Source organism: Numida meleagris, chromosome 3 (genome assembly GCF_002078875.1).
Source record: "Numida meleagris isolate 19003 breed g44 Domestic line chromosome 3, NumMel1.0, whole genome shotgun sequence".
NCBI classification, from domain to species: Eukaryota; Metazoa; Chordata; class Aves; order Galliformes; family Numididae; genus Numida; species Numida meleagris.
The window spans coordinates 68,557,984-68,630,072 of record NC_034411.1 but is presented as its reverse complement, the minus strand read 5'-3'; the positions used below and the strand labels follow the sequence as shown (position 1 = coordinate 68,630,072).

The following is a 72,089-nucleotide window of genomic DNA, read 5'->3' as shown; positions in this document are numbered from 1 at the left end:
TTTGGCATGTTTGGGTTTTTTTATAACTTATCAGGGAGTCCTCCAGAGTCTCCAAAGTTAGGTACTTATCCACCAGATTGTGGTGTGGTCCTGCCACTTATAATTCAGTACTTCTGGAAATGCATCCTAACATTATTATCTCAATAATTCATCTACGGCTCTATGGCATTTTGCTCTCCTTCTGAAAAAATGCATTTGCAGGTAAGTTAGAAGGGTTTGAACTTTTGTTGGTATACAGAGTTTAACAGGTGAGAAAGTCCAACACTGTCAATAGGAGGCTTTCTACCTACCTTTTTTCATCCCATTTTAATTCACCTATTTTAATTCCCACTAAGCATCATTCTGTAAAAACAACTCTACAAGCAGTTCCTATTTGATGAAATTCATCTTTTTTTTTTTTTTTTTTTTTTTGTGGAAAGATAGCTAATCCACATTAATAAAATGGAAAGGGAAGTGCTTATTTTGATGTGGTATGGTTGTTGTTGTTTTGGGTTTTTTGGTCTTTCTAAACTCCTCTTTTTGGCTGTTGTGTGATGCAAAAATGTTTTATAAGCCAATTATTGTCTTCAGGACTTAAAACCAACTCAAGTAACTTCTATATTAAAAATTCTTACATGGTAGTATCTGAAAAAAGAGATAAGTATGAATTTAAAGGAAGCTTTTTGTTCCTTTCATTTCAGAAAATATAGGATAATTATTTTCTTGTTCTGAATGAAATCTCCCCATTGAAGTCAAGGGAAGCTTTGTCATGGATTTCAAGGGGGTAGGAATGTCACCCCTAATCTTGGCAGCAAGCAAAACAGAAGGCAGCCTCCTGGTAACAGCTTATGACTTGTTGACAGAGTTTGAAATACATTAAGCATTGGGAAACTGATATGTTTTTCTTGGAAAGGAGAACAGTTTTAGCTCCTTTTAAAAGACATCATATCTAGAAATATCTTCTTCTGAAGATATCATCTATCCATTTTTAACACATTTCAAATACACGTGTTCAAATAGCTTAGAGAAAGACTTTTCCATTGTGCCTCAGAAGGCATCTGGTTTGGGTTATAATGCTATAGAAACTATAGATCCCTGAAGAAAAAAATAAAATTCAGACCACCAGAAAGGCAATTCTGAACAAGACTTTAACATGTCTTTCAGAAGAACTTCTCATTACATGGGAAAAAGAAGGAAGTAAAACTATGCAAATTTGTGACCTTTGAATTGGAAATGTAAACTATTTATGACAATGTACTTGGTTATCACAGCGCTCTGGCCATCCTCTGTAATTATTCATTTAAAATGAATTATATCACTACAATTCCACAACGGAGACAAAAGTAAGAAGAAAGCAATAGTTTTAGTTCCAGAATTATCTTTTAAGAAAGCTATAAATTTTGAGAGGCACTAAGTAATTATATTTGTAAATATTACAATTGTGTTATTTTTAACATTTAGGGGTGACTTTAGCATCTCGTGTAGGGAGAATGAATTAAACCTCATTCTGTAACTGAGGAACACATTCCTAACATTTGCAGAGCTGAGTGTGAAATCTCTGTATTTCTGTTATTGCATTGTCTATGCAATTCAGACGCAAATCATGTGCACTGTGTATTTTTTACAGAGAGCTCTTCCCAGGCTGGAAAGGCAGTGTAGGAAAAGTAGTGGCGTGAAATATGTGATGATTTCTGGCACATCTCTGGGTTATCAGAGATGACAGTGAGGCTGGAATCTGCAGAGAGGAAAATTATGCTGTGCTTGGTGATGGAGGAGCTGGTGTGATGAAACGAGAGGAGAAGAAACTTATTTTCAATTGTGGATAAAGGAGTGAGAAAACACTCTGCCAAAACTAGAGAGGGCCATCTTGTGGAGATAGACATGCAGGAGAATGAAACCCAGCCTGATAATTTTATCTATATGGAAGTATGACGGAGGTCATAGCTTTGAAGTTTTATGTACCGTGATTCACACAGAACCTTGATATGAGAAGCTGAGGCAAAGAAAGATCTGGTCTGAGAGTGCTGACAAATTCAAGGACTAAACAGATGACAGGACAGTCATGTTAGCCATGGTGACTACAAAAAGAAGCAGCAAAAAAAGCTTAAAAGAAAGATTAAGAGCTCTGGTGAGCTGTACTAAGCTTGAGCCGATGGCTAGACATTCAGAGAGAAGCAGGCTGAGATCTGGGCTTGGACAGAAGGGAGCGTAAGAGTGGATTTGAGTCACCAGCATGAGCAGTTGGGCTTGTATTTACAGATGAGCTTACCCGGAGAGGAGGAGCCCTCAACAGAGGGAAGACGCATTATTCACCTATTTTTGCATGAGATTTATTGATAATAAAATCTTTTAATACCTATGTGATTTTAAATCCTGCCACCAAAACTTTTTAATACACAGATTTTAATCTAGTGCAAAGCTGGTAGAAAAACTGTGTGTGGTTTACTGAGTAAACAGTCAATTTAGAAGATGAATTTTCTCGGATTGCAACAATAATGCTGAAAACAAATGCCTTGCATGTATTTTGTTATTTCCTACTCATGGTAGAGTGTGCAGGAATTTCAGAGAAACAGGAATTTCAAAGACCAATTGATATTCAAACAAGTATAACATTTTTTTTTCGCTTTGACTTGTTCATGATTTTGCAAGCCTTTATATCTTCTTTTATTTTTCTATTTATAAGACCTGGAATTCTGACAGAAGTGAGAGGAAAGACAAATTGAGGCAAAATCTGTGAAAATAAATTCCTCTTCTGACCATTGTTATTAGATACAATTCCTTTGCCTTCACTCTGGGAGGAAGAGACATCTTCTTCACTGACTGGAACAGGTTCCTAAGTACAGTCAGGAAACATGGAGCAAATCAAGGAAATTGCAGAAATATGCATGGTACATTTTGGTGGAAGAAAGTTGCACAAAAAATCCTCATGAACTTTCATCTAATTCATTTAATTGAATTCATCATCTTTTGGCAGGAGTCCTATTCTAAATCCTGTTTAAGAGTCATCAAAAGGCACAGGACAAGGTGAATGTATAACCTTTGGTTATAGGACAGACTTACTATACCAAAGCTCTGCTGAAATTACCCAGAAGGGCCTTTTATGCATCTTGAGAAACATTTTAAAATTAGCATGTGTGCTAAGTATCAGTGCTATGTCCTCCTTCCCATTGCCTCGTCCCTCTCACAGGTAGTGATTTTGTGAAGTTAATGTTCAGCAGCCATCACAGAACTAACAATCTACTGCTGCAGTTCATTTGCTTCTTACAAAACTTATTTAATTATCAATGGTTTAGTGTTCTAGATGAAATGAAAGTACTTGAGAAAGAAACTTTAAGAGAGAAATGCAAGAAATTAATACTGGGAGACTGCATCTTCTATAAGCAGGGTCTTGCTTGCCTAGTAAACTTTGATCTCTAATTATGTTAGATGTCAGTGTTGTAGTAGGCTCTTTTGATCACTAATAACGTTAGATGTAAGTTGTTGATATTAGTGCTGCAAATAACCCTGCTCTGAATTCACTAATTAAATATTTTAATATTATTCATTTACTCCTAACAAAACTTACATTGGTAATCAGAAAATACGATAGTAATTTATTCTGGACTTGTGACTACTTTGTTTAGATAATTATTTATACAATTTTATTTTATTACAACCTGAAAAAAATTCATCCTCATCATTTAATTAGGCGTGTATGTGAAAAGCCAGGAGGTATTTGAAGTTAGGCTGTGCTTGTTAGCTTTATTTATGCCTGTAGTCTTGCAAATTTCAGAGTATTTACAGAGGTATAAAGGGTAATAGTTGTTACCACACCAAGTAAAACTTGCAAAATATCTCCACTTGCTTCATGATAAGCGCGTTATCTAAATCTTGTAAGCACTAAAGGGATAGGAGAAAGAAATGTACCTTTCTCTTGTGTAATGCTACCTGGATTTTCTTTTTGTCTTGCAGGAGACTGGCATATTGCTGCAAGCCTTAGTCACTTGTGCCCTCACTGCCCTAAGCTGATACTACCGCTGTGCTTGCTATCATACAGACACAGCTGCAGGCATGCGGCAATGGAGATATTCCTACGCAGCTCATAGGATTTTTCTTTTACCAGAATTGCCCATTCAAGGTCTTTGCTTCGGCTGGCAGGTCATGATTCAAACATTTGGCATGTTCAGCCAAAGACACAGGGGGGCATCACGTAATTAGTGGGAATAACAGACTTGCTCCAAGGCTCAGCCCTTTGGAAAACGCACAATAAATTTAACAACCGTGCCCCTACACCTACTAAAGAAACTGAACTGGCCTTCCAGCTTCAGGATAATAAATGTAACAGACTCATTTCCTGGAGAGTGCTGAAAATAAATGAAGCCAGTCCCTTCATTCCAAGAAATGGAAAAAGTTGGCAATCAGTCTTCTCCAAGGGAAAACAAACTGAACTAGCCCTCAGCCCCAAACACTGGAGAGCCCCTCCTTCTCCTAATCAGAACTGCAAAGAGCTGAAAACCTTCTTGGCTGAGTTGAAATAACCCTTTTCTCTTCCCTGGAGTCTGTCTGGTACTCAAGCAAGATGCACGGGCAGCCACCAAGCTGCAACAGGTCTCTTCACTGCTGAGCCACCCACTTTCTCCAGCCCATGGCTATGGGGCAAGGCTGAGCCCCCCTCTTATTTAGTTCTGCCAGCTTCTACCTTTTAGGAGCATTTGCTTGCGTGCTGGGAGAGGGAGTCAGAGATTGGTGTGATACGCTTGTCTGATACTTCCTAGGTTATGTAAAAAGAGAATACTCCATTTCTTCCCTGTTGCTATCTGACCCTGCCAGGCCCTCTCATAACCCATTCATGAAAAGGCAGAATCAGGTCTAAGAGGGTAGTGATGAAGCTATGAGGATTGTCTTCATCCCCTTGTTTTCTAAGACTCTACATTAGAAAACACTTAGCCAGATCATGACCCAGCTAGTGGGCTCACACTTGCAATTAGCTCTTCTGCTCTGCCTTGTGATTCTGTCATCCACCAGGCCCTCACCTTTCCTCGTGAACATCTGAAGGACATCTCACCACACTTCAGCAGAAATAAGTGACTGTAGGTGCCTACACGTGGGTCAAATGTACTTCGAGTATAAACAGCCATTCTGCAATACCTATACAAGTTCTTGAGTTTTTGCAAATCTCATGATTATTCCTAGTGACTCAGAAAGGAGTCCACCCATTCTGGAAAACCAATTCTGGAATGGCACTGCTGGAGGACTATTACCAGGTTTGTGCTCCAGTCAGCGGCTTCACTACAAAGCAAGTGATGAGCTACTAGGAGGAAACACAAAACCACTTTTCCAGCTCATATACCTAAACCCTTCTGCCAAGACTCAAGTCAACTCTCCAGCAGAGATATCTTGCATTACTTTGCTGCTAATCTTGCAGAATCCCATACTTGCTGAAGTGAATGCACCAAAAGCCCAGTTACCAGTACATACCGTGCTGCCCAATATGGTGAAAAATGCCCAGTCAAAAGGATTCAGGTCTCTTCCTCCCTCTTCCCTGCCCTTGCATACCTGCACACTCAGCGTTTCCCTCATACAAAGCATGAAGATCCTCCTCTGGGTTTGCTTTGCTTACTTATCATCATCTCAAGAGTTAGTACTATGCAAAGCTAAAATCTGTTGAGTACAGGGGCATTTGACCCTGACCACAACCTGCTGTTCCTTTAACAAACAATTAAGACATTCCATTTATGACTGAATTTGAAAGCAAACCTAAGAATTAATCTGCTTGTTTTAAATAGAGATATAAATAAGAACCAACCCAGCCGTTGCCCAAGAGATAAGCCAAAACTTTGAGGTTCAAAACAAGTTCAGTAACTTCCGTAGTTTCTTAGGCAGGTTCGTCAGGTCTTTATTTAGGGAATAGGGTTTTTATTTAGGGTCCATTAGGGAACATAGTGTCTCTCGGAAACTTGAAGTATGTGCTCCCATTTCTATTTGGGTAACAGTTTCCTCTGGGTATCATACGAAAGGAAAACAGTATAGCCAAATCCACTCTTACCTATCACAAATTACATGTCTGCGAGATTTCTACTTTTAAGGTGCAGTAGTAGCAACAACATAGTTCTAGAGGCATGCATAATTCTGCATTAGATGTATCTATATCCTGTGGTTTGTGAAGAGAATGCAGTACAACAATCTCTGCATTTAAATCAGGCTTGAGATAGAGGCTAGGCTGGCAAAATACAGCACAGCTTTTGAAAAAGTTATTGACAAAAGACACTAAAAGCCACTTCAAACCAGTGGCACCTTGTCTGATCAATTTTGTTGATATCATAAGGATCTTATCTAAGATGGTATATTAGATCCTTGAGTGACCTAAGAAAATACATCTTCTATATACTTACATGTTACATGTCACAGTTTGGGATCATATAGTATATGAAAAAATAAAATAGTTTCAATGTTTTAGGTAGGTAAAAATTTAACAATAAAAAGCTGAATGCAGCAGGAGAACAGGAGAACTACTAAAGTAGCTTTTTAGCATGAAAAGATGCTGTGTGGCAAAAAAAAAAAAAAAAAAAAAGGAAGGAGATTTTTGATTAGTTTAATTCTCTGAAGTTAGCAATATCAGTGATAAAGTTATGAAATCATGGAAAGTGACTATACCCACACATTTTTTTAGGTGATATGGAGTGCAGAGAGTTCATTTTTCAGGGTTTGTAGATTGAAGATTATATATTAACCACTAACCTAACTGATAACTCCATGGACAGAGTCCACTTTTCTGTGTAATATGGCCTCACTTGTCCCAAGCATAATGTTTTATGAGCACTTTAAAATTTATACTCACAGTGGTTTCTCACAAATTATTTTGCATGTAGATTACAGTAAATAATAGGGCTTTTCCTAAAGAATTCTGCAGAATATCTCAGAGTTTTCATGCAGATAAAATGAACTGTTTCACAAAAACTCTTTTTAATAAGAGTTTTTTACTTCAGAGTGACAAAGGGAGCAATATTTCTGTTAGTAGTGAAAAACTGCAGTATAATGCTTAAATACTACATGCTATTTAAGTGTCTTACAAGTATCATGTTTTTGGAGGGTCTAGGTCATGACTGTCTTTGAAATTTTATTGTCCTCTACGTAATACCAATAACAGGAGCAAGGCTAAGGGTATCTCTCGACGTTTTGGGCACTTGTTTTTGATGAATATTTTCTCAGGGTCATGGGGAAAGTGCTAATTTAACAGAAGTTGCTAATTTAATACCCTATTTTATGAGTAGATGTAATAAAGCATGTTGTTTGACCAATTCTTACAATGGTAAGATTTATTTTGAAAAGAAGGAAGCTCTCATGTAATGTTTTGAAGAGAAGTTTCAAGAGAAGAGTAGATGTGGCACTGAGAGGTGTGGTTAGTGGGCACAGTGGGGATAGGTTGGTGGTTGGATTAGATGATCTTAGTGGTCTTTTCCAACCTTAATGATTCTGTGATTCAATGATTTATGGTAGTACCAGGTATGTCCAATGAGAGTCAGAAGAACCATTTGTTCTGCAAAACACACAGAAAATATAAGCATATAATGGTATTTTTTTTATTTTCTTTCAAGTTGAAAGATCTCTAACATCTTTTTTATTTTTTTCTGAAGTCTTACTCTGGATAAGAGCTTAACTCATGCAGCCATTATAGCTGTTGCTCAAAGTCAGCACTGCAACTCTGCAGACTTGGTATTGAATTCTATCGCTCTAAAAATTCTTCTGGGTATATATATTTTTTGCAACCTTCTGTAAATCATCTTCACACATTACATTTATTAATAAGTGATTAACTTTATTTCTGCATTTGTAACATTATTGAAACTTGTTTCCAATTTAATCATTTTAATTTTACTTTTGAGTAGCAATAAAATGCATTGCTTCCTTTTAAGATATAAAAGATGTTACCTTTTCACTCAGCAGAGGCAAAAGCTGCCTCTTTGAAAGGCTTCAAAAGAGAAACTATTTTGAACGTTTTAAAGAATTACAGAGCAATCACATACTTTTATTTTCATGTGAAAAGACAGAGTGAGCCTTCTTGTTTGATTTTTGCTTCTTTGGGGAGGTTTTTAGAGGTCGAAGAGGTGATCTGACCCTTAGCAAGTGAACCCCTAATTACTCCAAAGTACCACAGCACCAGGGGCCTGGGATCTTTGTCCTCCTCTGAAGCACCATGGTTCCACTGAGCTCTGTTGAGAGATCCCTCTCCTCAATCAGCTCCTTGCCTGCCTGGCAATTCTATGCATCCTTTCTCTGCAAATAGCACAGAATCTGTCAAATGAAATCGAAACTTGATATTTGTTATCATGTTACTTGCTACTATGATGCGGTGTACATCATATGATTTTAAAATAGCACTGTTATACTGTTATACTCCACTTCTGACAAGGGGAGTGTCTCAAGCCCTCAGGCACGTAATGCTTGATGCAAAGCCAGTTAAAGCTAATAAGACATTTTCCACTGACTTAAAATATAGGACTCCTCAGAGTGTGATAGATGTTGTGTGCTACTAAAAAAAGATGTAATGACTAATAGTAGAATAGTCTAAAGGCTTCCCTCTCAACACTCTCTTTTCTTGGAAAAAAATATTTCTGGCTCACATTCTGAGATATGCCAATTTTAAGAGGTTTTGCTGCAAGTGAACCAAGTAAGAATGAGTAAGAATTTAGGATTTTGTTCAGTTAAAATAGCGACTGACCAAGAGGGAACTTTGAGCAGGAGCTCTGCCTGAGTTGAATATATTATTCCACTTCCACATTGCTGTATCTCTCAGGGAAATAGATTAACCCTCCTGTAAAGAAACAGCCAGGTTTCTGTGTTTTGCCTATTTTTACTGCAGGTTCCTGTCTTCTGATTTCAGTGTGTATGGCCGCACTGTCTGCTGTGTGCTGGTATCCCCACAGAAACCTTTGTCTCCTACCTTTGAAAACTTTCAAAACAAACAAGTCCCTTTCTCTTCCCATAGACAAGACACATAATATTAATGGTTATCTACCTGTGATAAGCAAAGCAGTATCATTTTTCATGACCTGAAAGGGCCATCCATATCATCAGGCACAATTAGCTTGTTGTACTCTCACAGAACAGAGTGGGGGAGGTAACTGAGAGACCATGCTTCTGCACATACCTTAGAAAACTTTTCTGGGACGAGAGGATGGCCAAAAGGTAAAGAAAACTTGCAAACAACAAATTCAGTGTACTTTTTGGTTGGAATGCAAGAGGTTGCACAGCACAACTCGATGTGATATCTTCTACCATGCAAGTTTGGATGCTGCCTCCTGCAAGACTTACCTTGCTATCTATCCCGCTTTTAAGGAAAGGAAACTGCAGAAAATTTCTGGAAAACAGAATGGATTTCAGTGAGAATTTCTTTGAGGATTTATCCACATTACAGTAAAGTCTATGCTGAAATCTGGCAGAATTTGTACTGTTTTTCTATGGTTTTTTTTGCAAGCATACATAGAATAGAATATCAAATGTAGAGGGGCAACTCTGATTCTCTACAGGATGCTTCAACACCCTATGTACTAGCTCTTCTTCAACTCTCAAAACTAGAAAGTTTAACAAAGATCCTGCTTTGAGCAGAAAATATCTGGGAAATGAATTGTGTAGAGAACAGTGTCGGCAGTTTAGCAGATGAGCACAGCCCTTCTGAGCTGGTGCTGTGTCCCAGCTGCTGCTGCAGGCAGTGCTCAACTATTGAGGGCACTTCATTTGGATGAAAAGATGCTGACCTCTCAGGTGGCAGAGAATTGCATAGCATTTGTCACAATAACACTGCTATTAAATGTGTGACGTGACCAAATACCAAGTCTAAGTATTACTCTAGCCACATGCATTATTCCTGCAATTAAGTGAAACATATTTCACTTCCTGTCTTAAATAACTGGGTAGTGCTGCTGCTGACAAGGTACTGAGTTTCAGGAGAATGACTGAATGTCAGTAATTCATCATGGTACCCTTCGGAGGTTTTCTCCTGAAAAGGTTTAGGGTCCTTTGGAAGGAAGCATCCTGACTAATGTAAATTTTCTACTATTAATAGCATGGCAAGTTTGAACATGCCATTTTCCTTTTATGACTGATCTAAAAGTCTTTACAATGCCAATCATTTTTTTTTTGTCTTTTTCCCAGTTTAATATGCATATGAAGGGAGAGATGGCCAGAGGAAAGTTATACTTTTTTTCACTGTGTAAAATTTTAACACAGAGATAACAGAGAAGTATCTTTTTTTTCCAATTCTTGCAAAGAGAATAGCAAATCTGTAGACTTATTTTCTTCAGAATAAATAAATGTTTTGAAAAGGAAGAGAAAATCCTCCTATATAATTCCTGTCAATTCTAAAATTATTTCTAAATGAGGGAATCCATCCTATTTGTGTTTTCCTCTCAAAAAGAAAAGGAAATCTGGAAGCATTTCAGAATCCCTCTTGGATTTTCTTCACAGAGATTGGCGATAAGCTGTCATGTTTTGGTCAAGAAATCAAAATCTCCTTTTCTCTCAGAATTCTGAAATGTCCAATTTTTACCAGCTGTATGCTGAATGATGGCAGCTTGCTTGAATAATGGCGATGTTCACAGGGAGAAACTGGGGAGTGCGTGCTGCTTATGATGGATGGAAGGACAGCATCCCACTGGGGACAGAGCAGGCTGTTGGTTATGCTGCTTCATGTAACATGAAGCTTGCCAAAGGTCAGCAGCTGCACTCTGCAGCCTGCTCTCTGCCTATCTGTGCCATCTCTTAAAATAACAGTGGCTTCCAGGGCTCCTTTACCTTCTTCCCTGCCTGGCCCCTGCCTCGCCCCCTCCCTGGTTCCCTGGACCCGCTCTGGCACACATCCTTCAGCGCCACTCTCTTTTTGTTCTTGGGTTTTCCTGTTGTCATCACAAAGACCTCTGTGTCCTTTATTGTGCCGTGTCCTCTCCTCGCCTGTCTCAAAGGCTATCTCTGCCTTAAAGAAGAAATCTTCTTTTAAGAAAGGATGGACATTTAATTTAGAATGAAGAGTTAAGGAAAAGAAACACACTGGTGTCCCATCTGGGAGGCAAGTAACTCATTCCGACAGGCAAACTCAAACTTTAATCAACTTCTCTCTCACTATCATACCCAAACTTTACGAATTTCCTGAATAATCTATTTATGACTTGTTCCCTTGAAACTTGGAAGCAATTCTTTTAAGAGAAGCTTCCATTCTACTCTGCCAAGAGAATTACCAAAATAGACCTGCAGCATTGTTATTTTTGAGGATTCGTGACCCTTCAATCATTTGTTTGTTTTATAGGGATTTTTTGTTTGAAGCCATTTTGTCTTGGTGACAAAGAAAGTTGAAAGGGATGTTTTAAGTAATAAAACAGTAACTGTTCACATTTGCAGTGCACATTATTTCAGAAGGACTTGCATAGCTGGTAGGAGTTCTCATGCAACTGCTGCCACACACTGCCAGATGGTGTATCAGGTATAAGAAAATATGTACTATGCTGAAAGGCTTCACTAACCTGAAACTGAAATGCAGAGTAGAAAATGTGCTATGTACTTTTATCACACAAAGTTCTACTCAAATTCTCTTCCAAAACTAGGCCATTGTCACCAGTGCAGCAGCTCTGCCCAATGCTGGGTGTTAGGGTAAAAGCCTAAGCTCTTGTGCCTTGATGGTGCACAAAGCAGAGGAGGGTGCCATGTACACCCTCATACAGCTCCAGAAGTGGTTGAGCTATTACACTCACTGGTTCCCTCTCTTGCTTTACTAAATCATTTTCCTGTGGTGCAGTGCAAACAGGGAAAAATCTGCTGCATCTTAATCATATGCCTACCTCAAAAACAGTTTACACATGAAAAAAAGCAAGTAAAACAGATAAAGATGATTAACAAAACAGAAATGTGATGAGTAGTACACAGAATTCTGCAGATTTTGTCACTGACTGTTTTCCAGTGCCTACTGAAATACTTAATTAGGGCCTCAAAGGAAATGTAGTTATGACTATTTAAATTAAGAATAAATTTAAAGGAAAGTATTTGTAATAAAATAGCTGGAAAATGTTCACCGACGTGGATTACTTCTGCAAAGTTTCATGTACTTTGTCACAATGCTGTTCAGGGATCCAAAAAGACATGTAGGTTTGTACAGAGAGACAGTTCACAATAAAAATATCTGCTGGAGCCATGTTAGTCTTTAGGAGAATCCTTATATACCCTCTACTGAAGATACCAGATCTTACTCAAGCATCTCCGTCAACTTTTAGTACCTGCAACCTATTTCACAACTGAGCATTTAAGGGAGGGCTCTGAACACAATTCTACAAAGGGCACCTTTGTAAAAAATACCATATATGCAAGTTGTCTTCTTGGACAGAATGGTACCTATTAATCAGCAGTTCATTTGCTCAATTTGTACTTTAATTTACTTTTGAAGCTCCTAACACTCAAGGCAAATTTTACCTCGGAAATTACTTACATGGTATGTCCTTCCTGACTTGTGAAAGAAAGTTCCATGGTGGGATCTCTGAACTGAAATTGCCAGTCTCTCTCTCAGAGAACAAGTATTCCTTGCTCTTGCCAAATGATTCTCAACACTGAAGACAGCAGACTATACCATAGTTTAATGTCATTAGATAAACATCCCACTTGTAAATACGGAGGAGTTATATGTCATGATGGGATGAGAGGGAACGGCCACAAGTTGCGCCAGGAGAGGTTCAGGTTAGATAGGAGTGTCTCCCGTATGAGGAAAGACTGAGTAACTTGGGTCTGTTCAGTCTGTGGAAAAGAAGACTGAGAAGGGATCTGATAAATGTTTATAAATGTCTGAAGGGAGGTGGGATGCAAATAGATGAGGCCAGTCTCTTCTCAGTGGTGTGCAGTGATAGGACAAGGAGCAATCGTCTAAAACTTGTACATAGCAAGTTCTGTACAAACATGCGGAAGAACTTCTTTACTGTAAGAGTGATGGAGCACTGGAACAGGTTGCCCAGAGAGGTTGTGGTGTCTCCTTTGGAGACATTCAAGACCTGACTGGATGCCTATCTGTGCAACCTATTGTAGGGAACCCGCTTTAGCAAGGGAGTTGGACTTGATTATTTCTTGAGGTCCCTTCCAACTCCTGCGATTCTGTGTTTAGGAAAAACTTCTCTGAAGGAGTCGTCAGGCACTGGAATAGGCTGCCCAGGGAGGTGGTTGAGTCACCATCCCTGGAAGTGTTCAAGAAACACATAGATGTGGTACTAAGGAACATGGCTTAGTGGGCAATATTGGTGGTAGGTGAACAGTTGGACTAGATGATCTTAGAGGTCCTTTCCAACCACAATGATTCTATGATTCTATGATTTACAATCTCATCTATTTGACACTAGTATTTTAGACCTGGAAAAAAATATTTTTTAGTATCATCTTATTCCCTAATACGCTCCACTGAGAGAACCAGTAGAGTTTCAGTCAAATAAATTAAACTGATATCTCCTTTCCACCTTTGTTTTACTACTACAGTACTTCTGCCAGAATGGCTCTTCTGCTGGACAGATCAAATTATGAGCAAAGAATCACAGATCTAAAAAATACCATGACAGAAATTATGTGAGTGGTCAAAAGTAATTTGATTACTTTGTGGCCAAAACAAATAGTTTTCTTGGCTTTAACTGATCAATTCAACCTGAGATCTAGAAATATTGTTGAGGTCCTGATCATCCTAAATGACAATGCTGATGTTTTTCTGTCATTTGTGGCCAGTGAAGAATTCCCCATCCTTGTATATTTATGTCCTTTAGCTGGACTACGGCAAAGTGATATGCACAGGCTTTCACTGCAAAAGCTGCAGAACACTACAACACATTGATTATCAGAAGGTGTTGATATATTCTTCTTTCCCATCTTCTTCAAACCTTCATGTGCAAAACCCAAGAGGTCCCTATGCTCTTGGGTGAAGACCATGGTCAGCAAAACTTATCTCTGCTACAGTGAAACTATGTGTAATAGCAGTCTTTTCAGAGTAGAGATGGTTGGATTTAACAAACTCCTCTGAGGGCTGAGGACTACCATAAACTCCATCCTCTATTCCAAGGTCTTGGTGTCTGGGGGCTCAATTCTTGGGCCTAGTATGCACTACAGTAATCATTTGTATTTAGAATAAAAATTAGAAAACATTTCTCAAGCTTTGAAAGAGTGGGTTCTGAAATAGCCTTCCCAGCTGAACTGTGGGGGAAAGAATCTATAATTACTTTGAAAATAACTTTATGGGTGTGACCATCTACAATGAACTCAGAATAAAGATTAATGTTTAAGCTGTCAGTCTCTGGACTTTCTGTTCATTACTGAAAGTAGACGTGATCTCTGTTGTTGATGAGTTGTGTCATGTTAACACAAGATTTCTTATTTCTGCTAGCCACCTGCGGAAATCAAAATACTAATTCTTTCTTTCTTGATATTAAACTTGGCTTCTAGTTCATTTCTTTTTCAAAATAATTTCTACTTGCTTCCCTCCGCAGCAATAAACACTGACCACAGCAAGACCAAGGATTTCATGATGGATGTGCTAGGGCTCCAACTTGCTGATTTGGGCACATAACGCAAGCGCCAGGTTTGAGATCTGGAAAACGTTTTTCCTGATGCTATATTGATGAGGCCTATGGGTGTTTTAGAGGGCTTCTTCGCAGAGGGACAAATAAAGAATTTTCACGACAATGTGAGCAGGTCAAAAACAAACTAACAGAGGACATTGTTGGCAATCTTGATTTCCCCTGTTCCCTTCTTGTGGCGCTACATAGTCCCACAAGAATCTTTACAAATCTTTTTATGTGGCATGCCAGGAAATATATGGCTTGTGGTACATGGAGACATGTGGAATCCATGTGCTCAGCATCCTTTTAGACCTGTTCTCAGTATCCCATTCTGTGGGTTAGAGTCCTACATAGCGATTTGTATATTGAAAAAACAAATGGAAGGTAAAAAAAAAAAAAAAAAGGACAGAAGTCTGTACCAAAACCAAACATATTCACTGTGTGCCTCTCCTCTTGGGGAGTGGATGAAAAAACAAACAGCAGATGATTGACACTAACCACACTACTTAATATACTCATGGCAATTATGTAAAAATTTCTAATGATCAAGCTGGGAGACTCTAAAGCACAGGCTAGAATTACATAAGACAAATTAATAGGCACAAGTAAAAATTTCACTGCATAACACCACATATATTTTCAGAATGCTAGGCATAAATTTCCTGCAACTGTATAGATAAGGGAACCCAAAGATAAATATAATTGTTAATATTCATATTGTGTGTTGTTTATCAAACACTTACACTATGAACAAGTGTACTTAAAGACACTTAGTGTAAAGTGTTACTGCTTGCTAAAGATTTCTTCGCATAATGTTTGTAGAGCCCTGAGTGGTTTGCAAGGCAATTAAACACTGATGGAACAGAGATAAACACTTCCTACTGAGAAATGTCACATCAGTCTTTCTGCTTCACTTCATTGTGTCATTTGATGCACTGAAGGGTATTCAAGTAAAACAGCACCAGATTTAATATCATAGCAAAGGCCATGGAACATGCTGAGCCATGGCCAGGTGGGTAAAAAGTATTGTAATCATACAAATTTGCACAGAGAGCAGGGAGAAGTTGTCATGTATTTATTTCCAGGGAAAAGTAACATGCAACCAGAGTCTAAATAAATCAATTTACTCTCATGCATTACTCTCCAAGCAGTAGCATGCAGGCATATGCAAGTTAATATCCAGTAGCTCTCCCTTCCTTGAAAATTAAAACGTCTCACAGTCAGTGTTGTCAGGATCCTTTCAGGATTAGGTTTCCTCTTGCTTTCTACAAATGGAAATGTTAGCAAACTCTGTCAGTCCACTCTACATAACACATCACTCATATTGCTGAAGGCAATAGGTAAAGCACTGGAGTTTCAGGTGTGACTAAAGAACTGTAGTTCTGTTGATGCTTACAGTTTATCAAATGGCTGCAATTTCCACCTATTTTCAGTTCTCATTTTGAAGAGCTCAGGAGGCCTCTTTTTCTTAAGAGAGATGCTGTTACAATGAAAGTGAAAGCATGCCTAGTGAACAGAGAAACCATATGTCCCTATTTTAATAAGAGACCTCACAAACTTGGTTTCAAAATACTTGAAAGCTTCCAGATTTTTATTTCGTTGTTTGGATGCTTTGCTATTGTTGCTAGCATGTTGTTTGACAACAGTAAAATCTATATTCAGAGTTGACTCAGGATTCATTGCTATATTGTATGCAACTTTTCATTCAAGTATAAATATTGGAAGAACTATACAGTCGTATTTAGAAGTATGTTGTGAGATAAACACGGATCAATGCAGAGCAGAAAGCTGAATGCATTTGGAAACTGTTAGACTCAGTCTTGCTCTTCAAGTAAATACTGGAGTCCTATGATTCATACTGTATGATAAATTAATGCAGCACTCTGAAATAGAAATAAGTAAGTCCCCAGTTCTCAGAAATGTGCATACACTACTGTTGAATCAGATCTTGGCTAGGCCACCATTGGCACATATGAGGAAGTGTCATTTTGTCTTCTATGGGGATATTTACGGAACTGTGTTTTGAAAATACAGCAGAGCTTGTAGCAGCAGCCAGCTGAAGAGTGCTAGCTATCATATATAGGCATGAATGAGACTTGCTGCATTTCCTAATTGAAGCAGTGGCAATTTTTACTCTGTTCCCATTGCCAGTTGGATCTAGGCACTCTTCCCACTGCAACTGAGCCACGCTTTCAGCATTTGGTGCATTAGGTAGAGAGATATGGGTCCCTCAACTGTATCCATGCCTTCGTTCACAGAGAGCATCTAGATTTGACCAAGACTGTTTTTATGTATTCATGGATCTTTTCCATGTTACTTTTTAAATACAAAAATATAAAATAAATTGGAATTAAGCAAATGCTGTTGAACTGGAGACTTCAGCTTGCTTTCTGGTTTGGGGACAAAAAACAAGATGTGAAGAGATAAAAAGAGAAATATGTAAAGAAAACCTAAGGCAAGGTTTTTTGTGTATTTCTTGTCACCCCACTGTATACATGGGAAAGCCATAAAGGTTACAAGTCATGACAAGAGTATTCGTGATGGTAAAATTTCTTTGTCAACAAAAGAGCCAAATATACAAATGTTTCGTATATCATCTCCCTGTCTTTCCATCTGTACGTTTTGTACTTGCTGGTTGAAGTATAATAACCCCCTAAAGTACACAGCTTATTCCAGGATTTTTATGTAAAGTTAACTGAACACAGATTGTACCAGGAAAGAATAAAGCAAAATCCACTATAATGCCTGCAACCGAAATGTTTCAGCCTTGCAGTCAGTTCTCTGCATGCAGAAGGAAGGCCTGTCTGTGAACCCCATATTCCCCACTGTATACCCTCCTCAGAAGAGTGCAGCAACAGGTGCTTTCCTATTTCCTCTACTTCTGGACCTTTGGTTTGGCCTGTCCTAAGTCACCCTGACTCATCTCCAGCAGGAAGGGCGGAGGTTTATCTCTCCCAGAGGAACTGATATCCATGAGGTTACAGGGCTCTTGTGCCACGTGGGAATTGCAGAGTCAAGCCCCCTGAGGCTGCAGAGATGGGCCAGATTTCCTGCTTCTGAATGAAGGGGTTAAGGTATCATGCACAAAATGAGCACAGGTACTTTCTTCCTCACCCTGCATTAAGGAAATACAGGACATAACATTGCTACTCTGAGTACAAAAAAGCATTTGAGGCTCGGAAATCCACTTTCACAAGTTTGCCAAATCCAAACAAGAGAAAAGCATTCCCGACACCTCTTTCTCCAGCACTTCCTGCAGATTGGTTCAGAAATCCTGTCATGCTGAGTGCTTGGCATTATGAATTCCTTCCTTGGTGCTCATCTGCTTCCACTCAGCCACTTATGGGTGTCAGTACCTCGCCCAGCAACATGAACTCCTCCTCCACAGCCAGGTACTCCATGGCGGGGCTCTGCGGTGCAGCTTAGCACAATACTGAAATTCCTCTAAGGACCTTGATCTTAACAATGTTCTGTTTAAGTAATAGGTGCTTAGCAGTAGGGTCACCCAGCTGCTTTAGTTCATCCTTGCTTTGTAGTGGACAACACATGCCATCAAGTGCTGAAGGTCACTGGGATGTCACTGGGAGGAGTCTGTGTGTGGATGGGACCAAGCATGGACACGTATGGCCACAGCACTCTACAGAGAGACTACCAGATCTTCAGGAACCAGGACCCAGTCCAAAGCCTATAGGAGTCAAAGGCAGGAGTTGCTGCTATTTCATGTGAAGGAAAAGCTCCACTGGCCTCTTGAGAAAAAGGAGCTCTTCTTCCCAGCAAAGGCCAGTTATTTGAAAGTGACACTAGGGCAGTACACTATTAAAGTTTGTAACAGACTAAGGTGAGACTTGTTGGGAAATCAGATTAAATTCTTTTGAAATGATTTGATGCGGTGACAATACATACTTCCCAAACATGAAGGTAAGAACATGTTTTAAGGGATATTATCAAACAGCTTAGATGCAAATATTAAGTATTATAGTCTGTTGAAATGCGGAGAATTCTCCGGGAATTTTGATGGGAACTGGAATTTTTCTTTAGGGGGAAAATAAAAAGCAGAAATGTGAAATAAAATCAAAGCAAACCAATCCATCTGGAACAAAATGCTGCGACCATTTGGTTCTTGGGCAGCGCTTCAGGCTGCAGCTAGTAATCCCAGACTCACTGTCCCACAGAGAGCGTGACATGAGTGGGTATTGCATGGGTTGAGCTGCCCTTTCATATCTTAAATCCTGGCCAGCTTAACCTTCTAAACTGCCTCTGTGGTAGTATCACAGCTTAAAATACATCTTTCCTGGTTCCTTATGTGTGTTAGTCTGAGAGTTACTCTGGAGGGTCATGGAAGGCAGGAAGTTAGGTACTGCTATTTTTTTCCATGTGTATGTAAAGCTTTATAGACTAAACTAGCAGGGTCAACAATAGGCGAAATTAAAACAGTTCTAAAAATGAACTAGACAAGAGGAAACAATTACAGGGCTGTTATTTGGAGGAAACAAGCACTGGGTGGTTCGGTTGCTAACACAATGAAGGAGACAGCCCACGATGGTGCTTCTAAACCCTTCCTGGTCTGGTATTCCCAAACTACCCAGCGTTGTTTACTTGCCTGGAACAACGCCACAGACACATCCTGATAGGTCAGGAATGATCCTCAGGGGTTTCTATGAGAAATAGGAAATGGGCAGAGAGGGCAGCAGTAAGTGACGTCTGCTCGTTTGAGGAGCTGTGCAGTGAGGACTGTTGTGTCCCTCAATTGTCTGTGGCAATGCCTTTGGTCAAAAAATAACTCCAGGAGGTGTCATGGGCTGGAGAAAGCATCGTGAGATAGTGTTCACAATTGCTTGGGTCTACCTTGAAGATGTCAGTGCATTTGGTGGTCCCTGCTGTCATACCTCCACCGCCAAATCATTAGCATGACAATAATTAATGAAAAATTAACCACAACCTTAAGCCAACTGCACTGACCAGGAACTCAGAGGATCTGCTCTGGCTTTTGTGCTGACACAGCCCCACAGCGTACCCTTGGATGTCTCAGCTTCCTGTCTATGACTAGCATTGCTTCCTCTCTCCTTATGCTTTGAATGCTGCATTTCAACTGCAAATGTTTTGCAGCAGGGACTGTCTCACACTGGTAGCTGTGCTGCACAGTGACTGGAAATGCCAGATTTCAGGCTACTGTGACAGTAATGAAGAATAGCTCCTACGTCCCTCTACCTCACTGCTAGTTAATGCATCTGTCTATCAAACTATGCATCAGTGCAATAATTGCTGTTTGATATTTAGTTACAGGCATTAGCCAGGCTTTCTCATGTCTAATTAAAGCTCAGTGATTTTTTTTAAGTGTTCTTCCTTTGCTGAAGAAACAGAAATGTCAGAAATGGAAAGCACCAAGAGCTCAATGGATATATTATGCCAATACCCATTGATCAAGCAAAACAGAGAAAAGGAGACTTTCTCTGTGGTGTCATTTTGTCTGCCTTCTGCAAATTTTCTGGTAAGTAAATGTATTTTAACAACTTTCATTCAAAATACTAAATTAAAAAAAAACTACCAAAGTGCTCTCAGACCTCTGCTCTGTAGAAGCAGTGGAGGGCCTCTTGTGCAGATCCTCTTGTCTATCAAGTTCTATCATGTGAGGTGAGACTGTCAGTTTTCTGAATACAGAAACAATGCAGACCACAAACATGTCATCTGCAGCTTACCACATTTTTATCCTTTTTTTTTCAGCAAACATTTTAATTGCAGCCATGAGAGACTGAAAAATCCTGCCTGATAAGCATGTATTTGTGCTTTAAAAATACAGCTGAAAACATTCTGCTAGCAAGCCTACACAAAAGCTCGTTAAATTAAACGCCAGGAATTATCTCTGAAGGTAAGTGCATGTAGAAGGCAGGTGGAGGTAACAAAAGCAGAATATTTTCCCATTAACATTTGTTCTGTTCCTTCACCCGCTTTGTTGTCAGCTCTCATTAGTATCCCACCAGAAAGCTTCAAACTACCTGGAAAGGAGATTGCAAAAGAGCAACCTGCCCCTCCTGTCAGGTGAGGGAAGTGGTGATGGCTCCTTGTCAGTCAGGGCAGAAACGCGCCAAGGAAGAGTGCGAGCTGCAGGCGAGGCTGCGGAGCAGCAAGGTGCCTGACCCTCCCTTCTCAGCAGAGCCAAACACTGTCAGTGATGCAAGAGCATTGCTCTTGGCGTGCAAAAAAAACATGCACTCTTTCAATGTTTCATTGCCTCACACCATACGCTCAGCAGCTAGTGGCACTCCTTCTACTGAAGAGTGATTGAGCGTGATGCACATGTCCCACAGAACACACAGCACCTCCAGGCCCCACTTTAATAACCAAGAACTCAATGTACTCCATAAGTGCAGGCTGGCAAGGAGAGTGTTGCTAGGGCAGTTCAGGGAATGCAGCAGCAGCCATGAGGAGTCCAGGGACCTTGAGCGGGCTCTGGGGTGATGAGGCACCCCATTTTCACAGCTCTCCCTGAGTGCTCCCTGGAGAACCCAAGTCCTGGTGGAGGGGCAAGAAGAGCTGCCAGGATCTGGGTTTTATGACTCTTTTCTTTTGATGAGGAGAATCCTTTGCAATGCTCCCCAGTCAGACAAACACTTCTACATACTACACTTCTACCACTTCCCCAGGGCAATGGGCACAGCCCCAAGCTGCCAGAGTTCAGGAAGCATTTGGACAATGCTCTCAGACATAAGGTTTGAATTTTGGTTGATCCTGTGTGGAGCCAGGAGTTGGACTCGATGATCCCTATGGGTCCCTTCTAACTCAGGATATTCCATGGTTCTATGATTCTATGTAAGTGGAGTTTGTAGGAGAAATAGAGACACTGTGGTGACTGGAGGGCAATTTACCACAGCTTCCTTCAGCCAATGCCCTCCCTTTTTTTCCTTCTCTTTCTTTTCTGCTCCCCTTTCTTACCCTTTCTACCAGAGATTCTCCTGTGATTCCTCTCTCTTCACTGGCTTTCTGTATAACTAATCTCCTCCTAACTAAATCCCATCCCAAGAACCAAACTCTCAATTCAATAAATCACTCTCTCTGCTTTTATGTTTTAATTTTCCCTAACCCCATGTCTTGTTTGTTTACATTTACTAAAATAATCTGTAGAAATGTGGGAAGACCATTATTCCATGTTCATTTCTCTCTTTTCTTTCCCTCTCCCACCCCCTAAATGGCCCTAAGGCGCTGAATCTTATAAATATAAATATAGCTCCATTTGGCTTTGAAGCACAGTCAATCCCATACAACAAGGTGCCCTACAGAGGATACCAATGGGACATACTTCATTTTTTTAAACTGTTTTCTTTCCTCCTCTCTGCTTTTGTTTTCTTCGTCTCTCTCTTTTCGTTTGTCTTCTCTGCCCCATTTTTCATCCAGGATCTCTCTCTGCCTCACTCCACCCTGGCAGCCTCACCTCAGAGGAATGCAAACCAAATAACCATTCAGTGCTGATGAACTTTAAAACCCATGACATTCAAGTGGGTTGGAAATTAGACAAAACAATTTCACCCATCCCCTGTTTAGGGCCCTGACAAACAGCCTGCTGTGGCACTCAGGATGGTGTGCAAGAGGATGTGTTGCTGCATGTCTCCCTTTCATAAGGGAAATGCAGGAATGTGGCTGTGTATCAAAAAGCCTGTTGGAACATGGTTTGTTAGAAGGACACCCTGGATCCCCACATGCATCTCACATGCAGTGCTTTTCAGCTCACCTCCTTTAATAGCGAGCACATGGAAATGGCAGGATGAGTCTTGTTGGCTACTGAAGCCGAAGAGTCATTTAGGGTACTGAATAGACTAGTCAGCAAATCCACTTGGCCCAAGCTGAAGATCTGTTCCATACAACCAAACAGAGCTTTGTTTGCTTGAGCAAGAACACCAGATTGAAAGGAGTGCCCCATCTCCACTTTCTTGCTTTTTTATAAATCATTTCTCAAGGTTGCCTAAGAAAGGCACATGAAATCCTTTCCTTTTCTTCAAAAATCACTCCCAGGATGGAGCAGAAAGATGTTTTATTTACTTAGCAAGTCATGTAAGCCATGTAACTCAGAGCAGAGTCTGAGCTTGGTTGTGATGAGCAAGGAGGAGGTCCCTTCCCTTGTGCCCCATCAGCAGCAGCACAGCAGGCAGCAGAATGAGCCCCATGATGCGGGGCTGGGGGCCAGCTCCGGTGCCTTGACACTGCTTGAAGAGGCAATAAAAATTGGTACTCTCTTTGTTGTCTGCTCAGCCCACTCGCTCACTCTTCACAGACAAAAACAATCTCGCAATTATCACAATAACAAAGCTGGAATTAAATTTCTCTTCTGGAAAACCATGAATATCAACTCTTTTTTTTGCCTCTTGCAGGACTGAGCTGTTCTTCTTACAGGAAGGGGCCGAGATTATTTCTTGAAAATGAGCTAACAAAGTGAAAATGAAATATTTTAAAATACAAGAGAAAGGAAGTGCTTGAATAAAGATTCCATCTGATCACTAGGGTTTTAAATCTAATTTTCCATGCAATTAGTTTCAAATCACGAAAAGTGACAGATGCTTTCATTTATTTGTCTGAACTGTGACAACATTCTCTCTCTTTTTCTCTCTCTCTCTTTTTTTTAGTTCTATAGTCCTGAAAGCCTAATCTAAAATCTACTAAAACTACTGGAAAGACTCCCACTGTCTTCATATGGGCTTTGGATCAGGCCCTAATTAGCCTTGGGCAAACCAATAAACTCAGACACTTAAATTGTTGCATGCTGAGTCTCAAACTGTACTTTGTTTTCATTCTAAGTTTACTAGAATAACTATGAATAGCTTACATCTCTTAAGTCAGGAAAATTTAACTAAATTAGATTGTAAAAAAAAGTCCGCAACAAGTTAAAAATCTACCTTGGGAACATTATACCTGTATATAATCTTTCAATAGGCACAATGTGAATTTCAGGCATAGCAAAAAAGCATACCCAGAAATCTTCCTTCAGTTCTCTGACTTCACTAATGATAGTCTGCTGTATATCCACTTATACTGTAGCTGCTTTTGTATTATTATATGTGTATAAGTAGTGTCTGCATACACAATGATGCATATTAAATATAGCTATAAGCAACTATAATTTTTGTTGATGTAAATAAACTACACTAGCTGAAGGATATTTTTGCTGATATAATTATCTCTACATTCGAGTTCTTCTGGCATGACTATGTGCTTCAGGTGAATTTTTCACACTTCATAGCAAAGCTGGCAAGACTTTTAAGAGTTATTAAGTCATAGGCTGGATAACATTTTAGTTGGCAAGGTGTAAGCATCTTGACTTGCTCTGCCCTAATGTCATACAGTAGAATTTACCTAATGAGCACACTGGAGAAGGTACATAATTCAGGTGCTTAAATTAGAATCTTGAATCCAGATCAGATCCAGTGCCAATCACAATGTTTATAAAGAACTAAACAATGCAGAAAAGGTACAAAAACAAGCACAGACAGCTGCCTTTTCACTCTGTTTATGATGAGAGTAGGATGTACCCTACATAGTGCACTTCCTTCCAGAAGTCAGGTAGCCACATTATTATTGCCACATACTCCTCCAGCAATAACTGGTTTATTAGCCTGGGCTTGCTGCCATGATAGCACAGCTACATACTTTCAGAATGGAGCCGGTTTACGTCTGATTTACTCAGAATGGAACCATGTAGGAATCAGTTGTGTTGTTATACTGAGTGGGACTTTGGGTCCAAAATTAGACATCTGCCGTGTATGTGTCTATGTCTGAGCTAGTTGTCAAGGCTCTTTTTAGAAGCAGTGAAGAGAAACAGTCACTGTCTGGGGGTTCAACTCATCATGGTTGGAATTCTGTGTCTAAAACAGGTCAGAGGAGTTACGTGTGAAGGTGTGTAAACTTAGGTGAGGTGATTTCCAACCATCTTCGTATGTGGCTGCAGCTGGGGCATGATAGTACACTGAAGATGCACTGGTTTAAGTGAAGGGGTGATGCTACAGCATGTTAACAAAGTGAATGCTTCATGGAGTCGTGGCCCATGAAGTGGAGATATGTGCTTATGGATAGTAAAGCCTGATACTTTCAAGGACACAACTGCAAAATCCTGTTTTGAAGACAGATGAAATCAGCTATGTTGTCTAGGAAAGTAATTGCTGTATACCTCTACTGCACATGTATTTACTGGGTGATTCTGGAAGAACAACCAGGAAGGTAATGCAATGCCTTCCCAGATAAGAATATCATAGAATCATAGAATCATAGAATCATAGAATTAGCTAGGTTGGAAAAGACCTACAAGATCACCTAGTCCAACCATCCACCTACCACCAACATAACCCCACTAAACCAGGTCTCTCAATGCTATATCTAAACGTTTCTTGAACACCTCCAGGGACGGTGACTCAACCACCTCCCTGGGCAGCCTGTTCCAGCATCTGACCACTCTTTCAGAAAAGTAGTATTTCCTAATGTCCAGCCTAAATCTCCCCTGGCGCAACTTGAAGCCATTCCCCCTCGTCCTGTCACTAGTTATAAGAGAGAAGAGGCTGACCCCCAGCTCACTACAACCTCCCTTCAGGTAGTTACAGAGAGCGATGAGGTCTCCCCTGAGCCTCCTCTTCTCCAGACTGAACAATCCCAGCTCCCTCAGCCGCTCCTCATAAGGCCTGTGCTCCAGACCCCTCACCAGCTTCGTCACCCTCCTCTGAACACGCTCCAGGGCCTCAATGTCTTTTTTGCAGTGAGGGGCCCAAAACTGGACACAGTACTTGAGGTGGGGCCTCACTAGGGCTGAGTACAGAGGGAGAATGACTTCCCTACTCCTACTGGCAACACTATTTCTGATACAAGCCAGGATGCCATTGGCCTTCTTGGCCACCTGGGCACACTGCTGGCTCATGCTCAGCCGAGCGTCAACTAATACCCCTAGGTCCGTTTCCTCCATACAACTTTCCAGCCACTCTGCCCCAAGCCTGTAGCGTTGCCTGGGGTTGTTGCGGCCGAAGTGCAGGACCCGGCACTTGGTCTTGTTGAACCTCATCCCATTGGCTTCAGCCCAGAGATCCAGCTTGTCCAGATCTCTCTGTAGGGCCTCTCTACCCCCAGGCAGATCGACACTTCCTGCCAGCTTGGTGTCGTCTGCAAACTTACTGAGGGTGCTCTCAATGCCCTCATCCAGGTCATCAATAAAGATATTGAACAGGACAGGCCCCAGCACCGACCCCTGGGGAACACCACTCGTGACTGGTCACCAGCTGGATTTAACTCCATTAACCACCACTCTCTGGGCCCAGCCCTCTAGCCAGCTCCTTACCCAGAAAAGGGTGTACCTGTCCAAGCCACAGGCTGCCAGTTTCTCCAGGAGAATACTGTGGGAGACAGTGTCAAAGGCTTTGCTGAAGTCTAGGTAGACCACATCAACAGCCTTTCCCTCATCCACCAGACGGGTCACTCGATCATAGAAGGATATCTATATCTTGGAATAAACTGGATAAACAATGGATGTTTACAACCTATGTCGTTCAACTGGCTGACCAGAGCAGTAGAATCACAGAAAGGTTTGAGTTGGGAGGGACATTCAAAGACCATGTAATGCAACCCTCTGGCCTTTGGCAGAGACATCTCTCATTAAATCAGGTTGCCTAAAGTCACATCTAGCCTGGCCTTGAACACCTCCAGTGACTGGGCAGCCACAGCTTCTCTGGGCAGCCTGTACCAGTGCCTCGCCATCCTCATAGTGAAAAATTTCTTCCTTATATCCAATCTAAATCTACTCTCTTTCAGGTTAAAACAATTATCCTTTTATCCCTTAAATGTAACTATGTACTCTTGTAAAAAAATCTCCCCCCATGTTTCTTATACGCCTCTATTAATTATTGGAATGCTGCAATAAGGAGTCTTCTCCGGGCTAAACAAGCCTTACTTTGTAGAAATGTTTCATGACAAAGATTGAGTTTAGCAGCCATTGAAAGATGCTGGAAAGCTAGAGAGAGAGATGGGTTTTGTATTTAGGGAAGGGCCTATGAGACAAGATTTGCTGATCTGAGTGAGTCTGTAGAAAGGTGGAATCTATGAGGATACTTATGAGTAAAGTGACTGGATGGCCAGTAAACTTGCAGATAGTTGTCTTATTTTGAAAAAACTTTTTTGGTTCTCTTCTCTATCACCCTTGTTCTAGGATAATCTCTAATTTTGTTTTGGTACTGCTGTCATTGTGCTGTGTGGGCTCAGCAGTGCTGAGTCTGCACAGGAGTAACAAGGTCAGTAGTGGTTAGGGGCCATTTGCTGCTTTCAGATGCTGAATCCTTGTGCTACGTTCCTGTGTTGTGTTAGAGACTCTTAAGCTATTTACAAGCAAACAGACACCTCTGTGGTTGGAGGGGCAATTGAAAAGTAGGCCGCCACTCTTGCTTTTTCCATCTGCTGTAGGAGTTTCATGTATCACCAGCTCAGCAATCACCACCCTGGGGCTACTAATAGATCTCTAGAACCCTTCAGGGGCCAGAAGGACAGTTCCCAAAATTCATTGCTTTGAGCTTGTTTCCCATCGGTTTGCTTTGTGTTGTTTTTTTTTTTTTTTTCTAAAAGAGGACAGGCTAAACCAGCATACACTTACATGCTACTAATAAAGATAATGGTCTTCAAATCCCCTGAAGCTGCCAAAACAAAATATCTTCTTAGTTTTGAAGAGGTCTTAGACACTCAGGTCTCCTTTCTGCTTGGATCTCCAAAGAAATGAAGAATGGCATCCAATATCTCTTACTTAACTGGATTATTTGCATGGAAATGGCCAGTCCAACCTGCACCAGAAAAGTGGTAGATTATCAGCAGCCATTCACCATGAAACTTAAATCTTTGAAATGAAGAAGGTGATTGTTGTGTGGCTGTATCTTCTTGTTGAGTTTGAAAGAAAAACATTAGAAGAACCTATTCAGAAAGCATAGCTCCATAAGTCCAATCCAGTAGTTAGCCAGCTGTTTTGTGAAACACCTTGCTAAGCAAATATATTTGATCTGCAGCAATTTTCATCAATGGTTCAGACAAGTTAACCCAATGCATCTTTAAGGAATAAACCTGCTGAAAGGATTTACTTTATTTCAAAGGAATAGCTTTAACAAATCTCATCTTTACAGAAGCAAACAAACAGGTGGATTTTCTAGCTGCCAGAAGCGGACATGCAACTTCTGCTCCATATTTGATTTTAGCTAAATCTTTTCATTGAAAAGGCATATCATTTCATAAAGGCATATCCTATCTCCATTCTCATGGAAAAGAGAGATTTTGTGTTAAATCTTTCACACTTCATGATTAACTGATAATTCTAATATTCATGATATTTAAAATATATTTTTTATCTGCCAGTATTTAAGTCTGTTTAACAAATCTCTCTCATTACAAATGTATAGAGGTCAGAGAAAGATATCCACATAAGTTTGAGTGTACTTTTGTACACTCTTTCTGTTCTTCTTTGCCTTCCAGGTTTAACACTACCAGAGTATGTGCACATAAAAGTAATTGAATCTAAATTAGCAGCCTGCCTCCATCTCTGATTTATTTCATTCATCTGCTGAAGAAATTTCAAAAGCCTTTCAGGATCAACCTTTGAATGGAAACTACAGATTTTTTTTTCTTTCTGATGACCAATAACATTATTAAAAACCTCGGACTTCTCAGTCTGGAAATGCACGTGAAGAAATACATCAAGTAACAGATACAACATCTACTCCTCTATCAAAGGTCATTTGTCAGAAAGGATTTCCTCTTCTGACATTTTCCCTCCTCACTGGTTGTCATAGTTTTGTGATTTTCGGTTATTGGTATTCCACATCATAACATCATGTAGTGGATATACCTAGTTCTCAGAAGAGAAGGACTACTACAGTCCCCACGGTACTTTTCTCCTCTGTTACCATTTCCAGCCGGAGGGAAAAGATAAAAGCTCGCAGTATAAAAACTTGCAGATCACGAGACCTCGTCCCTTTTTCCGCCGTCTCTCGTCTTGGCAGCACCTCGCTCTCCAGACGTCTTATCGTCGGTAGTAGAGTAAGGCCTACCTTGATTTTGGGACATTCTCTCTCTCTGTATTGGATTTATCAGCTTAAATTGTAATTATATTGTATTGTAGTGTGTTGTTTTGCATTCCGATATCTTATTTAGTAAATTAGTTTGTTTCTCCTCAGATTGTTGCCACTGTTCTTTGCACTCAGGGCCATCTCCTTACCCTTTTTCCCTTTTCCCTTTTCACGGGGTGTGGACCTGTGGATCCCCCGTCCCCTTCATCACGGAATCGGGCCAAACGCCCGTAAACCGTTGACACTGGTTCTTCCTCTTAAGGACACTTTATGTATGTCCCTACACACACCTAACTTTCATATATATATAGCCTTAAGTATTCTAGTTGTTGAACATCTTTTCAGGAGAGTAGCAAGTATATGTCAGAGGGACCACTAAAAAGAATGATGCATAAGCCAAGTGGTACAATTTCATGTTATTTTAGATGCTGTAATAACCATACTGTTCTTCAGAATACCTCCCAGTTTTTACACCGTATGGGCAATATTTAGCTGTCAGACATTTGTTTGCTGTGCTTTGAGAGAACAGATAGCAACCTAGTCCCCGGGGCTAACCTAGCAAACCACTGACCCAACTATATAAAAAAAGCTGGCATTTACGTTTTGTTTTACAAGAGAGGCTGGCAAAAAATTTCACCAATGATTTCACCAATTAAGAGTTTGCATTTATTCTGACACTTGTTTTTCAGCCAGGTATAGTATGTTCTAGCAGATTAAACCAAGATTTCTCTGAGTAAGTGAATGCTGGAAGGTGAGACACAGGTCAAAGGATGACTAAAGGCTATATGTGTGGCCCTGGGATGCCAGTGTGGAGGTGTAATGTACCCATGTTGTTTTCAAGGCAGCTCAGCATCAACTTGCCCTGCCTTTCCCAGAGGACCTGGCTGCCTATGACATAGACTTTTTCAACAAGGAGCGTGCACTGTCTTGTTTGCCTGAATGTGGTTATTTGACAGTGCTGTAAGGCACTCTAGGGCCTTAGAAACTTACAATAGGTCTGATTGGCCTCTCTTGTCCAGCAACTGACCTTGCTGTGAGGAGAGCATGTGGACACAGACCAGGCTGGGCAGCACACAATAACCACCTCCTCCTTCCAAGCTTCACTTTGAAACTGCTGAGTTTCATCAAAACATTTTGATGAGCTGGGGTACCAGTGTGGACTTAGACCCTTGCTCAAAAGAATTCAAATTAGAGTAGGCCAACATGATGCATTAGCAGCCAGTTGTGCCAAGAATTTTTTGGCCAGAGTGCTGGAAAACATTTGGTCTCTCTTTGATCAAAGACCATACTGGAGTCAGCTTTGGACAAGAGAGGTAGTGAGGAGCTCTGGTGGATGCACAGTAGATTTCCTGACTTCAGTGCCTCCACAAGAAAACAAAACATTGTGGATCTACTTGTTACAGAACATAATCTCAGTGGGCAATTAGTCACTGGAGAACAGGATAAATGCTTGCCTAGAAAAGGGACCTCATGAGATGAGTCAGTCGTCAGTTTCTGCTCTCTCCTCCAACAGGCAAGTCCTTACTCAAATGCAAGTCATCAAAGGAATTAGAGAGTTGCAGCACCTGGCCATCCTGGTAGAAGTTCTGCAATGGATTGAAGTAAGGAGGGATATTCCTAAACATTTTACCCATCCACTCATCCCTAGCATAAGGAACTAAATTCCAGATCTCCAACAGATGCATGCCAAAGTTCACATCATTCTATGTTTATATTCAATAGTTGTATTCATAAATTAAACTTATAGCACATTTCTTAGTAGAATTTAAAAGAATGAGTGAAGTAATTTTTTTTCTCTGTGGAAATTTCTTGGCACAATTTCTTTAGTAGTTTTAAACATTATTTTTGAAATGTCTTCTGAAAAACAGAGAGTCAGTGCATATTTATTGGCCTTAGATAGGTTATCAACCTCTGGTTTGCTGATGCATAGCCTAGGAAAGAAAAAAAAAGAACTTCTCCTTCAAGTGAAAGGAATTTTATTTGTTGTAAGCCCAGAGCTGAGATGCTATTGGGATCATACCTGTCATTGACTGTTTTAATCTGTATTGTTCATGTTGTCCTTTTACAGGGTCCCTGTCAGCACCACTGGAACCACTGCCATTCCAAAAACCCCTTTTCCTTTTGGCACTCCAAGTCACACTATGGCATCCTAAGAACTATCCCACATTCTTTATTAGGGATAGGTCTCTTCTCACCCCCACTGCCACGCAGTGGGACCTGCACAGATCCCAGTTACAGATCTGTTGTAGTAGGTGTGTCACGGATCTCGGTCTGTAACGCGGAAGGTCCTTCCCCATATGCTTGTTATTGGTTCACCTACATACTTGAACCTGTGTCGTAGACACAGGGGGCCGTGCTTCTTTGTTTTCATAACAAAGGGCACAACAACTCCGTGTATGGCCTTTCGGAAGTGACAGGTCAGAAGCGGGAGATTCAATATGATTGGCCAGAAGCCCGCGTGAGCTTCTGGAACAGTCTAGTAAAAAGATAAGAAATACTATATAGTTCTGTAGCTTTTACCAATAAACACCATTTTGTTGCATGTCATATTGATGCTGTGTGTGGTATTTGGCCAGGAAAACAAAGAAGCACGGCAACAAAGAAGTTTTCAGAAGTGTTGTGACTTGCTGGCAGCCAATCTGGGCCTGTTTTTGTACTCTTAGTGGTCTCACCTTTCTCCACACTTCTTCCACATTTCTTAAAATTGCAGCTGAAATACTCCTCAGATCCCTATTACTAATACCTCAATTTGAACTGCCAGATCTCAGGGGTGCTAAGCTCAGCACCACTCCAGCTGCTTTGTGGACAAGGGAAAGAGAAACATTTCTGTGCTTTCCTGGTTTGTAACCAACTCCAAGTGGCAGACATCCTGAGAGACGCCTTGGGAGTTTATCTTAGGGAGAGCCTGGGCCTGGGGAACAGTCTGGTAAATAGCATCCTTTCTACCACTGCTTCCTCTGTTTGGAACAAATGTCATTTAGAGAGTCTTGGGAATAAATTAAATGATTACTAATTTTATTTCACAATGTGTTTGAGATGTTCCCAGAGCTGCCTCAGACCATCTGCAAATTGAGTTGCTGTGAAGACCCACTTCTTTAATGGGCTGGGAGATGCAGCCAGTCAGGACAGCCAGTCAAACAACACAGGCCTTAGGGTGGGCATGGGGACAGTATTTTTTGAAGAGGGTTTTCCTGTTTTTTGGGGGTCTGAAAGGAAGGAGTGAGAGTTAGTTCTGGGCAAAAAGATGTTGACATACTTGGCACATTGCAGTGCGGCAGAATGGTTTCCCTTGCAAATGACTGTCCTCTCTGGATCCCTCCTTTGAGGGTTCTGGAAGCTGATGGTTGCTTCCACATTTCTGAGTATTTCTGTGAATCCTGAAGGACTGCAAGGCATCACTCATACATGCCCTATCCCCTGGGCGCAGGATAGAAAGCCAATCCTTTGCCCACAGCCTGAATGACTTGGGAGAATGTGTGTTTTATCCCAGGCAGCACTAACAGCCCTTGCCTCCCAGCGGTAATAAGCCTTTGTCACATTACTGACCTGTGTCTTGTCTCCTGACTTGGTGACGTGGGAAAGGACAAATTGTAAGTCCTCTCATGCCAACATGTGCACAGTCCCAGTGAGGGTTACAACCACCACTTGGCAATGACAAAAGAGAGCCCATGCTCATTCATTGTATAGGCTCTGTGTTCTGGCTCCAAAATCCTGGAGGAAAGAAAGAGAAGCCTTCTCTGTGCATGTAGGCAACCAGACAGGCCAACTTTGTGTAGGTAGAATCTGGCAACTGTGTGCTCACTGGGCTACTGGGCGGAGGTGCAGACAGCCCTGGGGATAGGGTGCAGAAGGCAGCTAGTCCAGAGCTCTGTTGTCTGGCTTACAATTTTCTGTATCCCCTTCTTTTGCTGTGAGATGCTGGTGATTAGCATGAGTCATGCTGAGCTTATGTAGTCTGCTGCATTTTTCCTGTGAATTGTAGGTGTTTTGATTTTGTGGTTTTGTTTTGTGTTTCTTTTTTTTCCCTTCTATCAATAACTGAAATGAAAGGTCGATGGAACACCAAGATGAAGTGCTTAGAAAAAATAGCAAGTTTCTGACTGGGCATCTTGGATGACAACTGTATTTTTCACTAAATACTCTGGTAGCTTTTACTGTTAGAGATGGCGAGAGCAGTGCAAGCTCCAGAAGAGCCTCTTCTGACCCCTTGCTGGCCCAAGGTGTAGGTGCAGAGAGGAGGGAACAATGCCATCAGCAACATTTACAGTAGATACAGGTACTCCTTGGAAATCTCCCCTCCTGTGTCTGACAACTCAAATCCCAAAAACAAAGTTCATTCAACAGATTGAAAATGAGGTTCTAGAAACAATAAGAATCAACACTCTCAATGTACGTTTTCATAGACACATAATTCAAGTCCCTGTATTGAACTGAGAATATCCAATTAATACTTGCTTTGTACTCCTGTTATATACCTGAGGTTCAATTGCAAAGGCACAAATTTCGTACTGACTGAGAAAGGTCTCAGCGCAGGGTTGGCTTTAGCCTGCTTCATGAGGCAGCCAGCACAGTTGTTCTTTGCTTCTCTATCAGCTTTCTAGCACTCTAATAACTTACCTATCTTGTCTCTTGCCAATTTGAAAATAGTCATTTACAGGTAGTGTTAAGTAAATTTTTCGCGCTCACAGATCAGCTTTTAATTCCTCTGCATCTTGCCAGTGGTGGCACCCATTTACTTTTTAATGTGTCCTGCATTTTGTGCAACCGGAAATAGGCCAAAGTGAAAGTCAAGAAGATTCAAAAGGAGAGGATTATAGTAAATAGGGAGAAAAGTTGTCTAGTTTTCTAAGTGAACATGGAGAACAATAAATTCATTTTGAAGAGGCCATAGAGGTAAAATAGATTGGGTTTAGTAACTACATCTGTGAGGAAAAAGACTTCTGAACTGAGTCCCTCTGAGGTAGGCAGAGGCAATGACAATACAAATAAGGTATTCAACAAGTTTTCTTCCCTTTCCAGCTGAACTGGAAAAAAAGAGGGAAAGATTGAAAGAAGAAGAGATGAAAAGAAACAAGAATCTACAATGAGTCTTTCCTAAAATTCTTAAATTCCATAAAATTACCATGAAGCATTACTATCATTTTTGTCCATCTCTTATAGACAAAATGTTAAACATGTTTTCACAACAGCAGGGGTCACAAGAAAGGGTCAACATAATTTTTGGCTGTTGGGCACAGACAGATGTAATTGAAATAGTTCCCTTCTCTGCCAACCAAAAGTAATACATTGGTACTCGCGATCAGCCTGATTTACTTCTTTCATGAAATTTCATCTCATAAAGAGCTCATTTTGATTTCAAAATTAAAGCAAGAGAACCAGCACTGCAAATCTGGTACAGATGGGCTACAAATAGCTTAAAAAGAAAGACAGGAGGTGCTATCATGATCTTTCCTAAACTGCTGCTGTGTCAGCCTGACAGTGTTAACAATTCTGATATCTCTGCAGGAATTACTGTGCTTTGTTACTCAAGAACAGAAAATAATCCAATCACCTGGTTCCTTTTCACTCATCTGCCACATAGAGCTTAGACTGCATTGAACCACCAGATCTTATCAAAGCATTGGGAGCAAGAAGAAATGAGTAGGACTGTGAACAGCAGAGCCAATAGAGCCCGGTCTGCGAGGAATTGTGTCTTGTGGTTGGGTTCTCTGATGTCTAATAAGGTGTGAGTTTTGCTTGAAGCTTTCCACACAAGAGGAGCCTTCGTTCACAGTTTCTGTCACCCACATGAATTCTCTGATGCATCATAAGTGGTGAACTCATGTCACACTGATTTCTTGGAACAGGCACAAATAGGTTCTCTTTTCTGTAATCTCTCCTCTGTTTTCTTGACACCTATTGACACACACACACACACACATCCTTTGAAATCTGTTTACTAACTAATGTGGTTTAATTCGGTTGCATGTACGCCCCAACCACTCCTTCCCACGGAGTTTTCTTTCTCATAGTTTTCTCCCTCTCTGGAGGCTTTTGTAGGACCAGAGCAAGCTGAGATGCCCACAAAAACAGAAGTAAAAAGGCTATTTGAGCGGGTCAGATCAACTACATGCGATCCGGCTTTCTGAAAGAGGTTTCCCCCTGGGGCTTCACAGATGCTGGTGCCAACACAATGAAGGGGGCAGGCCCAGAGCATGAATGGGTCTTGGGGCAGGAGGAGAGCTGGATGGCTTCCTTCAGCAGGAGGACTGCCTTGTGGCAGCCTGCAACGAACCTTCAGTATAAAGAACATGCCTGGAAGAATTAAAATGTCCTCAAAGAAAATTCACTGTCTGAAGTCAGGCAATATGTGGTCATACGTGTTCACAGGAAAGCTGGCTTGGGCTGGGGCAGAGGCTGTTTCTCTGATAGAAAGCACCTCCTCAGAGTGGATTTGGAACGCAACAGGCACAGAGGATCTTTCCTTAAGGAGATGGGAGGCACTGTTTTCCTCTCAGATAAAGGCAGCTCCAAATAAGTGGATCTAAATAGCAAAAGTTACAAAAAGGAGAATCATTGTTGAAATTGAACCATCTTCATGGGACACCAGATTTTTCACCAGCTGTTATTCCCATTCCACTTTCAGTGACATACACTTCATCCTAGGGAAATGGAAGAGTTTTAGGCTGCAGTGCCACCTAAACTACCAACTCAGTGTGCAACTATCTAAATAGCTTGTCTTTTTGTCTTGTCCCAACAAGCTCAACATCTGGGCAAGACATAGAGGTAGAAAAGAAATAGATGCTGACTTAAACCTAACTGAGTCAACATATCAGAAATAGGTAGCTGGTGGTGAACATTTCTATCTGTGGATTAACTTTCCTCTGTGGGATGCTCTGGTCAGAAACGATATGGCCAGCCCAGAGAAATAATAAACACAGTAAAATCTTGGCAGGCGAAGGAAACCCATGGTAAACCCTCTATTTAGATGAGTATCATTCACATACACAGCAGCTGTTTTTGTTCCCATGGTTTCTGGTAAACATAAACGATGTTTTGTATTAAATATCATTGCTTTTAAGCATCTTCTTTTCACTGCTACATCCTACAGACTTCCATAGCCGTAATTCTAATCAGTTCTCTGATATTGCCCTGCTAAGAGTGCCATGTTTGGATGCACTTTTTAAAAGTTCTTCCACTCTCCTTCCTTTGCTGTTGTAGATGTGTCAAACATGCCCTGACTGATTTAGCTTTGTCTGCCTGTCTAGGCAGTGAGGACTGGAAAATTTACATTCATGCAGAAACACCAAGTTAATAATGACGAGGTGTTGAAAAAGTTTTGGGTCACATCCAAGCCTCTGTTTCCGAAATTGAGACCCAAGGCAAGAAAAACACTCAGAAAAATATAAAATTCAGATTCACTTTTCAACCTTACAAAGGTTTTCAAAGAAAATTCAGTTCAGTTGCACACATGAAACTTCAACAATTTGTGGATGTAATCCTGTAATTCTTTGTCAGGTAAATCCCCCATTGAGTCTGATTTCAAAAGCACTGTTGGCTGTGTATGAATGGCAGGATATGGTGTAAATTTATGATCATGGAGAGCTCTGCTTTGTCTTACTTTCACATTTCTTTTAATTCACTTTATGAGAATATTATGAGAAATAGATCTTGGCCTCAATTCATTCAACTGAAGCTTTGCCACTTCTGTGGAGCCAGGCATCCACCCATTCTGCTTTTTAGTAGACAAATAAATTGCAGTACCTCTGAAAACAACATCTCCAGAGTGAGCCTTGAAACAGCATCCAAATATTGCCAGATGGAAGGTGATTAATTTTAAATAAATACACAATATTTTTTTAGTCAATGGTGAGTCAAGGATGCATGCCTTCATGACGCTGTAGCAAAAAAGAGCACTCTGCAGAAAAGATCTTGCAGTGCAGTGACTGTAGATTTTGACAAAGAGACTGCTTATGGATAATGTGCTAACTTGTTTATCCTCCCAACCTGCCTTTTTAATGTGAACTGTTGTGATAGAAGCTGAAGGATAAGATGGATTAATAGAATAACTTTTTTCCGCAACTAAATCATGTACAAAGTATAATCTATGGCACAGCTGGTGTAATAAAATAGAGATGTGATATCATTACCTTGACATTATCTCCCTTGTTACCCTTGAACTCTGAGGACTTAATGTCCTTCAAATAAATGGTATTTAAACAAACCACTTTTCAAATGGTCTTGTAGAGCCTATTTAATCATTACCAGGAATAGATGGTCATTGCTAAGAACTAGATTTTCCTGGCTGTACAAGCAATAGTCAAGTGTGCTCAATCCCCCATGAACTGAAGTTGGTTTAACAATTTATTTTTAGTACAACTTTAAATTTAAACAATTTGAAAAACGATGCTGCAGATTTATCAGCTCCCAATCACAGGTTTGTCATCAGGAGCATTCTGCAAACTGCTGAGCTCCTGTGTGTTAAATGTACATTTTTTCATACCTTTCTTTGTGTCTCTGCCTCTCTCTCTCCATAGCTAATATAAGTACAAAGATACATATCTTATTAGCCCTAAATTTCATAATTCATACAGTGGGGCTGACACGAGTATAACTTAATCCAGGACTGGGACTCAATTCAGCAACAGCTAGTCATTGCATTTCGTATGCTGGAAATAAGATTCCCCATTCTTTATCCAAATATGCAATTAGTCATAGTGGTTACTGTTAAAACAGAGTGAATCTGAGAAGATGCATCTGCTTAGAAAAAAAAAAAGCCCCAAGCGACAGGAAGTACTTTCTTTCTGGTATAATTTTACTAGTGTAACAACAACGAAGTTCTGCAAGCTGACTGTCTCTCTTTAAGCATGTTCGTGGAGTGCAGCAGTGGATGAATATATATGTTATATATCAGCGCTTTGACAAGTATAACGATAGTTCCCATCTATTCTCATTTTTACACTGTATGTTTTAGCCTATTTCAGCTTTATGTCTTATGCCATCATTCATCTGAACGGGTAGCTGTGGATCTTAAACACTGGCATTTACATGTGAGATGTAGTAAACTGGGACATTAGATGGATCATTGTAGACAAAGAGAAAAAAGCTGTTATCTAACAAAATCCAGTGCTCCATATGTTGTCTTGCAGGTGTCCCTTTATGTTCTCAAGCTAAGTACTTAATAGCTCTACTTTTTGCGTAAGCACTGTCAGATTTTCTTTACCTGTTTATATCGTCATGTCCACCACTCCACACAAGTATTTCCTGCCAGGGGATTGCTCTTCATGCCAGTGCAATGAGAGCTATTTCGCAGCAAAGCCATCATTGCTAACTATGAACTTTCCCCCATCCTGAAATATTTTTTTCTAAAAGCTGAGCTTTTCTGAGAGACAAGATAGGCATCTTCCTTGGTACATAAGTCCAATGTCACAGATTTTGTTAATGCTGGTGGAATAACCTCAGTTCTACAGAGCAAAGCAAACTTTTCTCTGAATTACTTTGCCTGAAGATAATGATGTTTATTTTAGCTGCACAAAGCCTCAGCCCAGACTGTGCTCTGCTGTATTTCCACTCTTTTGGCACTAGTTGGGGCTCATTGCAAGGAGAACAACCCTTCCTTACTGCCTGGCTAGAGGCAGTACTTCGTGGAAAGCTGAACTCAGTGCTATTCCTGTGCTCGCTAGGTTGGTCCTTCTTGCTATTATAGCGATGACATATAGATACTGAATCGCCAGTGGCTGTGGAAGTACCTAGTGCTTCTGGAAAGCCTCTTCTCTGAGGAGCTCAAAGGCTCTGTAGGCCTCCACCAAGGGGCAAACAAAAGAGCTAGCTAGCCATCACTGACCAATCTTACAGGTAAGGAAAGTTAAAATGGAGTTAAATGAAGAAGCTTCCTCAAAGGCAGAGAATTAGACGATTGTGGGTTCCAGAACAGGATCGAGGTAGACTATTCGCCAGCCCTTTGTTTTAATAGCGAATAATTTGTCATCTAAAACGATCCTTGTATCCATGCACTGACTTCACTAGAACTACTCACATTAGAGCATCTTCTAAAATTGTGTTGTATTCAGGGAGATGGCTTTGCCAGACCTGAAGAGGAAACCTGAAATGGAATAAACTGCAGTATCTATGGTTCTGGGCAAAGTTTCAGTTTTAATCCTAAACAGCCCTAAATCCATTCTTAGCAAGATGTGAATCATCATGTTTATAGTCAGAGCTACAGAGATAAAACTCAGCACTGTCTGTAAAAACAATTGTGTATTAAAATGTGAAACTACAGTCCTCCTTCAAGTCCTAAAACCTGATACCTGATACTAAAAAATATCACCCTCTTAGCAGAAGTGCCAACTCTCTGTTCAGACTGGAAAACCTGCTATAAGACTGGTCTCTGGTTTCCAATCTCTACAAGAAATGGCTTTTCATGGTCAAATCACTCAAGCTACAGAACAGATTTTCTTTCATATTAGATTTTTTTGGGGGGGTTGTTTGTTCTGTCCCCTTCTCGCAGCCCATGTTCCTCTGGTACGACTGATAAACAATGTCTTTTATTGCTATAGGCAGCCAGTCCTGCTTCATACAATAGCAGGCAAGACTTGGCGGGACTGTGAAGTGCAGGTGTTTGGAGTATTGTGGTCATCCAAACCAGATGCTGAGGAGATGGAGCACCTGTTTCCCTTCTTTTTGGCACTGGAGAATACAGCACTGTGCAGGCTACAGAAACAGCCCGAAATTAATAGCGCTGCTGCGCTTTTCCCTTGACAGGGAAGAGAGATGTACCATCTACAGCTTTTGTGAGCATTCCTGTGAGTGCTCATACACATGTGCTGGATTTTTTTATTTTATTTTTTTTTTCCAGAGCAATAGGAGGAAATCAGAGATGGGTCTGTAACTTCATTTCTCTCAAGATTATTTTATTTGTCATTAATCATGCCCTGGTATTAAAAAAAAATAGTGTTTTTTTATAGCCTGGACAGCAGTAAAGTTAAACAAAAGTCCCTCAGATTAACATATATTTTATTTCTCTTTTTATAGGTTCTACAAGTGTCTCTTATGGACACAGAAATGCAGTTATGGTGCCATGTTCAGGCTGGCTGTCCCACTATTACTGACTCTACAGGCAGCTGAAATCCCTCTACTGAAGTGAAAGGAATCAAGATCCTACCAATACTGAAAGGTAGTAAAAACCCTACAGGAAAGGCCCTCAAAAGTAATAATAAGCTTTCTTTTCTCTGTCTCATCGCCTCTGTGGGTTGCATGGCTGAGAGGCAGGAGCTGAGCTGGGAAGCTAGGCCTCAGCAGTGTAAGGTGCAGTGAGCTCTCCCTGGTCTAGATCCTCCTTCCTCTGCCCCTTCCTGCATCCCCTTCCCCAAAAGCAGTCCCTTCAGAGAGGAGGACAAGAGAAAATAAACAGTACTTTGCAGACTTTTCTGGGGCCAAGTGGGTGACAAAACATATGGAACTGACTGATTTTTTGAAGGCTGGAAGACTGACAGTGTCCGATGCAGCAGGTGTAACCCTGGTTTGCACTGTACCACAGATTGTAGTCATTCTTTAAACTGAAGAGACAGAAGAAGATTTAAGCTGATGGAGAAGGAAAAATACCAGTGCTTTATAGCATTTTATTTTCTTATTTAATTTAGGGAAATCTGAGTGGTTAGCAATGTTTTCCAGAATTATTTGTGTTAAGAAAATATACGTATTTGAAAAAAATTGCCAGAAAGATAAAATTTGAAAAACTTTAAAGAATTACATTTTAGGCCATGTTACTTTTAAAAATGGAGGTTCTCCAACCTACCACTAAAAAGAAATCTTACTTACAAAAAGAAAACAAAATGTCACTTTATTTTTTAGCACAGTGTAAATCACACTAAGATCCAGCTTCCACAGGTAAGAGAGGTAAGAACAGCTTCAGTTCCTCAACAATTAAGCAGTTTTCTGGATGCTTTAATTTCACGGAAATTTGACTAAAAGTGTGCAAAGCACAGAGGCGACATCTCCCATGCATCTTTACACGTGCCCACCTCAGAAGTGGGCAGAAATATCTCCTGGTTTCCTAAGCACTAAGCCAGAGCCACCAGTAAGGTGCAAATTAATCAGATAAGATTGGAAGCTTTTCCTTGATTCCTTACAATTCACTGCACAGAAAGACTTGAAATGAGAGCTCATTATCACTACCAGTTGGTATTTATAAAGCTTACTCTAATTTCTCCCTGGACAAAGTACAGTTCTTTGCTGTGCCATTTAGAACTACTCAAGGAATTCCACCTTCCACTGCAACTTTCTTCTTATGTTTCTGGCATATTCCTTGGTTTAGCCCCAAACTGCCCCTGTACCACTGCACAAATAAACTACATCTGAGCTAAGAGTAGAGGTATTAAATCCCCGATACCTTTTCCTCCCATCATCCCCCTCTGAACAGACAGTGTTAATGAGCCAGAAATGGTTTTGAATCAGGAAAAAGGGAATTTTGGCAATGGGTGTTGTATTTCTGTAAGGATTCAAAAACAAAATTAGAAGAAAAATGTTACAAAGGAGCTATTTAAGCTGGAAGCACAAGAGAGAGGGAAATTACCCAAGATGGGAGACAAGAATGGCAAGCTGAAAGACAGATAGGCTGAGTAGACTTCAACGTCTACAAAAGATTGGTTGTCTCTTTCGGGGTTTACACTCTCATTGTCTAATTAGACTAACAGGGATAGAATAGAACAGGGGAGATTAAAATCCATGATAAACAAGGCATCTTTTATTTGATATTATTGGAACTGGTTTCACTTATCTTCAGAGATCTTTCTTTTTGTGCTCCTTAATTTGTCCTTGAAGTCCTGTATCTAATCATTAGTTGAGCAACCAATAATCCTCCCTCAGCCCCTCCACCCTTTTTTATGACCAACTTTAATCTTTCAGCTCAGTGAAAAACATGTTTCCCCTATCATAACTAGTTTAACAAAAATTCCCTTTCAAGTTTAGATTGCACAGATACAATGGCTTTCCTGCAGCTTCATGCTGGAGAAAGGAATTTACATTAGAAAAAAAAAGAGATTTATGATAGCATTGTATTTCCATTTGAATATGGAGAGTTAATAACATGCATATGTTTTTTTATTATTATTATTTTAAGGTTTATGCTATGCCATAGGCAAAAGGAAACCTGGAAACTGTGGGACTGGCAGGGCTCAATGAATAACCTAATCTGGATTTCATTCACAAACAGCAGCTCACACACAGGGAAAGGGCTGGTATGTTTCGCCAAATCGGAACTGGAGTAAGTGCCAGGATTTCCTGATTTGTTTACATTTCTCAAAAAACTTTTTTCCCCTGGATGAGGCTAGAATTAGACTTCCTTTTCCACTTTTGGCCCTTTCCAAACTATTCTTGCTTGACATATTCTCTCCTTTTCCCTGTATTCTCCTTTGTTCCAGTCTCAGCTGGCTCTTTTGTCTTGGAAAACAGAAAAGGTGATGAAAGATGTCAGTCTATGATAATAATGATAATGTGGCCAGGTTTGCATGACAGCAAAACAATGCTTTTCCAACACACTTGGATCCGCCATTCTTTCTGCAATGATTCAGAGGGGAGAGAGTATGATCACTCTGGGGCCGCACAGTGGAACAGAGGTGTCACAAGGCAAATGAGGGAAAAAATCTTGATGAAAGCCTGTCACTGAGTTAATCAGAAAGCACAGGGGGTCTGTTACACAACTAAATCACCTCTTCATCGACTGACTGGTCTTGCTGAGCCTCTGAAAATGCTGGTTTCCCTACCAGTCATTTTTCACTTTCACTAACTTTACTGTACTTCACCCATTGTCTGTGACTTTGGTGCAGTCACTGTAGAAACTTGTTTTGGAGACCTTATGTGTGCCTTTGTTTATAGCCCTTTGATCATCCCACAGTGAGAAAAACACTGCAGTTTGGATCGGAGCCATTGCTTTCTTAACATGACAAGAAAGCCAGTCTGCAATCACGGTTTGATGCGCAAGTGTAAATGGGCTGGGAAGGACTTCCTATAGTTCTGGGAAGACCAACGTTTAGAGCTTGGGCACTTTGCTGAGTAGGGTTTAAAGTCCTCGATGTAGCTCTTTGGTGGTGGCACAACAGCAGCCTCTGTTGTTTCTAGCAGCGATGTTACAGCAACGCAAACTTGCTCTTCTTAGGATGTCAGCTCCATTTGGCCCTAAATCTTGCAGCTATGAGTGCTGGGAATGGTTCACGCTTCAACTACATGAGGTGGCCAGGAGGGGCTGAGGCAGACAAACCACTCAAAGTAAGGAAAGGCAGGGCTGCAGGACTGGATTTCTGCATTTCAAACAAGTGTTGTCAGCCAGGATTTCAGCTGACATTGCTCTGCTTACATAAGTGCAACAATGCTGATTTATCCCAGCTGATGAATATGCGTCTGGGAGAGCAGGCTGATAAGATGGTGGTGCAGAGGAGTTAGTCAAAGAGGAAAAGGAAGTGAGGGGAGAAAGATGAAGATAAAGGGGAAAGAAGAGACATGATCATGGGACTCAGGAAACATCAGTTGTAATGTCATGGCTGTGAGAAAATGATCAGAAGAAATTGCATCAGAATACTCACCAATTTTGCAATTTCTGCAGCACCTTTTTAAGATCCCGTATGGAGATACTGAGTTGAATGTGTGTGGCTGGATATTTGGAACAAATCCAAACAACAGGCCAAATGCAGTCATCTGTGTTTGCTAGAGCTGTGTACTAATGTTTCCCGTGCACTCATTGGAATATGTCTGCTTTTGCTGCTCTGAATTTTGTTTTTCACCTTTAATGTCTTCTTTGGTTGCTCTGAATTCTGTTTTTCACCTTGAAGTATTTATATCATATTTAATTGCTTACACTGTGCATAAGCACCCATTTTTAGCACATTGTCTGATGTGGGGATATACAGACCAGAAATCACTGTTCCACTGTTACTCATAGGATGGAGGAGTGAAAGAGAGAGAGATGGGGTAAAGCAACATGAAAGCAGAAAGGCTGACTTCAGAAAAGGGGAGTAAGCTTCTGCAAGGGGTGTTAGAGAAGTTTTATGCATGAAATCACTAGTCAGTTTCTTTTGATTTAGGAAATCTCTGCAGAGAAGCAAGAGCTCAAAAGCTGTTGTGCTTACATGACTGACTTGGGTGATCTCAGAAGGGCTACTCATGTGAGTAAGGTGGTCAGGAAATGGGTTAATGTCAGCAAGCAGCCTTCGCTAGAAACCCACACCTACCCTTTCTGCTTCACCAGTTGTCTGAGACTGCAGTTTCACTATTAGGTTTTGGTGGTACATTTTTAGATTTCCAGTTACAGCTTGCATGATAACAGCCAGTACTTGACATCTGAATAGTTACTGCCATTTAACTTTATGAGAACCATGAGGGAAGCATTCTTGCAGGAGGAAATGTAGAGGAAGGGACAAGTGTATCTCTAGTGCTTTCAAATAATTATGATTCATGGCTTTTGTCAGTTAGAGTTCTCACTGACAAGTGTCAGTAAGAAAGTTTTACTTCAAATAAACACTTCTTCTTTTGCATTACTGATAGCTAATACAGATGAAACCACAAACCTGAAGAGTGTAGACTTCACCAAATTTTAGTCATGCGTCATTTGGAATAAGTCGGTACTTGATGGTAATTTAGTGTTTAACTTTAATGTTCCTTTTTCCTTTTTTTACCATCCCTAATGAATTTTCTCGTTTATTTTTCATACTACTCTTCATGTGATAAAAAAAAAAATCACCTGATTGTTTGAGCATGAAGTTAAGCCACGATTTTATGGAGCAGTAACTCATATGCGGGGTCATACAGCAACTTATAGGGGAGGTCACACTAGGGAGCCTGAATAGGTGACCTAATGCACCCCCTTGGGCCACCCAGAGTTCGAGCAACACCTAAATTGACAAGTTACCATTGAGTTATTCAGTTTCATTAAAAAAAAAAAACAACAACAAACAAAAAAAAATGAACAAGATTAAGTTTGTGGTCAGCAGGATGCGGCTGCTATCTCAAGCTGATATTTGCAATTAGCTAAACATGGCTGCTGTGCAGGTACACAGAGGTACAACAGACGAATGGAGCTGCACATTCCTGGGCAGCATGCAGAGGAAAGCTATGCTGAATATTGGCTTGAAATGTTTGGTGGAGACCAACCAAGATCTCAGACTCTGAATCCAGAAAACCCCTTCAAACTGGAACTAAAATCATAGGTGAAAACACAAGCTACGTTTTACCATCCTCAAACGGCAGTACAAGAAACATGGTTGACTAAGAAGAAATCTGTGTTCCCCACACAGACAGGGAATTCCTTTTCTGTTACAGCTACAAGAAACATCATCATCAACATCATCTTTTTTTTTTTAAATGAAGTTTTGAGATCCAACATTTCCAAGAGCATTTTCAACAATTCTTGAAGTGAGTCCAAGACACGGTTCTGTTTCTCTTGGTGGAATTCATATTTCTTTGTTGTGAGCATGCAGAATTTGTGTAAAATGACAATTCTTTTCTCCACAAGATTCCCTTCCCCCAGAGCAGACCCTTAAGTTTTGCTCTATCCTTTTGTGATCACAAAAAACAAGACACAATTCACAGAGGTGAGTTTTGTAAGCTTTTTTTTTTTTTAATTGCAAGATTATGATGGGGCCAACAAAATCCATGCAGCTCAGCAGCTTTTCTTTAAACTTGGCCAGCTGAGGTTGCCTGAGCAGAGAACAGAAGAAAACACGCAAACTCTGGAGAGACTTCCTTGGGTAAAATCGTGTAACTACCAGCAATCAGCAGTTCAGAGAATTTTTGAGCCAGAGGTTGCATCTGTGCCATTGTTGTTGATGTTAATCAATGGACCTATTCTTTGTAAAATTCTGCATTCCTATTTTGAATCCATTTATATCTCTTGGCTTCCATGACATCCTGTGACAGTGAGCTTATTATGCTTCAGGAGAAAATATTGCTTTTTTTTTCAGTCACTGTGTCTCATAATCTCATTCAGTATTCCCTCTTGTACAGTAAGAAAAGGTGAATAAATGGTGCCCGTTCACCTTCCTCATATCATTTAGTACAATGAATTTGTTGTATTAGTAATCTCTTTTTTTTGTTGAAGAATTGTTAGTTTTTTTTGTTGATTCCATAATCCTCATCCTTTTTACCAAGTTCTTGTCTTCATCTTTTTCACCTCTTCTGTATCTTCTGGAGGTGGGGTGAGCAGAACTGCTGTGACAGCTACAGGAATAATCTTTGAGACTCTAATGCACCATAATGTCAAATCACATCTACTGTAAATTTCCTCGTATGCAAAGCTTTCCACTTAGACTCCATTTGTTGGAATGGACTAGAGAAAAAACATTTAAAACCAAACTTTCTGTTTCTCTGTTTCTAAAGAATAGCACCATCTCTGGGTTTTGTTTTTGTTAAATTGCTTTTATTTGGGAGACTGACTCATGATTTTTGGGGCTAGCAATAATTCACATATATCCTTCCCAGAACTGTCTTATGTTTCTGTCATCTCTCTTTCTCACACTTAGGACAACACTTTATCCAAGTGAACTCAATTATAACATATATCATTTTTGTGTTATGCTGCATTAGTCTCTAAGGAAAGCTACCACTATTTACAATTTCATAGTATGTTTATGTTTTTGATCTGAGCTGACACAATCCATTCAAAGATAAATACATCAATTGATTAAGCAGTTGTTGAGATCAGAAATCTGACACCCATATGGTGTCAAATTAGCGTCTGAAAGCAGTTAACTACTAAAAGAAGCACATGCATCTGTTGCCAGAGATTAAAATGAAGCATCTATTAATTACTATGAGTTTCTTGATTGACTTTAAAATTATACTGCTGAACTGATTCTCTTTGTGTTATTCATCTGTAATGTCATCACTTGTGAATAAAGACTTGCTTCAAAAACATCAAGTTCCAAGCAGCCTCTAAAAAGCAGGGAAAGGAAACTCAGCAGTGAAGAGATGGCACAAAGCATGTTGCTGTGTGTTTTTCCTTTCCTAGGAACTACACAGAACCAGATGTATGCAGGATAGAAATGTTGCCTGATATAACAATGAGTAATAAAGACTATCTCACAATCATAGGATGCATGACACAATAATGAATTGTATATTACAAGCTTGAAAAACACAATAAAAACTGTCAATTTCTTTCCAGTGGAAGTTCATTGGCAGAATTGTGATGTAACAAAAATTCCACTTCAGGTCTTTCATGATATTTTCCTGTTTTCATACACTCACGAGTAAGAAAAAAGTGCAGATGTGGGAAGCACACACGCTGTCTCTCTCTGTATCTGAGGGAATAACTGTTTTAAAATACAGTTATCCAGTCATCAATGGCTTATTTTTAACATCTTAAAGTCAAAACTACATATGCTTTGATTACATTGGATCTGAAATCAGATGTGTCTTAGTCAGGCTTCTTGATGCAGAAAGAAATATTCTTACTATTTCAGATGGTGACATGCTTTCTTCTGAACCAATGATTTAATATTATTTTTATGAGGATATGTATTCTGTTTCTTTAAACACATAACAGGAAACCAGTCAGGATGGGGATGGCGAAAGAGTCCACGGCAGCAGCTCTACAGCAGGGAGAGAGAGCACGTGCTTTTTAAGGAAAACATTCTGTATTTTAATAAATATCCTTGTATATGTTTTCAGAAGAAAAAAAAAGGACTGAGGGACTGTTTCAGTGACTGTTTTTCTCCTTATATACTGTGGGGAATGCTATACTGCTGCTCATGCATTCAGGTGGCAGAAAAAAAGCACTGATTGTTAAAGCTCTCATCTCAAACCCATCACTAGCCTGGTGATCCCAATTACCTCTGTTTTTGTGTAACTGCATGCCAAAACGTTTAGAGGTTTATGGTGTAAGAAATGCTTTGATTCCACCTGGACACACACTGGGATTCAACGCCAGTGCCCCAGCCCTGGCACAGTGTGCTCCTGAGGTGGAACTCTGCGCACTTAGGTGGCCAGGACCTACACAAACCTTGGTATTAGAGGTCTCTGTGCAGGTCCATGGGGTGTTCCTAGCTCTAATCCTGCCCCAGGGACAGGAGACTACAGAAGGTCAGGCAGCTGCAGCTTGGCCATAGCCTCAGAAACACATTGCTGTTAAGACATTCTGCTTTTGGAGCGATAATACAAGAGCGTTGCACACTTCTGAAAATAAAGGTCTTCCCTTACCTACCTGAGACTTAGTGTAAATAATTCTCAAGCAAGCAATCTGCTTTCTACCTGCTGTAGGAAACATGCAGGAAAAGTTATTTGGAGGTTATCAGCAAAATGACCACTTTAGGAAATTTATTCCCTCGTCGATCATCCTTGGAGTGATCTTCTGCACATGCTGTGTAAGAAAGCTAAGAAACAACTGCCTGAAGTGCCTTTTCTCTGTGGCGAGACTGCAGTTTTCTGGTCATTTCCTTAGAGAAAACAGGAACTAAGCTGCTTAACGCCAATGAACTTCTCCACTTCTAGTGTAGCAGATCAATAAATCTTCAAGCCACTGATATCAAAAGCTAGCAACAAATCTAAGACTTTTGCAGACATTTTGGTCTCTTGCACACAGATAATGATTGATGACACCTTTGTCTAATATTCAGGCTTGTAAGCTAAATCTACAGATTTAAGGAAATTAATATTTCAGGGGAATAGATATCCTGCCACAAGCTTCCCATTGGCTTTGCTCCAAAAGGGAAACTGAAACAGACAGCAAGATTAGCAGGAACATTAATTTTAAAAGTCTTTTTCTGGGAGGAAATATTTTGTTACAGTCAAAGTTTTCCTTAAAGAAAACTAAATCTTTTAGGAGATATGTGATTTTGTTTTGTTTTCCCATTTCCTCTTTCTAGTTTTCCTTCTCATTTCAAGCTTTAAGGAAAGTCATCACTTTACTCATGTAGAGAAGCATCCCAAGAGTAACTAAATAAGATAAATATGCTAAGTGTAACATTTGGGATGCATTTGGGATCCTGTTTCATCTTCATTATCTGCAGACAACCCTTCAGAGAAGTACAGTGGATTTATTTTACCCTAGCTAGAATATTTCTGTATGCTTCCTCCCTCTGTTTGTTTTATACAGCCCCATTTCCCCCTAAACATGGTTAAATGTCAGGCACATATGATACAATCCAGCATGCTTGGGGAATGAAACTGATTAAAGTCATCAGAAACTGAGATTTTTGAATTAATGAAGTTACAGAAATGCAAAGCAGTGATACCAGCTTTATGTAACGTTTCTAGAGAGCTTAACTTGCACTCAGTAAACTATCTTCACCAAACTCCTGAGTTTCACTGGTTTGATAGATTTTTTTTTTCAATATATGTTTCCAAGGATGTGCTGGTTAGGCTGAAGAATGGAAAAAATGCAGAAAAAGGATGCTCTGGTTAAGATACACATCAAAACAGGCAGTTAAAAAAAAATAAAAATAAAGGCTTGCTAAAAAAGATTTTATCATTTTCATTCATCAGTGTTTCTCTATCAACACTGGAATGTAATGTTTTTCAGTTAAAAAATAAACAAAATTACCCTAAATATAGATTTTATGTGATGCCAGTAAGAATTATTTTTACATTAATGTTTAAGGCAAGTTTGATCAGTGACAGTTTCAAACACTATTCCTCCTTTGTGAAGTACCAGAGCTTCCCCATCATGAGTTAGAAGCTGGAGGAAGAGTGCGATATGGAAATAGTGTTACTGGCATGAAGAAAGCATGGAGATGAGCTCTTTGCATCTAATGGCTCCCCACTGCCCAAGCCTAGCCATCACTCTGCAATACTCCTTGAAAATTCATCTCTTGAAAACAGATTTTCTGCATACAACGTAGAGCAGATGCACTGAACTGAGTAACGAATGAGTCTAAATGCTAAACTGCAAGACTGAGTTTTCTCTGCCCAGTCCCTTAGCCATCTTCTACTTCCTCTGAAACAGCTTGAGTCATACAGAAGAGCTGCAGTGCCAGCTGCTCTCCAAAACTGATTCTTTGGGCAGGCTTTGAAAGACAGGCTGGTTTGAACTTCTTTAAAAAAAAAAAAAAAAAAAAAAAAAAAAAACCCACTTCTTAAAAAAAAAGGCTTCTTCAGCTGTGCTGAATTTTACCCTAACACTGCTTCTCTTCAAAGACTTATATACATTGCTGCTTATGTGAGAGCTGATTTACTTTAAGCAGACCAGGGAAGAAGCAGTTTCACCACACAAGGGGGAAACTTCAGGAGATGCTGCCAGCTTAAATTCTCTATTTCTCTATGTAGGTGGCACAACGGAACAGTCCTGCTTATAGAATCATCTGGTCAATAAATATCTGTTCTACCAAGATACTTACAGAAAAAAGATATATGGTACAAATACTAGTATGCACCGAGTGACATCAAATATTCTGGAAAGAGTTGTTGAGCTACAGCCACCTGATTTTATGAACAAACAGATAGCCAGCCTCCTTACGCAGTCTCCTAACACCTTTAACATCTGTCAAGACCATAGCGGGTTCTCTTCAAGCAGACTCTGCACTTCTAAAATGTCCCACTTACTTCCTTGTGCCTGGTTTTAATATAACCATACTTTACAGGGGTCAGCATCTGTGCTGTAGTAGAAATAAAATTTGAACCTGCTTGCTTGAAGATTTAGGGAACAGTACATGTGTGTTCTGTTATTAACCTGAATACTTTCTAAGTGGCACATACGTTTTGTCTTCACAGTATTAGAAATGCTGCTCAAGGAGCCTAGGCCAGATTGACCACGTGGCTTAAAATCCATATTTGTATACATAGTGGCATCCCAGAAATGTGTTATAGGTTGCTGAAAAAGAGGCAATACATTTTTAATGACTGGGGAAATATTTACAAACATATGCACTAACTGCATAAAAATCACCAACACAAAGCTTCAGAAACTCCCAAAGTCACAGTGCTTGATCATCTTAGTTGACTCATATTTGTTTACTGGATTCATAGTTGATGTGGGGATTCACTGAGACCTAGCCTAAAACCATTCTCTGCTGGAGTTTACTGAGGTTTAGAACAGGACTTAATGGAAAACAGTAATTTTAACCTTCTTTTTATCACTTAGCTTCAAGCTCCTGTTCTATGATTAGGCTGGGATAGAACCCAGACTGAAGCAGAGATTTTAGCAACATCAGTGGGGCTCTTGAACACAGCTTGCTGCCATCCTCTAGTGAAGAGGTTTTGGTATAAAAAGTGTATAAAGCCTGCTGTATGACAACTGGAATTTCTTTCTGCATCTGTGCAATGAATCAAAGCCATAAGCTACTTGCATCCTCTTGGATACCATGGCATTTTATCATCAAATTTGGGTCTGAACTCAGCACATCTCTGTTTAAATTACTGGGAAGACATAGTGATATGTTAATCAGGTCCTTAAAAAGTAGGTCGTCCTGGGTATGCATAAGATCTTATATTCACACACAAAGAAGTCTGATCATGTAAAACCATGATGACTGAGGAAAAGGCTCTAGGTTTTCTCACCACTATAGGTGCTATCTAGCACAAAGAAACAACCATTTACCTTTCTGAAGGGGGAATACTGCAAGCTGAACATATTTCATCATTATCTAGCTCGTTTTGTCTCTCTTAATGGAGACTAAAGGCTTCTTGAATTCACAGACCCAGGCATTCAAACAAATTAATCCAGCTAGGAGTTGTTTGGCTTCAGTGTTACCTTTATGAGGTTCCAACCAAAAGCAGGCTCTACAAGGCTGGACTCTGTACAAAGAAAGGGAAATTCTCCAACAGAAAAAGCTAAAAAAAGAATTATAATTCCCATTTTATAGTATTACCACAAGCTTGCTGCCCAGTGGAGGAGCTTAATTTACACAGCACACATCTGTCTGCTGATTCCAGACAAAAGCCGGTGGCTGATAACCTTGGGGCTGTGGGCAAATGAATTGCTCGCCCACCTCTTTGTGCAGCTTGCCAAAGCAACAGCAACAACTTTGGTTCAACACCCGCAGCAAGTAATCCTAGCAAAGCAGCATGCAGTCCAACTTTGATTTAGACAACAAAACAGGAGTAGGAGTGTTTTCAGACCCAGGACTGATTTTGTCTGAACTCTACTCTTATGTGGGTTTAAACATTTCTCCTTTGTTTGTATTCCAATTTCTGATATTCAAATAAGTTGGAAAAATTGTGTGTCAATATCTTATGTAGCAGGATGAGATGAGGATGTTTAAACTGAGTTTCTTTTAATCATTTTCCATGTGTTTCTCTTAATTGGCCGGGTTTCTTTTTTCTGGCTTTGTTCTCCAACACTGATTCATTCATTTCCTGAAGTTTCACTTCACCTTGTCTGTTTTTTCCGTCTGCAGCACGTTGTTATACGCATTTGGTGATGAGAATTAGCTTAAAATAATCTGTACCATAATTACTGACTTCAGACTTGTTTGTATCTATAGGGAGATGTCCATGACAAAACAAAATAACAACAAAGAGGAAAAACTACCATGTTCTTCCATATTTGGACAGCCCAGATGTTATTTACAGCATTGTTTATGAAGCTTTTTTCTTTGCCTTGCTGGCTTTGATCCACACACGTTGTCAGTTTTGAGCACACACGTCCTGTCACATGGTGATTGTGTGCCCCTGACTAGTAAACATGTGGGAATGCAATTTATAAAGACAGGCTAGAGCAGCAATTAAGGAGAAAAAGAACTACAAACAAGACAAAGGAAATTATGCAGGAAGATGAGCTAAATCTGGTCAGAATGCAGGATATCAAGGCAACTGCACTGCATGTCATTTATGCTTTAGTCACTAGTAAGTGTCAACATTAGTACGTGATGTTTGCGCTCATGAAACTTTTATTGTTAGACTGCAAGAGGATTGCTCAGAGGGACTTGTTGCTGCAGAACCCTCCCTGTGTGTGATCTCCAAGGGGCGATGCAGTTCATCATCATGTTTGGCACTTATTCGGAGTGATGGAGTTCTTCAAGCACATTTGGCACAATGAACAAACAGGAGATTGTAAAATCTCTTTTTCCTGTGAAGCTGAAGAAGGAGCAGCTTCCAGTAAGATTCCATAGGATATATAGGACGAGGGAAATATCTGACATGCATTACATTCTCTTGCTAATGTAGTGCTGCAAAAAAACCAACCAAACAAACAAACAAACATCCCAAAACATTCAGTAAATCTTTCAGGCAATAAAATTCAGTCACGCAAATATTTGGGTGACAGCAGTGAAAGGTTATGTACCAGAACCCACAGGGCCTGGGAAGGGAGCACAGGCTATTGCTTATTTCCCTATTTACGAACAAACAAACTCCAGGCAAATGCTGGGATTTAGCAAATTCATTTTAAGATACTGAGTATCTTAAGAAGCTGAGTAGCTGGGTCATGCAACTGTTTCATGAAGGGTCCTCTGCTCTGGAAAGGTGGGCTTTAATATAAAGGTAATGATGTCAGCAGGGGAACTGGTAGCTCATTATCCCTGTGTTTGGTAGAACAGTATTCTGGTGGGAATCTTTCTTTCAGCTTACCTGTCCAAGTCTATAGCTCAGAGCACACTGGAGGAGGGAATTCACTTAGATCTTTAACTGCTCTTCTCTTTTCAGCCACCTGCCATCTACTCCTCCTCTTAATCACTGCCCTAACAGTTACTGTCCTCACAAGACTGAACCTTGATTTTTCAATCCTTCTTCAACAAACCTTCACACAGCATATGGGATGGTACTTTACTACTAATCTCACTTACTAAGGGAAAGGCTTGACCTGACTCACATGGATGCGCAGCTCCAACCCTGCAGCTATTTGTCACCTGGTCTTGGAACAAACACTTGCCTCATGCTCAGATCTTTTCTGTAAAAGCACTTACACTTTCAGTAATGGCATCATAGTTGTTATATCTATGCTATGCATATAACTGTTATACTATGCATAATCAGGAGAGTAGGTCACTTCCCTCCTCCCATTGGCAACATTAATTCTTATAAGAGCCAGGATGCCATTGGCCTTCTTGGCTTCCTGGGCACACTGCTGGCTCATATTCAGCTGAGTGCGGACCAACACACCCAGGTCCATTTCTTCCATGCAGTCTTTCAGCTACTCTGCCCCAAGCCTGTAGTGTTGCCCGGGGTTGCTGTGGCCAAAGTGCAGGACCTGAAACTTGTTGAACCTCATCCCATTGGCCTCAGCTCAACTCCCTCTGAAAGGCCTTCCTACCCCCAGGCAGACTGACACTTCCTCCCAGCTTGGTGTCATCTGCAAACTTACTGAGGGTGCACTCAATCCCCTCAGGTCATCAATAATAATCAACGTTAAACAGGAGGGACCCCAATACCAACCCCTGGGGAATAGGGCTCATGATTAGTTGCCGAACAAAAAGTATGAATTCCAAGCCTTGTCAACTCAATAAAAATGTCATTTGCAGGATGAGCTAGAAACCAAGTGGATGCAAAAAATTATAATGATGAAGGAACTGCAGGCACCTACTGCGAGTGAGACACAAAAAGAACTTTAATTGGCTTTCCCTAGCAAACACTGAAGGGAATTTGTGGTAGGGTAAAGAGAGTTCTTGTTTGTTGCTAATATTCCTGTCCATGTGCAGAATTAAAGAGGATAGCTAAACCAGCAATGCAAAGTACAGTTCAGTCATGTTGGAGCAGTAGGTAAAGTTACATCCAGCAAGAAAGTGGCTAACATACGAGGTTGCCATGACATTAATCAGTCCATCCATCTTTTCACCAGCAAAGCAGACAGAGAGGGTTTCACACTCTTTACAGCTTTCTCTAGAAACCTAGTTAGTAAAAGGAACCACAGATTTGAAGAACTGGTTTGAAAATGAAAGCAGAACTACTTTATGCTCATCTTCAGCTGATTTATAATCAACTGTAGAATGACCCCAAGGATGAGGTGGGCTTTTCCTCCCCAGCAATAATAATGTCTTTGGAACAAGTCTCTCTCAAAATGAGAACACCATACACTGGTCCAGGTCTGGAGGGCTATGATAAAGGCAAAATGAAACCTGAAGTCATGGCAGTTTTATCATCTCAGGCAAGTCCAGGACTGAGTCTGAGCCCTCAAAAGAACTGAAATTAGGACTGAGAGCCTTCAGAACCAGAAAGCTCTGAAGACATCTTGTGATATGCAGATTTCGTACTGCTAGAATGGTATATATTGGCAGAATTTAAAATGTATGATCACTTAATTCCTTTAGAGTGTTCACATTCCCCAGCACTTCCCATCCTATATCTTATCATCCATTCCATTTAAAACAGAAAAAAAGCCTTCCAATGAGGACATTGCAAGCAAGCTTTTTTCTCACCATTTTCTAGAGAACCGTTTTATTTGTACGTTAATACTCCTATCCGTATACAAAAAATGTATACCATAAATAGTTTTAGAAGAGAAAATCATCCAACTGGAAATCCTTCCTTTATTTTAAAGATAATGACTTCATTTGTTCATTGTTTCTGCCATTGATTTTTACCAAGCAAATTTGCAAATTTGCTCCCAGTTAGAGGAGCACAACTGTTCTGTGGTCAGGAGACTTAGGCTACAGCTCAGGATGTAACCCAGGGTAGCTCTCCTTGGCAAACCAAGCTGCCTACTTCAGTGAAGATTCTCACAATTATTTATTCTGGATGTGGACACCAAAGTAACACAGCCTTTTATTGATAGCCTCCAGCCTACATTCGGATGGCATAAATTCCACCTAAGATCCCAGTGCTTGCTGTGCTGGGAGAGTTTACCACAACTGGAGGGGATCCTGGGGAAATGTCAAGAGGGGCTCTGGTTGAACATGCAAGGTTCCCTTGGACATCGATAGATGCCAGTTACTGCTGTGGGAGTTTTGATTCAGATGGAAAATCAAAAGGAGAATAATTTTTTTTTTTTTCCAGTGGGTGATACTTATATAATCCACTTCCTTAAAAAAAAATATATAGATATATAGTAGAAATTTCTTACTTTTTCCATATGCTTGTGAGCCAGGGTGGAACAGATGTTCAGAATGACCAGCATCAACAAGATTTTTCATTTTATAGTAGCATTTGACAACTGTTAAATCATGAAGTGTAGTGAAATCATCATTATCAACTTATTATTGTAAAGTACTGAACTATTTTTTTCAGTGGTTTGAGGGGAACACTCCAAAAATCCATGAAAATTGATTGCAATAGGACACATACTAAAACCAACATAATGAGTATACTCAATGCAATATGCTTCCGCATAGGAAATTAATGTAAAAGAGCCACAGAACTAATGATTTAATTATTGCCTTAGTAGTTGTCATGATGATGCCAAAGCTTCACACAAACAACCTTTCTCTCCAGATGGGCTAAACTGTCTTTCAGTTTCCTGTGCAAGCCATCATTTTTCTCTTAGGAGTTTTATACGTATATTTTTACAGATTCGTACCAGATAATTGCCTCCTAGACTACGCTACTGTGCCCAAGGTGTCCTATATTGGACTGTAACATCCTGAATCCTTTTTCCAAATGTGCTTTTGTTTTTAGTAGGCTCTTCAGGAAGAATCAGTTTGTATATCCCAGAAAGGAAGCTTTGGGATGCATTCAAGGCTGTGGGTCTGGAAAAAGGAAGAATGCTAAAGAGGTCTTATCGCTCTGCTACCACCAAAGAAGAGCACATAGCCTTGCAAATCTTTCAAACATGAATATGTCATTAAAAATACAAGACTGGGTAGATCCTCTGATCGGACGGTACAGCTGCTGGATGAGGAATGCATTGCTGTTAGTAAGAGCATCCAGGACATGCAGCAAGAAGGGGTGCAGGCATTTGTTAACAGTAGGGCAGGGAGGCTGGGTATTCACCTCATCAAGTGGCAGGGGAAGGGAGTTAGAAACTTCCTGCGATAACTCTCAAAAGGAGTAAATATCACTATTTACACTATAATTTACATCCCCTGACCCTAAAATACCCAACAGTCAGCAAAACCAACATTTTAATAAAGCAGAACTTGTTCTTGCCAGCCTTTTTCCTGAACCCCCATACAGTGCCATAGGCATTACTTCTCTGCTATGAGCCATGTACATCTCCAAGAACTAAGCCTTGAGTATGAAAGGCTCAGAGTTTTCCAGACAAATACTGCTTAACTGGAGCCAGTCATTACAGCTTCCTCCTTGCTGTACAGAACATAGGAATGAGATCAAGCAAACACAGTTAAAAGCACGACTGCTCAAATACAAGATCCAGGAACATATTTAACTAATACTCAGCCGGAAAGTTGTCAAGGATTTAATATGACTCAGCATGTTTCTGGTTTTCCTTGTAAAACACCCTCCTTAAACAATGAGGTGGTTTAAAAGGGATTTTTGTTCCTCACCATTTGGACTCAAAGAGAAAGTGCCAGGTGATTGTAGCAAATTACTCATTCCATTGATTTGGGGAACGACATTAGTTCATTTCTTCACAGCTTATCTGATGTAACTCACATTTTAAAGCTGATCTCCTAAAATAGCAAAGCAAGTTGCTTCATGTGCCTTCCAAATCATTCTCTTCTGATAAGGTGTTGATCAGAGATACCTGAATATCCAAAGGCCTAGTGGTTCAGTCAGGTCAAGATCCCTTCTCTAAAGATCAAATGCTTATCCATACCTGAGCGACATAAGCTCGACTGCTTAGGCCTATAAGCATTGTAGCCTTAGGATCAGAAAACAAATGAAAGTTAACATGGGAATGGTCAAAAGGGGAGAGTCAATCAATTATTAGTACATCCCTAATACAAAGCTTCAGTCTTTCCTGAAGTCTGGGTTTTCACTCATTTCCTCTGGGGATTTTTAACAGCTGGATGAGTGGGATAACTTGGCTTAAGGATGCTTTTCCTGTACTGACGCCAATCCTTACAATCAAAGAGGATTCAAGATCACAAAGAGCATTCCGGTCTCAAGAACAATGATCTCCTCCAGGTACCAAGAAATACATTCAGCAGGCCATATTCATCCGTATGCTTGGGATGCTTTGCACTGTCCTGGTGATACGAAGCAGTCATTAACCCTAACTATCTGTGGAGCAGTGTAAAGCAGCCAGAGCAGATCTGATCTACAGTCCCCAACATTATCTGTCACACTGGAAGCCCCCATAGAAGAGTTCATTTATACAGCTCTCCGGTCCTTAGCAAAACACTGCCCAATATCATAGCTTTTATCACTCTAATCACAGAAATCCATACAAAATGGAGCATCTTAAAGCCAAGCTACTCAGCTGATCCAGCCGTTGTGAAATTCCTCAGAGGAAATGAGGGAAAACTGGGAAGGTAAAAATAGAAATAAATAAAATAAAAACTCCCTGCTATACGAGATAGGCTTCAGCAACGCAAGGACCACTTTGCATTACCACGCCAAGAGAAGGCTGCAGAAGCTGGCACAGAATCAAAGCCAGAGACTGCTACTTCCTGGCTGCTGGTTCAGGCAAAAGTCACTGAGGGGGTGAGCAGAGCAGTCAGAGCAGGCACAATGGCTTCTCTATCAGCACTGGAGATCTCTGCCACTAGCTGGGCTAGGTCAGGAGAGAGCCTTGCAAATGTGCTACCTATTCCCTAGAGAGTCGTGTGGTTCAGGCTCTAATCCACTCTACTACTGTCTGCCAAAGAGACTTCCCTAGATTATGTTAGGTATTGGAAGAGATTACACGCACACAGATCCCTGCTTTTAACCCTCTAAAACAAGCCATGAAGCTCAGTGCTGGAATAAAACTGGAAGTGCTCCCAGGCACTGGAAACTGAACCTCTGCAAAATGGTTTGAGTGGCCTCTGCTATGGTGTTGGCTCCTGCCGGTCCTTGTACACAGCTAGAATGTTAGCAGTGTCAGAGAGCAGGGCTGACAGGCAGTCTCCATGCAGCTCACTGTCTTGGATATGAGCCTCACTGCAACAGTGGACCCCTGGCAACACAACATGTCATGCACAGTCTGCTCCTAACAACGTACCTTCTGGCACTGCTTGAGCTGCACTGGGCACCGGGCAGCCAAGAGAGTTCATAATTCTGGTTTTAAAGATAATGCTGCCTGCAGGAAGGAAATGCTTTGCTTTTTAGCCTAGAGTCATCTTTAGCAGAAGATTTAAACATGGAGTGATGGGTTTACTTAAGGCATACGCTCATGTAATAATGGAATAAATTCATAAAAACTAAAATCAAATGTCATTATTAAGGCTAAACCTAACAGTACTTGTCTCCATAGCTTTTTCAGCCCCTTTGATTGCTTGCCAGGAGGCCACAACTGCCCTCAGGCAGTCTGTGAGCATCCTTTCTTGCTGTCACTGTTCAGGATGGCTCCCAAAGCCACTCAGGGCAGTCACCTACAGTGTTTCTTTTGCAGTGTGCTTGGCAATGACCTACTTCTTCTCCCATCCTGTTTACCTGCTGCGTTCCCTGTGATTGGATGCTGAGACATTGCACAGCTACGCGGGGAATTAAGTCATTTCCTCTTTTCATCCCTTCAGTCTCTGAAGTCATTTCCTTCCCCCACCCACCAAGCATTTCTCAGCAGTTCTGTAGTATATTCTAAGTATCACTTTCTTGACTTCATGTTATTTGATCTTCTTATCGCCAAATAAAGACATTTTGGTAAAATACTACACAACAGACAATGAGAAACATGACCCCAGTAAGAATGCCATGTATTTAAAAAATATTTTTTTTTCCTGAGACTAGCATATGAACAGAAAATATGACATAACAGCAATTACTTTCATTACTAGTATATCTCTCCTCTCTATACTGCTGGTTGGAAAGGTGACAAGGATGAGGAGATCTGGATGACAAAGTAATCTTAATCGGTTTACAGTTATAGTGGAAAGCTGGGCACCTAGAAGTTTTAAAAACCCTATCTTGTCTAAAATCACATATGAGAAATAGGACCAACGTACTAAAATTTCTCATTTTTTCCATGGCGGGAGTCAATCAATCAAGAACAAAAAAATAAATAAATCAAATAAACACATACCTTACCTGCTGCCAGGAAACTTGTCCTGCAGAAGTCAGAGTAGATTTCCAGTGGGAGAAAATTTCAGATCTAGGAATCTTGGGGTCAAGCAGTCCTGGCACTCACATTCATCCCTAACGGCACATAAAAAGAGATTTCTATTTGGTGCTACCTCAAGAGACTGCAGGTAGGTTGTGATGATCTATCCTGCTGGGAGATCCCACAGCACTGAAGGACCCTTCAAATGTGACCAGCTTCAACAAGAGACAATCATGTGCAGATCAGGTGTACTGGGATCACAGCAGACTGTTTCAGGCACTATGTTCTTCCACAACTGTGTCTTCCATTAATATTTCAATTTTGGGATGTACTGGAAAAAATAGACTTAAAGCCAAGAATCCACACAGTGTATGTAGCTGTTGTCACAGCTGTAGTAAACCTCTATACCCAGGCACAGTAGTACAAGATACTGCTGCGAATACATCTTTCTGCCTGATTGACTTCACTTGGGAATTTTGGAATCCCATTTCATACAAAAATACATAGCTGGAACTAATTCAAACCACAAGAGTATAAAGGAAAGAAATAAAATTTAACTGATAAATCAAGATTACTGCTTTCTCAAAAAGACGTGTTCTAGTTCAACCACAGGTTATGAGACTTGACGCAGGAGTTACCAGAGGTAATTCTATAGTCTTTGATTGCTCATATGAAATGGTCTTGGTAGTCCTTTTTTTGCCTGTGAACTGTGCAAATACAGTCATGTGAACAATAGCAATGTCTCTTCTTACCCTACAGTGATAGCTGATTACAGATTACACTTGTGGTGCCAGCAGCAAAAGAGCTGAGGTGCCCACAGGTGGAGATAGGAGCATCCCATGTGATGAACCAACTTCTCAAGCCACAGCTGGAGTCTATCACCAAAGAATCACTCTCCACAAGCATATTGCATTGCATTTCCATTTAAACTGTTTCTTTGGAGTGCTGTAGAATACATTCTTAAATTTACCTGAAACAATATGAATATACTTTCTTATTAGAACTTGGGTTATGATATTAAGAAGGGATATTAAGGGAGAAGGGTAAGGTGTGATTTCCTCATTTCCCTTCGTAACCCCTTAATTAATGTTATTGAATTTATCTCTGGAACTTAATCCCTGGTTTCGAGGAGGAACAGATTGGAAATTTTGGTAAAATGTTCTGTTATTACTACATTTTAAAAACAGCAAAAGATCTCTAAGGTTTATGCCCCTTCTTTTCAATCAGTGACAAACAAAGATGTAGTCCAAAGAAAAATCCATTCTTCTTTTAGCAGCCAGTCTGATTTTTCACAGGAATATGTACTTTGCATATCTTCACAGCTTTACTGCCACCAAGGATAATAGCAGTTTTTAATTATCCCAACCAAAGCAGCGTGGAGAAAACATTATATGCTTTTTGAATCATCACAGCAGAATTCAGCAGAAGTTGAAAATATATTTTCTATTCAGATAGGAGTACTTGGTTAAGAAAACAAAGTCATACCCTTGTCTAATCCGCAATAACTGCCTGTAATTCAAAACAATGATTCAGCACTGGGTATGAGAAGTTGTGAACATTTCAATTATTTTTCTCCACAAAACTCAGAGTCTTTTTGTACACAGCAAATGTTTAAGCAAGTTTTTCAAAAGAAAATGAGTTTTTTTTTCAATTCATGCTTGAATGCTTGAAGTGGAGTTTAAAGTCTATCAGCTAGAAGGCTTTCCATTGCAAGCACAGTTAGGTTTCCCACATGAAGTCTTCCAGAGCACTGAGTGCAGAGGCATTGTAAGAGGAAAGGTCCAAATGTACTTTTTGTCTCAGATGAGTAGACATAATTCCTGTACTTACCCTCTAATCCCCTTGGGCAGACTCACATTGCTGTACAAAGTCCTTCCAGATTTATTGCTGAGGATTTTCCTCTCTAGATCTGACTCAGGGCTGTACTGTTTTCTGAAAGGCTGGCTAACCCTGGGGTGACAGTATGGTTGCAGGAGATAGGGTTATAAGGGCTAGATTATAGCATGCTTATAGACAGACAGAGATGGCCTACGATGATCTGACCCAGCTGTAGGATCCCATGACTCACACCTGGCTCCTGCCCTTGGGAAGGGCTGTGGGAATTTCCTCCCATCACCTTCCTGGAAAACTGGCAGGAGCTGTGTGCTAGCTGCTCCTGCAGGGCTGCCAGGCACACATCACCTGGCTTCCAGACAAGTCACAAAATGGTCCCCAGTTGGAGGCTCCATCTTCATTTTTGGGCATCATGCAGGTGGCTTTTTGTTGCTGGCCCAGCAAGAAGCAGGGGAAGCCTTGCGAACAACACTGTCTGGCACTCATGGGATTCTTCAGACCTGGTAAAGCTTCCTGGTCTTCCAGCAGCCTCAGACAAGCTCTTCTCCATGCTTAACTTCCAAAACAGCAGGAAGAAGGAAGAACATGAGTGCTTGTTGTGGCACCAGTTTCCTGCTTGCCCATCTGAGAACGGTGTTGACCCTTCTAGCCTTATCTAGATGGGCAGCTACCCATTACCTCCACCCTAGGCATCAAGCAATTTTTCAAACTTAATGTGGTGACCCCCGAATCTCTGTGTGGCAGCACAGACTCTTGGGTGGCCAACTTTGTTAATTATGTGTGCCTTTCCTCCTAGTGTCTTAGCTGTTCAAGGACTTGCAAAAGGAAACTGGGGGTCAGAGATTTAAAAACTCAGGAGGAGAGACCAAGCTAATCTCCCAAGAGGTATTACAGCCACATTTTCAAATAAAAATATTTCATTTTATAATTTTATGCCAAAGATTTTTGCCTTTAAAAAAAAAAATAGATTCAAACGTTCTCTGAGAAGGGTGCCAGGAAAAATGTTTGTTTTTTTTCTATATTTGTTTCACTTCTCTTTTGTGTTGTCATTTTCCAAGAGAAAATGCCCATTTTTGAGCCAGATCTGCAGAGCGTTAGGAGTAGGAGAGGAAATCAAGAGTTTCTGCAGCAGCTTTTGCGTTAACACAGAACAGGAAATTTAACGGGAAGAATTTCAACCGTCAGGATACCTGGTAGCGTCTAAATATGTGCAAGGTGTAAGATGAAAAGGAAAAGTCCAAAGTTGTTAAGCAGGTGGTAGCAATACTAAAAGAAGAAACACTGAATAGAAAAGAAGCTAATTCTAACTCTAAAACTAATAAACAAAGCTCAACTGAGATGCAGTAACTCTTGACTTCCTTGTTCCTGATTATTAAAGGGCTGTGCAGACTTTACAAAGCAGAGCTTGCGGGACAATGAGTTATTTTTAAACAGTCTTCAGAAAATTCAGGGATGAACATTAAAACTTAAATGTATGAATTGATTCGTTACTCTGACTACAAATGTAGGACACTGCAACACCGTATTTTCTAAGCGGAGTTCCAAATAGAACTAATTTTGCAATAGTATATGGATTTTTAAAAAGCATTTTAAAATGTGTCACAAAATCCACTACTCTACAGACTGATTTTTGAGCACCAAAGAGAACATTAAGGGTGACAGTTATTTTTCTTTTCTTGTAAACTAATATTATTCCTGGAAATATATATATATATTTCTCTGAAATAACCCAGTGAAAATTTACGTGTAAAAACGGAATATTGGAATTCAGTGTTCAGAAGTACAATGGTATTAAGAACAATTGCAATCTCACAACTTGGCACTTGGGAAAACAGTTTTTGCATTCTTATTAGAAACTTTAAATTTATTTTAATCCTTCAAATACTTGAAGCAAAAGCTTTCACTGTGAATCTTTTCCAGATTCTTTTTCTTACATTTCTCTACTTATCCCTCTAAGCAGATATATTACATAAAAACTATTTGATCAGAATTCTGTTAAAAAAATGTAATCTGGTAACTGTGGGAGGAAAGATGATCTCAGAAAGACTTCTAGCATGTTAGTAGGCCATTTTCCTCTTCACTCTTCTTTTTAAACATTTATGGGAAGTATTTGATATTTTTTTTTTTTTTCAGGAATCAGAAGTTTTTAAAAGACGGTAAAGGATTGTTTCCACCCAGCTCATGTTCAGTACGAGGAACCTACATTTATTTCCTGCGGGCAAGTATGGATTTTCCACTTATACCTGTTCAGATCTCGGACATAACAACACTGTGTCAGCAGCTTTGCAACAGATCACATGTTTTTTTTACAAGATCTGGTGATGGAAAATCTGGAAAGCAATATTTCACATTTCTAACTAGTTTGTTTATTCTCCCAAATACTCAGTTATTTAACCTCATAGCAATTACCCATTCCTAATTTGAAGAGCATTCATCCAGGAGGTAAAGCATTGAGCTGTAATGAATTATTTGTTTCTTTTATGGAGAGTAAGTGTGTTTCTAAGCAAAGAGTAATCTGCATATGCTTTTTTAAAACAAAGAAAAGAAGAAAGTGCCAGAGGAATGAGGAACACAGATTTTTTGCTGCTTGTTTGTTATTGGATTTCCTTTTTTGGAGACTCCATTTCAGGCACTGCCAGTACTACCAGCAGAGCCCGCTATGAGACCACTCAAATTTGGAGAAGAAAGGTGGACATTCACAGCCAGGTTTCTTACGTTTCACTCCTTCCATAAAATGTGGGAACTAGAGTCCACAGAGTGCCACTATCCACCAGGCCAGGATTCCACCTAACCACAGAGAAGAGGAGGAGAGACCAATTATCATGCAGCCAATGTCACCCTGAGCAGACCAGCCACCATCTCAGTGACAGCACCAAGTCCATCCAAGCTCTTCCCTCTTGACCCTTTGCAATGCCATTTGCCTATGTACGTAGTTAATTAAACATCCCAGCTGGTCCGGGAGGCGAGGCGTCAGACAGGCGTGATGTATTCATCAGCAAAGGGACAAGGAGTATTTAGGTTGATTGTTAGGCAACAGTACGTGCTGTGGGCAAGAAGGACATAGTGCCAGCTCTGGGAATTTCACAACACTTGTTTTTTTCAAGACTTTGTAATTGAGGCTTGCGGGGTTAATAAACAACAACTACCACCAAAAGTAACAATTAAGACAGGACAAAAGAAAAGGACAAGAAGAACATTTTGGGCTGCTTACGGTTGTTATTCTGTTAATAATCCAGTAAGAAAGTGAGAGGTCTTTTGTGTCTTTTTTAGTCCAACAGCACGCCTGTAAATAAATCCCAGAGGGGACATGTTTTTGAAGGACAAGATGAAAGCAAAGGCTAAGGCAGGCAGGGGAAAAGGTGGTTTTGGCTCAACCCAAGCAGCTGTATTTTGCATGCCCAAAACCAAAACCACACTTTGTCTTTCGCATGAGGTCTTGCTGCACTGGGAGTAATGATGTGTGGGACGTGGCTTTGCATGGTCCACTGCAGCACAGTGCAAGCAGGAGAGAGTAAGGGAAAGGTCAGCATCAGACCTGAGGCTTATTCCCAGGTAGCAAGGAGAAAGAATAGGACAGCAGGGCTGTTCCCCCTGCTCCTGGTGAGTAGAGTGACAATGCAGGTAACAGCTGAGTTTGGAGGGCATTGCTGTGGCCTGCAGCTGTGGACCCCATCTCCTTGCTAAGGAGATGTCTACTTGCACTGTGCTACTTCAGGAGATTTATCTCAAAGGTCAGTGGGCATTTTAATTACCTCCATGCAGAGTCCTGGAATGAGCCACTTGCCTTATCTCTAGACTGGAGGAAAAACAAGAGAAAGTCTCCCATGCTCACTGCTGGCTGTAGCAGTTGCAGCAATAAACACACGCTGAGACAAACCTAGCCCAACCAGGCTCACGCACTCACAAATAGTAGCCAAGGATGTGGTTGCTTAATATCCCAAATGAATGGCTAATTACATCATGAGGTAATTCAGAGTACGTAGACACTACCTATGCAGCGAGGTAAAAATAGGCCTTGTGCATTCAAAAACAGGTCAGACAGAAAGCAATGCAAGAGCAAAGGTCTGTAGAAGTGCATGTGACATGTGACATGTGTTGGAGGCTCTGCCCTGTGACCCCAGGTAATCGCTCTCACTATCACCAAAAGAAGTACAACACAGCTAAAACGGGACATGCAAATACTAAGGAATGGGGAAATTAGATATGAATGTTCAAGACGCTAAATGTAAAAATGAGAGCACTGCAGAACTTAGGTATCGCCCCATGCTCTTAACAAGTCTAGATAATGCTGAAAGTCCAGCCAGACCAGGCTTTGCATAGGTGAAATATTTCTCACTGCTATGCAGAAAGTGCAATACACAGGCTGCAAAAATACACTTTCCTGTATCAAAAAACAAGTCTTGGCCACAGGAGGGATCTGCATGCAGGTATTTATTCTGCTGAAATTAAAACAAGTTTTCCGGGCCACTGTAAAGCCAAATACTCTCTCCCTACAGAAGTAACTGGTTGTTCTTGTTGGGGTTTATGCAAGCTGCTATGAAGTGGGCATCAGGGCACAACCTGAGAGAGGCTCAGAACAGGAGGCAGGAAGGAAGCAGAGGAATAGGTATAGTTCAAGGGAAGGCAACTCCTGCGCTCCTGCATGCCAAGTTCACAGCTCTTGAATGATGGAGAGAGTGAGGATGGCAGCTGTAGTTTGTTTTCTGAAGTAAATTGCTTTGTTGACCTAAATCATTCGTAAGAATAGTACAAATATTATACAACTTTAATACGCTGTATATATTTTGTCTGATATTTTACTGCAGTGTACAAGTCCTTGCAAATTTGCTGTAAGACACTAACAAGATGCTTCTGTGGTTGCAAATTGAAATTTTTAGAATTTTTGCTTTGCAGGAAATATGACTTTTTATTCCACCCAAGACCAAGAAAAAATCAAATTCTGAAATACATCTTTCCCACAAATCCTCAGGGATTTTGGTTCAACAGAGAAGTTATGGGGAAGATTCCCCGCTGTAAGATTTTGAAATTATTTGAAGTTGTCCAAAAGAGTGGTCATCTGAGAGCTGGGCTATTTATGTCCGGATTTAGACACACTTCCACTCGCTTAGCTGGCTTTTATCAGCCTTTGAATTATTGCATTTGGTTTTTTTTAGTGATTTTCCTGGTTATTCTTAGTCTCATTTTCACTTTAAACAACGACCTAGCTAGCACCATGAAAGTGTCTCAGGAGCTACCATTTACCGGAATTGAAAAATGTTATGACACAGTCCAAGAGATAGGAAGGCAATACCACTGAATGTAGGCACTTGCTAAGCATGACATTATGAATGAACACACGCCATAGCTTTAGATTCTATTGCACTGCTTTTACTTGTATCTGATAAGCATAGGGATGAACGCTTTTGTTATTTAAGACCACAACCTTTTATCAAAACCTCTACATCTCCCTGAAGTAATTTCCATTTCTGTTTAATGCCCACTTCCCTTCTCAGCTCTTCAGATGAGAAGCCAGACAAATACCACTTGCCTATGGTCTGGAGGTGATGCTGCGGCTCCTTTCATTGCCCTCACAGGGTGAAGGGCCTCCTGCAGCAAGACCTGCTACTTCCCCCTTGACTCACTACCAACACACACACCCGGCACTGGCTGCTGGCTCTAACTGATAACAACCATCAGTGGAAATGTTGGTTTGCGCCAAAATGAACTGTGAGGGAGAGGGTCTCACTTCACTCTGAAGGCACAACTCTCCTTCCCAGGATGGATTTTGGTTTGTTAAAATACTTAAACCTGACTTCAGTGACAGTCTATTCTTGACCTCACATACAAGTAGGAGCCCTGATATTTACCAAGCAACAACAGAGATGTGGCTTGAACCAGGTACCTCTTTTTATGAGTGAAGAAGGCAGGTGCAGGGCAGGGAGGAGGTTTGGGAAGCAAGCAGCATGGCTGCAGTGGCCCCTGAACAAGGACAGCGGAGGGGAGGGCTAAAACTCCTCACTTGTCCTTCTCTCTCCAAATTAAAGAACACTTGTTTGCTGGAGCCATTTTCTGTCAGTAGGACACCACTTTTACTCCACAGAAGACAATATTACTACCATTCTCTATATTTTCCTTCCCCCCCCCCTTTTTTTTTCCCATTTATTTATGGGAAACAACTGCTCGTTGTTTGCTCATCAGCCGTGGCAGTCAGTGAATCAGTGGATGAGTGACTGCACCCATGGATGCCCTTAGCACCCTCTGTGGCGTCCCTGTGACTCCTCCATCACTGAGCTTTACCTAAAGCCATGCTAAAGTGTGCACTGGGGGAGGAAAGAGAAAGGAATGGGAACATTTCCCAAGCAGCTGGACAGGATGGCTATAAAAACAGGAGGCCCGTTTTTCTTTTCCCTTGGCTCGCCAAAGGTAGTACTAGGAGAACTGTGCTCCTTGCTGGCGTGCGGCCCTGCCTTGCTAGAACGGATACTCATTTGGCATTGCAAAACCCCAAAGAGGTTATCCGGTCAAGGTGGCTGTGTCTGGAGCAGTCTAAACAAATTCTGTATTTCTGGGAATTATCACTCCGTTGGTCAGAGTACTGGTCGTGTGGCTACTGGCATACCAGCTCTACAAACAGAGAAAAAAAGTGTAAGAACTATTTTAATAAACAATTCCAATGGGAGTCAAAAGCATGTTGATGATTTCTTTCATGTGTTAATGCCATTAGCTACCTCAGGCATTAAGCGTGGGGAGTACCAGTAACTGACAGTGCACTGAGTGGGGAATGAATCATTTTTATTTTTTTTTTATAACTTTGTTGTTCTCATGAAATTTGGCCTCAGCAACATTGTCAGGTTTCAATTAGTGTTGGTAACACTGGTTCAGAAAAAGAAAAAAACACTTGATCCATGATGTGTTACTAGAAATTTGACAAAGAGTGCCTTCCAGCCCCCTTTAAAGTGGTCTGCGTCATGAAGGGGATTAAGAAAAAACAGGCCCATGGCAGAAGGATGGCTGTTGTGCCCTGCTTTTCTGTGGAAGATGCAAGCAGAGAAAGTTTCCTTGCATTTCTCCTTTGCTGGCCCATTCAACCAACAGGCTTCTCTTCAGTGAAAATGCATGTGTTTTGTACACTTTATCGAGTGTCACTTCCTTAGCACAGATTAGTGAGAGTGGTCAGATTCATAGCATGAAGCACATCTCAGCTGGGGATGAGGGCTTTAGAAAGCCAGAGGAACAAATACAAAAGCAGCTCTGGAACCAGAGCAAGATTTTCTTTTGTGCTGAACCTGACAGGCTGCATAATGCTTTTCTATTTGGAAGATAGATTAAAAGTAAGAATGAAGAGCTCTAAAGCATGGAGGGTAAAAACCCAAAGGTTACACTCTGCTCTAAAAGTAGGATCTCCAAAACCCCATGTAACCATAGCACCTGACTATCATGTGCCTGAAGCTCCAGAACCAGAAGGGGTCTGTTCCAGTGAGGACCCATAGGTCTCCTGCCCCAGCTGGCAGCTCTGGATCTGTCCCTGCCACACACTCAGCCTGCAGCCCAGCCTCTAGAAGTGAAGGCTTCATCTTCACCTAGCTCAGCCCCGAGAGCTGGCTGCCTGCCCAGGCAGGCTGGGGAAGGGGAAAATGGCAGCAGCATTGGCTAAGTCTGGCTTTGGCTTCCAGGGAGCTGATCTTTCCCTTCTACTGGAAGCACTCCAGCCATCATGGCCTGCAGCTCCATGTTGCCCTATTTGCTCTTCTGGGAAGACCTAGAAGCACCACTCACTTCCATGGAGAGTGGAAAGCATTTTGAGAGTAATATGAAATCTTGAATAAATCTTAATAGGCAGAAGCCTGTCCCTTGGTATGGACCTAACTACTGAGCCATTTAGTAAACAAAGGAGTAATGCTATTATGCACGCAAAGCTGACCCTCTTTAATCCTTAAGAGTCCATGGGCTTGTATCAGAGCTTTGGGGACTGCAGGGCAGCACACATCTAAGAATGAGAAAAATATAGAGCTTTTAAAGGTCAAATCCAAACTCTCTAAGCTAACGAGAGGGAGAAAGATAGCAGTACCACAGATGTGCTCATGCAGAGCAGTCAACGTGCATAAGTCAGTCGAGCCGACAGGAACCTTTCCAGGAAGTTAAAGGATATTTTATTATCACTCTTGAACTTCTCTGCCAAGGCTGCCAGTGGGTGACCCAACTAATTTCAGTGCTGAGGGAGTTATATCAAGTGGCCACCTAAGCACTTAGGCAATGACCACCAAATAACCCCATTAATTTCTTCCACTGCAAATGTAAATGTACATACTGTCAATTAAATGAATCTCTCTTTTAGCATGCAAAACTAATGTGAACAACCTATATATATGTTAGAGTAGTCCTGCCAAGGTCTTAGAGGTTCTGGCTAATGAAAAACTTAACAAGAGCCAGCAGTGTGTGCTTGCAGCCTGGAAGGCCAATGGTATCCTGGGTTCCATCAGAAGAGGGGTGGTCAGCTGAGAGAGGGAGGTGATTGTCCCCCTCTACTCTGCCCTCATGAGGACCCATCTGCAGTACTGCATCCACATCTTGGGCCCCCAACACAGAAAAGGTGTGGAGATTTTGGAGAGGGTCCAGAGGAGGGCTACAAAGATGATCCAAGTACTGGAGCATCTCTCCTATGAAGACAGGCTGAAGAAATTGGGCTTGTTCAGCCTGGAAAAGAGAAAGCCACTGGGAGACCTCATTGCAGCCTTCCAGAATTTAAAGTGAGTTTATAAACATGAGGGAAATCAACTTTTTACAAGGGTAGATGGTGATAGGACAAGAGGGAATGGTTTTAAACTAAAGGAAGGGAGATTTAGATTAGATGTTGGGGAAGTTTTTTTCTGTTGTGTGAGTGGTGAGATGCTGAAACATGTTGCCAGAGAGGTTGAGAGGCTGTGGATGCCCTGTCCCTGGAAGTGTTTAAGGTCAGGTTGGATGGGGCCCTGGGCAACCTGATCTAGTACTTGATCTAGTGACTGGCAACCCTGCCTGTGGCAGAGGGGTTGGAACGTGATAATCCTTGAGGTTCCTTCCAACAAAAGCAATTCTATGGTACTATGGTATGTATATGCGTGTGTGTCAGCTGCTTTTCTTTTTTTTTTTCTGAACAGTGAAATACAAAAAAACCCTCTTGAAGAAACGCCATTAGCTATCATGGAATTGTCATTAGAGACGGTGGTGAAAATTTGAGGACTGGGTATGCAAACACTATGCATCTTTGGAGGTGTTAGGGGTGCTTTGTGTAACTGAAAGTCACTGATTCACTTCTGTGTGTTATGCACTCTCTTCACTAGTGAGTTCTCAATTGATGTAGGAATAAGAGCAGGAGAGCCATTAAGAAGCATTACAAAGGTCTTAAAATGCACAAAATGGGGAAAGAATAAGAATGGACCTATTGACCTAGTATGACAATGAGCTGCACCTAAAAATGACTGAACCTTGTTCCCATCCCTCCTCACTTCTCACTCATGTCTAGACCAAACAATGAATCTGAGATACTTTTACCACAGCATCTGATTCTTGAGAACTTCACTGGTCATCTTGATCACTCTGACATTTTATGTCTGAAATGTGGTCACTGGATCAGCTACTGCAGCTCTCTGTTGCTTTCTTCGTCTGCATTGTGCTTTCTATTGACTCATCCTGGCTCATAAAGCAAGCCTGTGAAGGTTGGCCTATGGTGTCTACCTATTGCATACGTGTTTAAATCCATTTTCACCTACATTCACATCCAACTAATGCATAGCATTTGCTTTGTAGTTCTGGCATACTAGCCACAAGCCCTCTGATGCATTATGAAATCATATGTTTGTAGCCCTTTCTTTTCCGTGATGAATTTGTGCATAATCAGATGCCTCTCTGTCTCAAGAAAAAGAAGAAGAAAAAGAAAAAAGTAACAATAAAAAAGATGTGAAATACTTAGATGTCAGGACACATTTAATCTGAAATAATATCCCATCAATGGTAGTATTGGCATAAGTGGTTTGTGGTTATCTGTTTCACACATACATAAAATTATATGATTCATGTTAAACACTCAGCCTTCTTTCTTCTTGTTCAGAACAATTCCATTTGACTTCAGACTGATGAATGAAGAAACTGAGCTATTGGAAGAACAAGGAATGAATTACTGTAACAAGATTAGAAATGTTAGAACTTTAAGCTAGTATTGTAAATTAACTAAAGGTCAGTAACTAGTGGAGAGGGAAAAGATTAAAAAAAAAAATTGTAAGTTTCTGCCTTCCCTTGCTGTAATCAATACGCATAATGATTTTTAACTTGTTTCTATGAAAATACCTTCCGAATGTTGGCATTTTTCTTTCTATGCCAATTTGCAGCTGTGCCAGTATGAAGAAGAGCTTGGAACTACCAGCACAGGAGGAAGTTATCTGCTGAAAGAGCACAGGGCATCAGGGAAAGCTAGAGAGGGCTCACTGTGCCAAACAGGGCTCTCTTAAGAAAAAACCTAGACAGGATAAACCATCAAAATTTCCTTGTTATCTAGAGAGGCAATCATTGGGAAACCTATGAGACCAAGTCGAACAAGGACTGCCTGCCAGCCCACACATTTCAAATGGATTCTTAGGAGGGAACTGAGTATGAGTTTTCAGGATACATTGTCTCTTACTCTGAAGTAAGAGATTAACAGAATTTCATGTAAGCCAGTATGTCTGAGTAAAAGATTTCACTTTTATTTGAGTGGTTTTTTTCTCCTCATTCTGATAGATAAGAGAATGAATCACTGGAATTTTTGTACTT

At 40.7% G+C, this 72,089-nt stretch overlaps 1 long non-coding RNA gene across 2 annotated transcripts; it reads left to right on the top strand.

The window, feature by feature from the left end:
- On the top strand, positions 18,567–63,550 carry LOC110396911. Of its 2 annotated transcripts, XR_002437354.1 has the most exons (4): positions 18,567–20,010; positions 20,244–20,388; positions 39,593–39,734; positions 63,459–63,550. It is a non-coding gene; the product is annotated as an uncharacterized LOC110396911 (long non-coding RNA). The 2 variants fall into 2 exon arrangements; XR_002437353.1 differs by lacking the exons at positions 18,567–20,010; positions 20,244–20,388; positions 39,593–39,734 and adding exons at positions 61,464–61,828; positions 62,122–62,210.